The following is a 72,089-nucleotide window of genomic DNA, read 5'->3' on the forward strand; positions in this document are numbered from 1 at the left end:
GAGGAGGAGGACCAGCACAGGAGGGAGGCAGAAAGTACAAGGGCCGCCCGTCGCCGGCTTATTGAACGTCGGTTCTAGGCCCCCTCTCAGGGAATGGCTTGTGCCAATGTCAGCAGATGAATGTAGCCGCTCCACAAGCCCTCAGCCGAGCAGGGCAACCAGGACTTAACAAAAAAAACCATGCACACTGCAATTTAACAACAATAATTTATTGCAAACCTCTGCCCTTCCCACATTACATCCTCATGTGGAGAAGCCCCCTCCAAAAACACAAAACTACCAGTCTCGGCCTTACAAAAAGAAAGAAAGACACCAGTCTCGGCCTTACACAAACACAACTGCACCAGTCTCGGCCTGACAAAAAGCACCAGGCATTTGTGCATACCTTCTACTTTTTGCCCTGCGAGGGCGATGCCTTTCGCATCCTTGCCTGGCCCCTGCCCGCCCTGCAGCTCCTCCTCAATGGGAGCCCAGTGGCTGCAGCAAGGCTGGGGGAAGGCTGCTGAGGGGCAGATGGCGAGACGGCAGATGCCCTTGGGGGTCGGCCTGCACCAGCTCTGGCCTTGGAGTGGCCGGCTGCTGACTGCTCCAACTCTGGCTGGGCGGCAGCAGTCTGTCCAGCGGCTCGTGGCAGCTGCAATGGCGGAGTGGCAGTGTCGGCTGCAGGAATGGTGCCAACCTGGCAGATCGTAGGTACTCGCTGGTCGCCTGAGACATTGGCACTCGCACGGGCCAGCACTGCAGCATGCACAGCAAACAGCTGAAGAACAGACTGCTGGGCTGCTGCTGCACGGCGAGTGCCCTGGCGATGCCTGGCTGATCCAGCGAGGGTGGCTGCAGTTAGTGCCCATGTGGCCCTGGTCTGTGTCCGCATGACAACAGCCAGTGAATGGACGGCACGACTGAGCACTTGGCTCGACGCCGCCTGTGCTGCCACGAAGTCCTGTAGACTCCTGGCCTGTGCTGCTCCAAATTGCTGCACACTCCTTGACAAAGACTCAATGGAGTCAGGCATCCTTGCCACTGCAGCCATGAGCTCATTGTGCCTGCGCTCAGCCTGGACGGCCACTTCCTCCAGGAGCCGCACCTCCTCTGCGCTGACCGTCGCAGGACTGGAGGCCGCACTCACCCTCTGGGGAGAAGTCCGCCGAGCGTCCCCACCCCTCCCGCGTTGCTGCAGGCCGCTGGGCCCCGGAGCTTCACTCTCCTCTGACCCTTCCCCCCGGCTCCCCTCCAGGGAAGACGTGTCCCAAACATTGCCATGGGCTGGCACGGCTGAGGGTGGCATTGATGGGCCGGCTTCCTCTTCCTCCTCCTCGTGTTCCGAAGCGCTGACAGTGGCAGCTTGAGGGCCCGCCTCCTCACCTGGCGAGTCACCATCTGAAAGCAGGAAGGCACAAGAGTAGCTTTAGAGTGAGGACAGGGCGGCAGCGAGGGAGGCATGAGTGGTACCATTCACTGCATTGGTCGGACAGTGGCAAAGGATGCTGATCTAAGGCGCAAGTGGAACGAGCGAAGTCAAAAAGGTGAGGCCCTTACCATTGGTGCCCAGAACAGGGTCGGCATCTCCACTGGCGACGGGTCCAATCAGCCGGCCTGCCATAATGTGCTCCACACGCTGGTCGAGGTCGGAGAGCTCTTTTACGTCAGGACGGCCTCCCCCGGTGTCAATTCGTTTCCGCCGGTTGTGCGCCACCTTGGCCTGCAAGAGAAAGGACGGCCTCTAAGTACAGTGTGAAGCCCTGATCTTGTCTGCACTGCCTCCCATGGTCGAATAGCTTGTACAGTGTGAAGCCCTGATCTTGTCTGCACTGCCTCCCATGGTCGAATAGCTTGTACAGTGTGAAGCCCTGATCTTGTCTGCACTGCCTCCCATGGTCGAATAGCTTGTAGGGTGTGAAGCCCTGATCTTGTCTGCAATGCCTCCCATGGTCGAATAGCTTGTACAGTGTGTAAAGTGCTGAATGTGCAAGTGATTTTCATGCCAGTCCCATAGCTGCTGGATGAGGGCTGGCCATTAGGGCTTTGAGGTCCCTTTGCCCATAAAGTGAGGTGCACATGCAGGGATGAGGAGGACACTGGAAAGGGTACTCACCCTGACAACCCGAGTGAGGTCGTTGAACTTCTTCCGGCATTGCACAGGAGTCCTGGCAACCACGTTGTTGGAAGACACCCTGTTTGAGACCTCCCTCCAGGCTTTCCGGTAGGCGCTGGGCAGCGGCCTCTTGCCACCTTCTGGGAACAGAACATGGCGCCTGCGCTCCACTCCGCCAACTAGCAGCCTCAGGTCACCGTCGCTGAAGCGCTGCGCTCTCTCTCTGGCCTTCTCCATAGCCCTGGGCGTTGTGCAGGTGAAGCTGAAGTGGTCAGGCCTAGGTTGAGGGCTGCAGTGTGCAGGGCGTGGCAGGCAAACAAATCCACCCTCCCCCTTTAAGAGCTGACCGGCGCCAGAGTGTCTGCCGTCAATCAACAACTCGCCGCACCTGCACTGCGCCTGGCCTCGGGGGTATCGCTCAGCACCGCCGGCTTAGCGCCTAAAGATAGTCGTGCATCGCCTGTTTTAGCGCAGCAGCAACCTCTTGGGGCGATGCGACTGAATATCGCCGAAGGGGGCGCGACTTTGCGCTGGGCGCAAACTTTAGCGGCCGCCCGACTTTACCGCCCCAAAAGTGGCTATACTGAATTTCTAGGCCTATGTCTCTAGATACAAAACCAAAGATGCGGTTCCTTTTCATGGCCTTGTCTATGTGAGTTGCCACCTTTAATGAGCTGGGCATCACTCTGTCGAAGTCCCTGTGCTCCATTTTTAATCTAACTCTTTAAGGTGCACTTTCTTCCAAAATGTACTTTACATTTCTCTACACCTGCCACTTGTCTGCCCATCCTGCCTATGTCCTCCTGAAGTCTTTCATAGTCCTTATTACAAATTTCCAGACCGTACCATCACCCCTCTTCCCTACCGTTTTGAAGTCGTCACCAAATTTTGATATTGCCTCGATTCCTAAGCCCAGCGCAGTTCTGTATGTGGTAAATGAGATCAGCCCTTACACCAGTGGCTCTGGACCATCATTTCCTGCCCCAGAGACTTTCCTTTAGCTCTACACTTTGCTTTCTGCCCTCGGACCACACCTCTATCTATGTGGTGACAATCCTTTGAATTCCATGTGCCATTTTATTTGCCATATAAATCTCTTATGCGGTATCTCTTCAAATACTTTCTGGAAAATCCATATAAACTGCATTCACTGCACTCCTTTTATTATCCTCTCCAAGAACTCTATACAGTTGGCCAAGCACAACCTGCCTTTTACTATTCCTGTTGTCTGGTGCTGATTAAGTCATGTATCACCGAGTACATAGCGATTCCATCCTCTATTTTACACTCCAATAGTTTATCAAACAGCTGAAATAAGACTAAATGGCCTATAATTTCCCGGCTTCTCCCCTATAACACGTTGCTCCTTGGCTGCAGAGCTGCATCTAAAACGACACGGGGGTCTAAAATTGCATCGATGTTGAGACACAGTCCACTATGGAATCACAGAATTTTAGAGCATAGAAAGAGGCCATTCTACCCATCGGACCTGTGCTGGCCCGCTGAAAGAGCTTTCCACATAGTTCCAGTCCCCTCCCCTTTTCCCATTTTAACAGCTTTATCAACTTGCCCTCCCACTGTTAATGATTTGTGTATCTGATCTCCTAAATCTCTCTGCTCCTCTACGCCTTTCAAAGTTTTACCATTTAGTGTATATGTCCTCTCCTTATTCTTTCTCCCAAAATGTATAACCTCAACGTTCTCCACATTAAATTTGATTTGACATCTGCCTGCCCAATCTACTAATCTGCCTGTATCCTCTGAAGTCACATCAGTTAACCATGCGCCATATTTTTGTGCCATCTGCAGATTTTGATACTGTGCCCCGTAACCCACATCATTTATGTATACTGAGAAGAACAAAGGAGCCAACACTGACCCTCAAGGGGGGGTGTAGCTCTGTTTAAATCCCTCTAATATCAAAAACATCCATTGACCACTATTCCCTCTTTTCAGTCCTTTATCCAACTTTCTATCTATGCAGCTGTGCTCCCTATAACACTGCATGCTTAGTTCCCCAGACCTTATCAAACGCCTTTTGAAAATCGATATACACACACTCCGACTTGCCTCTTACAAATCCGTGTTGGCTGTCCTTAATTAATCCTTGTCTTTCTAGGTGAATATTAATCCTGTCCTGTATGATGGGCTCTAGTTGCTTACCTACAATCAGTATTAGGCTGACTGATGTATAGTTCCCCGTTTTATCCCTTTCCCCCCTTTGGGACAGAGGTGTTACATTGGCATCACTCCAGGCCTTGGCACAACTTTCATATCTAAGGATTCTTGAAAGATTGTGGTCTGAGCTTCTGCGATTTCCTCTCTGATTTCTCTTTGCATTCGGGGATGCATGCCACCGGAACCTTCTCCACTTTGAGTTCCACTATTTTTTCAGTACTATTTCCTTATCTACAGTTATCCTATCCAAGTGCTTCAACTCTTCCTCTTGCAGCTTTACATTCCCCCTTCAACATTCTTCTGTGGAAACCAAAGCTTAATGCTCAGTTAGCATCTCATCTATTCCTTCAGCCTCCAGATTTAACTCCTCATCTCTAATCAGCCTTACTCTTTCATTAACATTTATAAAATCCTATACTATTTCCACTTATGCTAGCCATGTCTTTCTTCATAACCTTTCCAATCTTTATTGCTTCTGCTCTATATTTTTACATTTAACTTCATTTTCTTTAGTATTATAGCCCTCGGTTTGTCATATGCTCTTTTTTAAGTCTCATTTTAATTTTAATTTCTCTACTCATCCAAGGACTTCCAGATTTTGCTGCATTGCGGTTACTTTTTGTAGGGCTATATCTAGGTCTGTCCCCAAATCATCTCCAGTTTGAGTGTTAGCCACTTTTTGTGTGCTGTCTTACTTACCACTTTTCTTTCCATTTAAGCCAGTTATCTTTTTTATCCAATTTAAATTGACTTTTTCCAGTGTAAGGCTCGCAAAATTATACAAATTCCCTCAAAGTAAGAAAAGAAGAGATATTGGACTGTGTGAAATAATATTGGGCCAAAGGGGACCTAAAAACAAAACCCAGGAAGATTTGGCTGGTTTAAAAGGCATGTTCAGGCCTGTGGAAAACTGTGACAAAAGGAGGTGGGAGTGGTCCCCGAAACACAGACAGTTTGAGTATTAGAAAAGGCCAGATCATCTGGGAATGTTCTGGACCACCCCAACCATTCTACATAAAGACAATAAGCCCACACCGAAAGACTGTTCCCACCGAAACTCACAGAGCCACCAAGAACATGAATAATACAATACATGCCAACAGTCAACAAAAGAGAACCTGGTCCCAGCAGGAAAAGACAATCAAACAGCAGTTTAAAACCAATCAGAAAGATTTCCAAAAACGCTTTACACATTTTAAAACTGATTTCAAGGCAATCCCGAAACCAGTTAAAAGCCAATTAAAAATAGATGGGACCATCCCTGAAAAATCGATAAGGATTAAAACATATTAAAAATAACGAGCCTGCCAAAATTAACAAAAGAACCAGAGATTTGGCAGTCAGATAAACCAGGCCTCAAAACAATATAATTGAAGCCTGCTTATTCAGTGAAACAGACAAGATAGCACGGTAACATCCAGAAGAGATCAAGATCATCGTTGCATTCGAAAGACAGTACAGGTCAATCGGAGACTTGAAGAAAGAAGAACAAAACAGAAGTAAAAGAAAATCACGGCAACCAAAGGCCTCAAGAAACCAACAACTACCAATATTACCACCAACCAGGTAATATTGGGCCACCGCGACCAACAAGAAACCAACCACCGAGAAGTCGAAAATCGCACACTTGTTTCCACTCTACAGGCTAGTCTGACTTACTCCTGGGTAAGATTTGACACAAAAGACCCTAAAAACTTTACCTAACCAAAGAAAATTGGGTACTTACCCGATAAATCCAACTATGCAACTAACTGCATCAGCGGACAGGCGAAGACTGAAGACCCAACGCAGGTGCAGTCTTCCACCACGTCCGGGGTACGGCAGGCCCCAACCGCCACAACTAAAGAGAACCCCGAAATCGCGAACCTCTACAATCTGTCAAGAAAGTCGTCCGGTCCTCTGGATTTCAACCTAGTTAGGATAGTGGGGTTGGGAGGGTAAGGCATTTTTGTCTTTTGTCATTCTCCCTCGTATATTCTGAAGTGTTCCCCCTTTTAGAATGATAAGATTTATTGTGTTGTGTATATTTTCTTGTCTCAAAATAAAAATCTCAATTCTTTTGACCAACTCAGGTGTCTGTTGCAATTTCATTACAACCCCCAAATAAGTCCAAAGTCTAGAACCAAAGGAGTGGGAGCGATTCGAACCACTCAGGGAGTCAGAGGTAAAGCTAACCACACACATCACCCCTTACACCAGTCATGCAGCTTTATCTTTGAGTGTTCCCTCTCCGCTTCAGTTTTAATATTGGACCTAATTAAGTTATGATCTCTGTTTCCTAGATGCTCCCCTACCTTTACATTACCTACTTGGGTTACTTAATTTCCTCAAACTCAATCTAGGACTGTTGTTTTCCTTGTACTGATCTAAAGATCAGTCCTGGACACATTGTAGAACCTCTTCCTTTCTTTGTCACTTACATTACTCTTACCCAGCTTATTTCTGGATAATCAAAACCATCCATTATTATGCCCCATTGTTCCTGCATTTTCCTCCAATATGTCAACATACCTGTTCCTCTGTCTCCTTTCCACCATTCAGCTGTTTAAAATATACTCCCAATAGAGTAACAATTTCCTTCTCATTCCTTAACTTTATTCAAATAGTTTCAATTTTTGTACCATTCACTGTATCATTCCTATGTTCTGGTGCTGTAATTGAACCAGTGATTAATATTGTCACCGTTCCTTCCTTCTTTCCTGTTCTATCCCTTATGAAGATTTTATATCCAAGCATTCTAATTCTTATTCTCCTTATGCCATTGGGTCCAACATGAACCATGACTTTCGAATGGCCCCCTTTCCCTTTCCAAAGTCTTGTTGTGTGATATCCCTCATGTGCAGATAAATATGATATATAAACACAGACGTAAAGAGATTTAATTACTCTTGTGTAATATCTACAAGAATTTGCAGTCGTTTATAATCTGTACAACTATTGTAATGTGACCTTTGATTAAAACTAAAAAAAAACCATCAAACATTTTGATTGTTCCTGTAATGTTTTTTTCCTGGTCGGTTTGTATTTATGAATATACAAGAACACGGAGCAAAAGTAAGGAGGGAATTGTGAGCTGAAGGAAGATGCAATCAGGATCTAGGAGCTCAGTAAAACCTTGACATGTAATCTAGCAGAGTGATGATAAATTAGACTAGAAGTCCAGCTAGCATCACTCATAATGCCATGAGATTCTTTATTCATTGAAAACCCAATAGCGAGTCCCTGACTTGACTATAAGATATCAGGCACATGATCTCATCTCTATGTACGACTGTTGCTTTTACCCAGTGTCCCAATACCTCTATGACAAAAATGTCGCAGGTTTCAGTTCTAATGCTGCTGCCAAGTTCTGAGGCACGCCCAATGAAAATGAAGGATTGTACTTGAGCTTTGACGCAAACAAGATTATCTTAATGAGGCAGGTGCTCACTGGCTTCCTAAAGAGTTTCACAACTGGCTGCTTTGCCTGGCTGTTGGTGTGAGGCTGCCTAATCAGTTCTGCCACAATGAGAAGTGGACCAAGAAATGTCCCTCACGATGGACGTGGTTGCCCGATGCGGTGGCCATTTGCCATAGCTCCAGTGTCCTTCATGTTCTGAGCACATTAACTGCCCAGCAAAGTTCGTATTACTTTCTTGATTGAAGGCTATTGAATATTAGAAAGGCTAGCATTTATATAGCACCTTTCATGACATCAGGATGTCCCTAAGCGCTTTACAACCAATTAAGTACTTTATGAAGTGTAGTGACTATTATAATCATAGAATATTACAGCACAGAAGGAGGCCATTTGGCCCATCACTCCTCTCCCTAATGTAGAAGATGTGGCAGTCAATTTGCGCATAGCAAGGTCCCACAAACAGAAATGATAAAAATGACTAGATAATCTGTTTTTGATGTTGGTTGAGCGATAAACGTTGGCCAGGACACCGGGAGAACTCCCATGCTCTTCTTTGAATTAGTGGCGTGAGATATTTTACGTCTACCTGAGAGGGCAGATGGAGCCTTGGTTTAACGTCTCATCCGAAAGGCAGCACCTCCGACAGTGCAGCACTCCCTCAGTACTGCACTGAAGTGTCAGCTTGGTTTATGTACTCAAGAGTGGGCCTTGAATCCACAATCTTCTGACTCAGAGGCGAGAGTGCTACAACTGAACAATCTATTGAGAGAACTAGGTTCACAGTCTCAGAATAAGGGGTCGGCCATTTAGGACTCAAAGGGTTGTGAATCATTGGAATTCTCTACCCCAGAGAGTTGTGAATTCTCAGTCATTGAGTATATTCAAGACAGAGATCGATAGATTTTTGGATACTAAGGGAATCAAGGAGTTATGGGGATAGTGCAGGAGGGGGAGTTGAAATAGAAGATCAGCCATGATCTTATTGAATGACAGAGCAGGTTCGAAGGGCCATATGGCCGACTCCTGCTACTATTTCTTATGTTCTTAATGTTCCTCCTTAAACTGCGATAGTGCTGCCATTGAAAGTTATTCAGAAATAAGCTGCAAGTGGGAATCACACTTTGGCTTGGCTTTGTGTATACTTAATTAAATTCACAGGTTTCTTTTTACTTTAACGGTGGTTTATGATTTCCTTGAGTTAACTTTACTGATTAGGGACTTATGTGCTTGCAAGGGATTTAAGTATTGGATTTTGCTGTCCAGAGGGTAAGATGCCATTACTAATGTGTCTAGTTGTCAGCCATGTCTCAGTGGTAGGAATCTATCCAAAAAGAGCAAAAATACAATCATTGATTCTATTAAAAAGTTATTTTCCTGTTGTTATTTTATCTTCGCTTGAGTTAGAAGGTTGTGAGTTCAAGCCCCAGTCCATAGCACGTATTCTAGGCTGACACTCCAGTGCAGTACTGAAGGAGTGCTGCACTAGCAGAGGCGCCGTCTTTCAGATGAGATGTTAAGCTGAGGCTCTGACACCAAGGCACTATTCAAAGAAGAGCAGGGGAGTTCACCCGGTGTCCTGGCCAATATGTAGCTCTCAACCAACACCTAAAACAGATTATCTGGTCATTTATTTCATTGCTCTTTGTGGGATCGTGCTGGGCACAAATTGGCTACCTCGTTTCAGCCATGGCTCAGTGGCTAGCACCCTCGCCTGTAAGTCAGAAGGTTGTGGGTTCAAGTCCCACTCCAGAGACTTAAGCACAAAATCTAGGCTGACAATCGAGTGCAGTGCTGAGGGAGTGCTGCACTGTTGGAGGTGCCGTCTTTCAGATGAGACTTTAGGCCGAGGCCCCGTCTGCTCTCTCAGGTGGACGTAAAAGATCCCACGGCACTATTTCAAAGAGCGGGGGAGTTATCCCCGGTATCCTGGCCAATATTTATCTCTCAATCAACATCACTAAAACAGATTATCTGATCATTATCACGTTGCTGTTTGTGGGAGCTTGCTGTGCGCAAATTGGCTGCCGCGTTTCCCACATTACAACAGTAACTACACTCCAACAAGTATTTAATTGGCTGTAAAGTGCTTTGGGAAGTGCTTGGGGCATCCGGTGATCATGAAAGATGCTATATAAATGCAAGTCTTTCATTTCCAATAATAGTGACTACACTTCAAAAGTAATTAATTGGCTATGAAGCGCTTTGGGACATCCTGAGGTAATGAAAGGCGCTATATAAATGCACGTGTTTCTTTTTTCTTTTTAGAGTGATAGCCAATAAGTTGAGTTGAGTTAGTGGGCTTTCTGCTTTCTTGACAACTATGGGACTTTTAAGGCATCACACAGACAGAGGAAAAATTACAAGAATCCCTGATACCTGTAGCTACCCAGCTTACCAGAAGTTAACTAGGTAACGTTGAATGATTGAACACTTATATCAACTCGTCACACCATTCTGACAAATTCTGAAGGATTTTAACGTTGAGCGTGCAATCAAACAGCTCGTGCATTTGTTTTTTGTAATAGAACTGCACTGAAAATGAAAGGGACGTGTTATCTTACCTTTTCTGCCTCCACAGAGGGAGGAGAAGATTTTCAGGAGAAGATTTAATTGCTCTTCTGTCAGTTGAATCGGAATAGTGGTAAAGTAAGCAAGTCATTCAACAAATAAAGTAACAGCTCTTGGTATCTTACGGCCTGAGAATGATGTGGGAGCTGGCGAAGACCTTACAACAACAAAAGTATTCTTGCTCCTCCCAGCCTCACTAAAGAAAGTTCAACACTGATCTTTTGTGGCCTCTTCAGCCTTCAGAGCACCTTTCACTGAGTAGAGTGGCCATGTGCCCCATTCAGGCCACGGTTTGCATACATATATGGGGCTCCCATCCCTCTATTTAGGTGGGCATCTTATCTGCTACTAAAAACAATGACATTAAAATCCACATGGAGCAGGAATGGAGTGGGATTCAAACTGTCCCTTTTTAACTGCCCACTGCCCAATTTCTCCCGAGTGGGAAAGAGGGGAACGTTATAAGCCCCTCTTCTGCCCCCCCCCGCCCCCACAATGGGTCTAATAGCTCCTTTTTGTGTTATAAAATGTGATGGTTCGGTGCTAAATGTTACGAAACGTGCTGTTATGCATAATTTTTTATTTGTTCCTAGGATGTGGGCGTCGCTGACAAGACCAGCATTTATTGCCCATACCTAGTTGCCCTTGAGAAGGTGGTGGTGAGCCGCCTTCTTGAACCGCTGCAGTCCGTGTGGTGAAGGTGCTCCCACAGTGCTGTTACGGAGGGAGTTCCAGGATTTTGACCCAGTGACGATGAAGGAACGGCGATATATCTCCAAGTCAGGATGGTGTGTGACTTGAAGGGGAACTTGGAGAGGATGGTGTTCCCTGCGCCTGCTGCCCTCGTCCTTCTAGATGATAGAGGTCGTGGGTTTGGGAGGTGCTGTCAAAGAAGCCTTGGTGAGTTGCTGCAATGCATCTTGTAGATGGTACACATTGCAGCCACGGTACGCCGGTGGTGGAGGGAGTGAAAGTTTAAGGTGGTGGATGGGGTGCCGATCAAACGGGCTGCTTTGTCCTGGATGGTGTTGAGCTTCTTGTTGTAGCTGTACTCATCCAGGCAAGTGGAAAGTATTCCATCACACTCCTGACTTGTGCCTTGTAGATGGTGAAAAAGCTTTGGGTAGCCAGGAGGTGAGACACTCGCCACAGAATACCCAGCCTGTTCTTGTAGCCACAGTATTTTTGTGGCTGGTCCAGTTAAGTTTCTGATCAATAGTGACCCCCAGGATGTTGATGGTGAGGGATTTGGCAATGGTTATGCTGTTGAAAGTCAAGGGGCGGTGGTTAGACTCTCTCTTGTTGGAGATAGTTATTGCCTGGCAATTGTGTGATGCGAATGTTAGTTGCCACTTAACAGCCCAAGTCTGAATGTCATCCAGGCCTTGCGGGCATGGACTACTTCATTATCTGAGAAGTTGCGAATGGAACTGAACACTGTGCAATCATCAGCGGACATCCCCACTTCTAACCCTATGATGGAGGGAAGGTCATTGATAAACCAGCTGTAAATGGTTAAGCCTAGGACACGACCCTGAGGAAGTGCATGGGGGAATAGAAACAAAAAATATGTCCTGAGCTTCCATTCAGACACCCCTTCTGGACCCTTGTCCCATTGGTAGCACTCCTCATACAAACCGATTCCCCATAAGAGCTCATGCACTCAATGGAATGCAATTACAGTTGACCAGTACTGTACTCTTCATCTGGAGAAGGTTAACCTATATGGGAGATGAAGTTAAGTGCCTTTTTTATTAAGAAATGAATGAAATGTTCATAGGGGGAAAAATTCAGTAGGTTAGCGCCTCCCGTTAGTGCCTGCAGAGGGCTATAATGGCGCGCTGATGCGGTAGCACCGGGGCGAGGTGAATCCTGTGGCACACGGCAAATCTGGAGGCCCCCCTGTTGCGCTGCTGGTACGAGGTACCACCAAGGACTTCAACGCCATCAGATCGTGACGTCAGTGAGCTTGCAACGCTCACTGGATGCCCGATCTACAAAATTCATTGTCGCCACTTACCTTTGTGCCTTGACCAGACAGCGACAGGGAGAGCAGACGTACAGTTGATGGAAGCCCGCTCCTGCGACGTTATTTAAAGGCATCAGCATTAATCACTCGAAGCTGTCAGGGCAGGTTAGTTCCAGTGGCTTCTTGTCAGTTTCACCCAGTGGAACAGTTTGTATGAGTAATTTCAAGCTTTTTTATCAGCAGTCTTCTGGCAAGTGCAAAGTGGCTACATTTATTGTTCAAAGATTCAAACTGCTACACTTGGCAACATTAATGGGGGCTGTACTGGTGCCACCTCGTCCTCCAGGATCTACAGCAGAGGGAGCATAGGCAGCCAGAAATACGAGAACATGTGCACAGAGGGATGAGGAGGGTCACCAGGGCTCTCATCAGGAGGCCTTACCCTCCGAGGGTATTCCAACAGCACCTCTCCTACCTTCAATTAAGCGACGAGCAGTGTATTAGACGGCTCCGCATCACCAAGTTGGTGGTCACAGAGCTCTGCCATCTCCTCCAAACAGACCTCCAGCCTCACAGCAGGATGACTTAAACCCCAGATCCCTTTTGCTCAGCACATGCCCATCATACCATCCTGTGTCATGCCATAGCACAGTGTTCTCCTGGATGCAAAGGTGAAATGAGAGACCACAAAATATTGCAAACTCCATGAATAAATTTATGCATAAGCATATCACACATATCACAATCATTCTAATAACTAATGACCCTTGTGCCTGCCATAGTTGAATAGCTGTCATTGTGTTCAAGGCATGAGGTGTGGGTGTGAGTGTTGGTAGGTAGAGATTGTTGGTGGGTGAGCGCTGGGGGCCTGGTGCTTTGGGCAGTGTGTGAAGCTTGTGGTACAGATGGTGGTATGTAGCATTTGGTGAAGCATTTGGTGAAGCATTGACTCACCCTGACCACCTGACTGAGGTGGATCTGCCATGAGCACACCTGCTTCAGTCCTCCGGCTCCTTCTCCTTGTTGTGCTTCTCCTTGCTGAGGCAGCTGCACAGCCAGCAAAGCTGAGACTGAGGTGCTGCAGCATCAATGAACCTTCCCTTTAAGTACTGGGAAAAGCCTGTGTCAATGAAGAGTTGAGATTAGACTGCACCCGATATTGGTCCACCCTTTGAGTGTAACGCCACTGAGCTAGCCCTTTCAGACTTGATTTAGCACCCCAATCATTTCTTTGAGCAGTGAGAATGAATTTTGCGTGCAGTCTAAATGCTCAAACTTTTCTAACGATACTGCCCATTCCTGGGCTATAGGCCTAGAAATTGGGTTTTAGCTTAGCCAGGGCTTTAGCGCCGGAAGTTAGTGCCGGCGCTAAGTCCCCCTGCGCGCGCCAAAAATTCAGCAGGGCCGCGCCCAAATGGCTGCCGGCGCTACTGAAGGGTCTTTGCGGCGGTAAATCGGCGCTAACTGCCGTTTCGCGCCGCAATTCCGGCGCTGCGGCACCCGATGCGGTGCGGCAGGCTCGGGAAGTGCAGGCCTCCTCCTTCCGTTAAGGAGGAGCTGCCTGCACCCGGCCGCGGCCCGCGCAAATCTGTCTAAAAATGAGCCCGGCACCTCGGACAAGTGCCGGGCTTGCATCTGTTCCGGGGGGTGGGGGGGAGAAGTCCGGGGAGGGAGCTGCGGGCAGGCGGCCGGCGGGAAAGCGGCCGGCCGCCGCGGGGCCTTTAATGCGCCGGCGCAAACTCATGCAAGACTCTGTTGCCAGAGTCTTAGTTGCGGCTGCCACGGGCGAGGCGGCCGCAACTGAATTTCGGCGCTAGGGCCCGTCGGCATGGCAACCGGGACGCTGCGCACACCGATGACGTCATCGGTGCCGGCGCAGCGCTACCGGTGCAATGCCGATTTAGGGCCCCAGGGAATTTTTAAACTGGCCATAACTCTGGCACTAGTCCCTCTAGCGCCTCAAAAGCGGCGCTAAGGCAACTGAATTTCTAGGCCACAGTGCGGTAATCAGTGTGAGCAGTCTCCTACCTTCCCCCACAATGTACGATAGGGTACTCATTTTATCCACCACACAAGGATGGGAGTATTTTGGTACAGGACCCAGTGGCCTAGAAATCCCATGACCCTGCGCCCATTTTACAGTGGAAGCATCCAATATGGCGGACGGCGATGCGGGCATATTTTGAGCTGGAATTACGCTGTCCACCATATTGGTATCAGCATCAAAGGAGGCATCCAGGGCCCGCCCCTGAATCAGACCAGCAGCGTTCAGGAAATTCAGGTCTACATGCAGCCAAACCAGCAGCCCTGAAATGACCCGCTGCAGGCTGTCACCAAAAAGGAGCGGTTTTAGAGAATGCTGTATGTGGAGCCGGGAGGTGCAGGAGTGCTTCTCCCGATACAACATTAAAAGCATGGGCGCCTCCCGCTACTGCTCACCATCCCTCAATCGGCGATTCAACCCCCTTCCCAATTGCCCCCTCTCCCTATCCTCCCCCTCTCCAGGCTGCCCCTCTCCCAATTGCCCCCTCTCGAGTCCCCCCCCTCCCAAGACCTGCCTTTGCCAGTGACGCAGTGGCCCCAAATTCAACTGTTCTCCGCCTGGAGACGGCCATCAGATGTCCACAGCTCTCCGGTCTGATGTTAATGAGGCCTGAGGCCCAATATAGGGTGGGGCCCTTGGATCGATCGCTGGGAGAGAGGGGGAGGAAACGCAGCGCGATCCCCCACCCTGCCCTCACTATTCCTGCCTCACCGGGAGGGTGGGGTGGGGGGGGGTGCTGTGAGTTAAAATCAGGCCTAGCGCTACTTCAGGTGAGTCATAATTGGCTGTTCCCACTATTGAACTTCATGAATCTGATAGGAGGAAACAGTCCCTTTGAATGGCAGTACAGGAAACTCTCTTTTATCCGGCACCGACGGGACCGGCGTGGTGCCGGTTGATCAAAAAGTCCGGATTACAGAGAGGTATACTTACCAAGGTACGAGAGCCCCGTACACGGCCACAGGTGCAGGAGCCCCGGTTACACGGCACTTGTGCAGGAGTCCCGGTTACACGGCCACCAATCCAGGAGTCCCTGTTGCACGGCCACAGGTGCAGGAACCCCGGTTACACGGCCACTAATATATAATAAAACTTACCTGATCCTACTCCTGAATTTTGCAGGTTAAGAGAGATTTCCGGATATTTAGGTGCCAGTTAAAAGAGAGTTTCCTGTAGTTAGAATATCAAAATAATCACGTAAGAAATGTTTTCCTTATAAAGGCGGAAAATATACCTGTATAATTCTATATTAATCTCTTATCTGTATTCCTATGAACTAAACAGTTTAGCTGCAATTTCATGCTGCGTGAACTCCTTTATGGCAGATAACGCTTACAGGTACTAATGCCTGGATCACAGCCTCACAGCAACATTATATAAGATAATAATATGTTTAAGAAATGTTTCGACAATAATGAATTCAGTAATCGTTCCTCGGAGGTAGTCCTATTAAAAAAAAGGCAGTTTTCTCATTGCTGCTGACATAATTTAGCTTCCACAAAGCATCAATCTTGTAAGCGGCAGCCTCAATTGATTTTGTCTCGGAAATGTAGCTGTCATTATGAGGCCCCTGCTACATGGTAAATGTACAGAGCTCGTGCATTTTCTAATTTTATAGCAGTGACATTATCCATCCATCAGATTGCACAGCGTGCCACTGGTTTGCCCAGATCGCACACTGGGACTACCTCCACTCTCAGCGTGACCTGATAGTGGTAAATATCAAACATTGCTGCTCCACACCCATCACCGCAGCAATAGCAATGAGAGAATCAGCCTCCCACTATACGTCTCTCCCCGTCTCCATTGACTTCAATCGGGAGCGATGTGCAATGGGCGGCTGATCCGATATCGTCTGATTTATACTATCGGCCAAAATCAAAATGACCCCCGACATGTTCGCCATCATTTTACTAATGTTTAGGTGAGCACGGGTGTTAAGACTTGAAGGTGCAGTCAACACTCAGCCAGTAATTCTTTTAAATGAACTCAGCAAAGTTCAATTGCATGCATTCTGGTGCATTACAGGTTGCATTGCGTGTTACTGGTGGATATATACATTGAGAATCTTCCATAGTTCCGTTCGTCTTGGGTACACTGGGTATTGAGCTTTGACAGGTTGAGGGGAGCTTTGGTCAAATATGTAGGGTGAGCCAGGGAGTTCTCGGGGTAATGATTGTGGGCGCGGTTTTAGCAGCATGTAGTCAATAAGTGTGTTGATGTATCCAGAGACCCTTTGGCTGGGGCGAGTGGGGATGGGGGGGCAGGGGGTTGGTGGTGCTGGGCGACTGCTACAGGGGAACTCTGGGAGAGACAGACCTGCAACATGGCAGACAAGCCTTGGTGTGTCCGCAGCTCCATTGGAAGCCTGTGTATCTCTCACTGTGATTTGCAAGTGTCCCAGAGGTTTGCTGTGGAGGTGTTATGTTGCACCATGTCTCAGGGATGCAACTCCATTTGTTTTAATAGCACTTGAGCGCTCTTCCACTGTGCATTCATGCTCCAGAAATTTAGTGTCAGTGCAAAGCTGAAACCACTTTGCACCAATAATGAACTTGAGAGCATGATCAAATATTAAAATCCAAACTGACTCTGAAGCAAAGTGGAGTGAGATTCCTTCCTCCAGGGAGTCCCACCTCACTTTGCTCCAATGTTAGATCAGGCCCTGACTGGGGATTCAGGCTGCATTTCCACAATAACTGCAGCGTTGAGTGAAACCACTTTGCAGCTACAGCTGTAGTGTGAATTCATGCTAACTGCCACTGGATGACTGAGCGCTGTGGACGTATTAAATTTCATACCTTTTACAAACTACACCATCACTAAAAGAAGATCAGAATCTGTGAAAGGAGAAAAGCCCATTCAGGGCAGAAAGCTAACGTAACAGTTCTGGATGTTTCCCAGCACCTTTCTATTTTGCTTAACGGATGAAGGCAGCTTCCATAAGCAGGTCAAGCCTAACCACAACTGACACTTTTGTGCCATGTATGGGTTAGCGTGCCCAGGTTTAATTAGTGCCTCGTCACAGTACATCAATCACTGGACAATACATGGGATGCCCACCAACATGTTCCTTCCAAAGCGCAAAAAGTGCCTGGTCATCAGATCAATGTGTACAGGCTAAGATTATTTAGTTAGATTTATTTACAGGTTACATTATATACTACAGACAAACACTGAATCAGCAGAGTACTTTAAAATAAAATTAGAATCAGTTGATAAGGAATTAATGTATCCTTTTAGGATAGATTCTTTATAGAGTCAAATAAGCAAAAGGACTGTAAAGTCTGTGGGTTATATGGTGAATTAATACACAGACTACAAGAGTAACTTTAACAGGACTTTACTATTCGAAGGTCAGGGCGAATCTGCCCAATAAATCCTTACACAGCACTTATATACCGGTGTGGTCACTCCCGGTATTACAGTATACAGCAGCCAAGATAAAGTAGTGCAACACCTAAAATAGTTCTCTTAAAGGTGGACGGTTACATACAATAGTTCTCTTAAAGGTAGAACGGTTACATACACTACAATCCTCCCTTTTTAGCTTACAACATACTTATTCCCCATTAAACATAACATATATCCAACTTCATGTAAAAACAGTTCACAGATGTAGTCTCTGCGGAAACAGTTCACAGATTCAGTCTCTGCGGGAAACAGTTCACAGATTCAGTCTCTGCGGAAAACAGTTCACAGATTCAGTCTCGGTGTAGTCGGTTCACGTTGCTGGAGTGACTCATCCAATAGTCCTTCACTGGACTTAACAGCTTGAACTTCCGTCACTTCTGAACCAGCATTGTTGACTTTTAAAAGCTTGAGGGCTAGATTTTCAGTATAGACAGTTTTGGGGCGCTAACCTTAGCGCCCGCCCGAAGTTAGCGCCCGCCCCAAAGTAGCGCCCCGTTGCCGGAAATTCAGTGGCTTCGCCCTAAGAGATTGGTGGAGCGCTAAAAGAGGCGTTCCACTCCTATCTTTAGGTGCTAAGCCGGCGGTCCAGAGGGATAGCGCCCAGGCGGGGCGCAGCGCGGGTGCGGTCATTTTTGGACTGACAGCAGACCCCGTGGCGCTGACCAGCTCTTAAAGGGGGAAGGGACGAATTGGTCTGCTGCCACGCCCTGCACACTGCAGCCTTGCAAAGAGGCCTCAACACTGCTGCTCAGCCCCAGGGAGTCATGGCAACGCCAGAGAAGGCCCGTCAGCGTGCCCTGCGCTTCTCAGAGGGTGATCTGGACATAATGGTCACAGCTCTGGAGGTGAGGCGCAAGATCTTGTTCCCAGAGAGTGGGAGGAATCCAACCCACCACGACTACACCAAAGCCTGGAAGCAGATCGCCCAGAGGGTGACGTTCACCGGCGATGCCCCCAGGACCCACAAACAATGTCGTAAAAAATACAACGATCTGACCAGGATTGTGAAGGTGAGTAGCCTTTCCAGTCTCCTCCTCATTCTTGCATGTACACCTGACATGATGGGCAAAGGGAGCTGAAAGTCCTATTGGCCAGCCCTCAGCCAGCAGCATTGGGACAGTCATGAGCATCACATGGCCATTCGGCACTCTACACTTTGTCCAAGCTATTCCACCATGGGAGGCAGTGCACACTACATCAGGGCTTCACTCTGTCCACGCTATTCCACCATGGGAGGCAGTGCACACTACATCAGGGCTTCACTCTGTCCACGCTATTCCACCATGGGAGGCAGTGCACACTACATCAGGGCTTCACTCTGTCCACGCTATTCCACCATGGGAGGCAGTGCACACTACATCAGGGCTTCACTGCGCACTTACAGCCCGTCCTTTCTCTTGCAGGCTAAAGTAGCGTTTAATCGCCAGGCGCGTGCCAGGGGTGGCCGCGCCAAGCTGCAGAAGCTCACTCGGCTGGAGGAGCGCGTGTGTGTGCTCATGGGAGCCCGTGTGATTGTCCCCACAGCGTGCGGAGTATCCGACCCTCCACTGCCCGGCAATGGTAAGGACCTCGCCTTTTGGCCCTCTCGCGTCGCACTGGCCCATCCGAGCTACCTCCTTTGCCACTGTCCCACCAATGCGCTGAATGCCACCAGTCCTAACTCCCTCGCTGACGCCGTCTCCTCACTCTGAAGCTACTCTTGTGCATTCCTGCTTTCAGCTGGTGACGACCAGGACCCTGAAGCTGCCAGTGACAGCACTTCCGACCAGGAGGAGGAGGAGGAGCAAGCCAGACCTTCGGGGGAACAGTCACGTCCCGCAGGAGAGGAGGAAATGCTTGACACCTCCTCACTGGACGAGTGCCTGGAGGAACTGTCGCAGGGCAATGCAGCTTCTGGGACCAGTGGCGTCCAGCCACCCAGGAGCCGTGCGCGTGGCCCGCGGCCTTCCCCCCAAAGGGGGGAAGGATCAGAGGGGAGTGCTGCTGTTCAGCACACTCGCCGCCACCAACGCGGCAAGGGTCCCTTAGTTCGGCCCCCTCCTCCCCAGCGGGAGAGTCGCGACTCCAGTCCGGACACCTTCACCTCGGAGGAGGTGCGGAAGCTGGATAAGATGGCCGAGGATTCGGACCGGCGCCACACGGAGCTCATGAGCGTGGTGGGGCGCATGCCTGAGGCCATCGAGTCGCTGGTGACCAGTGTGCGCGAGTTCGGGGCAGCAACTGCCGCGAGTGGCCGCATGCTGACTGATGCCATCAAGACCCTGGCGGCTGTGATGCGCACGCACAGCAGGACCACAGGGGCACTCACTGCTGCCACACACGCTGTCTCAGGCAGGCATCGCCAGGGCAGCCGCCGCGCTGGACCATCCCAGCAAGCCGCCCCTCGGCTGATTGTTGCGGATCCTGCAGTGCGGGCCCGGCCGAGTGCCACCGCGCCACAACACCAGCCAGCACATCCCAGACGCCAGCTGGCCCACATTGCGCCATCCGTCGCCGCCATTCCCCCACTGGGGCGTCAAGGGCAAGCGGCTGCAGCTGATGGTGGCCAGGCTCAGGTGCGCCACTCAGCAGACGGCCCCTCGAGGCCCAAACGCCGTGTAGGCCGCCCCCCCAGTGGCATCTGGCAGAAGGGCATCTGAGCCTCAGGCGCCTTCACCCAGCCTCGCAGCAGCCACTGGGCAGAGCTTGCGAAGGAGCAGCAGGCCGGGCAGGGGGGGCAAAAGGCTGGGCAAGGTCTCGCCCTCGCGGGCCACTCAGTAGAGGGTGTGGGCAGTTTTCCTTTTAAATGGCGGTGGCCATCTTTATTTTGCCCATGGTTGTGTTGTTGGAGGGCTTATTTTTTGCGTTAGGCCGACGTTGAGGCCCGGTTTGAAGAAAGGTGGAGTGACTCCTCCCCAGTTTGTGGGAGTGAGTCGTTTGTTGGGCTTTTTGTGGGGCCCGTTTATTGTTTTTGGGGATTCATGTGGGAAGGGCTTTTCATTTTTGTGTAATAAAAAATTATCTTTATTCATGCAGTCTCCATGGTTGTTCTTCTTAGTGTTTGTTGGCTTCGCCGGCTGAGGGCTTGCGGAGCGGCTGCATTCATCTTCCCTCATGGCCCCTGGCCATTCCCTGACAGGGGGCTTAGAAGTACCATGTAATAAGGTGGCGCCGTGCGGCCCTTGGCCCTGGTCGCTCCCTCCTGGGAACGTACTCCTGCTCCTCCTCCTCCTCCTCCTCATGCTCCTCCTGCTCCTCCTCCTGAGGTGCTGGTCCAACGTCAGGTGGCAGTGCCTGAGTCCTGCGGATAGCCAGGTTGTGTAGCATGCTGCAAACCACCACAAATTGGGAGACCCGGTCCGGCGAATACTGGAGAGCTCCTCCGGAGCGATCAAGGCAGCGGAACCGCTGCTTGAGGACCCCAATAGTTAGCTCGATGATGTTGCGGGTGGTTTGATGGCTCTCGTTGTAGGCCTCTTCAGCAGCGGTCCTGGGCGCGCGGAGCGGGGTCATGAGCCAGGTGCACAAAGGATAGCCTTTGTCCCCGAGTAGCCATCCTCTTGGGGGAGGCTGTGCCTGGAACATGTCATGCACAGTACTCTGCCGCAGGATAAAGGCATCGTGGCTGCTGCCTGGGAAGCTGGCATTGACTGCCATGATGCGCTGCTTGTGGTCACAGACCAGCTGCACATTCAGAGAATGGTAGCCCTTCCTGTTGCGATACTGCTCGCCATGCTCCAGAGGGGCCCGCAAAGCCACATGCGTGCAGTCAATGGCGCCCTGCACCAAGGGGAATTCCCCGAGTCTGGAAAATCCCAATGCGCGCTGATGCTGGCTCTCCAGGGCCATGGGGAAGGAGATGAATTGGCTTCTCCTTCTGAACAGTGCTTCGGTCACCTGGCGGATGCAGCGATGCGCGCCGTACTGGGAGATGTTTGCTATGTCCCCAGCAGCGTATTGGAAGGAGCCGGTGGCATAGAAGTTCAATGCCACCGTCACCTTCACTTCCACCGACAGAGACGTCCTGCACCTGAGCTTTGGCCGCAGATCTCGGCGAAGCAGGTGGCAGATCTCTGCAATCACCTCCTTTCGGAATCGGAGCCTTTTAACACATCGCGCGGCACTCATGTTTAGGTAGGAGCGCTGCTGGCGGTATAGCCTGACTGGGTAAGGCCTACGTGGCCGACGCCTGTAGCCCCCTCTGCCTCTAGCCAGGGCTGCCCCTCTCACAATGCGTCTGCGAGCCCTATGGACATGGAGCTGCAGCTCCGCGTTGGCACCCCATGCAACCCCCATCAAATCCTGGCAAACACTCTAATTTCCAAAAGGCCACTTGCAGCGCTCTGGCCTGAGTCCAAAAATACCTGGCTCTTGCTGCTTGAAACCAGTTAGCTATCCTCCTTGTTGTGTCTCCAGAAATGCGTTGCACAAGAGTGTTTTCTGAAAAAATGCTGGCCTTTATACTGGAGAGTACATCCCCTTTAATTTGCGCCCCCCGGGGCCCGCGCAGGTTGTGTTGCGTTCCTTTTTCCAAACGCTCCGGCCGCCAGCCGCACAATGGGGCGTTCCGACTGAAGTTTGGAATCGGGGCGCACAAAGGGCGTTGCACGAGGATGTGACGTCATTTTCTGCGCGCGCATCCGGGCGGGCGCTAAACTTTGCGCCGGCGCTAACGGGCAACTTAATTTGGGGCGGGGCGCAAACTGCGCTGCGCCCGGGCGCTACACGCATAGCGCCCGAAAATCACTTCTCTTAAGGCGCTAACTGCTGGCGCAAGCGACTGAAAATCTAGCCCTGAGTACCTTGGGAAGTTTTTTTACTTCCAAACTGATTTGGCTCCGTACGGAGAGACCACGTGCGTGACCTGGTAGAGGTGATAATGGTTCAGATGGTCATCATCTTCTGCTTCGTCTTTTCCTTTTCTGCTTCTTGGAGACTCTCTGGGCTCCACTGTCAGCTGCCAGCTGCATGCACCGTTCCTCCTTCTCGTCCTCCTTTTTCCGTAGTAGCGCCACCATCTCCCGATGTTCCTTAGACTTTAGGTGATTCTTCATGGTTTCTGCACTTTGGGAGTTTTCATCACAAGCTGGGCAGAGCAGGTCATCGTAATATTCGGTGTCGTCCAACAGGTCATGGTAATATTCGGTGTCGTCCTGAGCTAGGCCAGCGAGAGGGTCTTCTATTTCCTCCATACCCAGCTGGACGTTAGCCAGCTTTTGTTCCAAATCCAGACATCTTTCCTGAAAAGACTTCTTCATGCGTTCAGTTTCATCCAGTTTTTTCTGGGCTTCCTGCAAGTCTTTTACTAATGACCTCATTCGTGATTTCAATACTTCAACTTCATTGGGAGATTGATTGATTGTATTATTCAATCCCTCTACTGGAGCAGCTGTTTCAGCATTCTGTTGTTCAACATTGACGTGAATCAGCGTACTTTTGGCATCCAAGGTTTGCTCTGCTGCCATCTTCTCAGTCTGTGTTGCAACCTCAGCTATTCCAATAACTTTTGGGAGCTCCAAACCCCTCTCCTTTGAAGATTTAGACTCATGTCCAAATTGTTCCCATTTCAGAGTCTTGTCCCTCAGCATATGAAGGAGTTGGCTGACCGTTGACTCTTCTGACCTCATCCGTTTCCCAGTAGCTGCAGGGCTGTTTATAACCTTGCCCTGGGGCTCCTTTGCTGTTTCTACTTCGCCATCATCCGCAGCCTCCACCATTCGAATTTCCACAAATGAATCGTCCGGTGATGCTGCACCCAACTTCAGTAGGAGCTCGGAATTCATGGCGACCAACTCAGCCTTTTCTGCCTGCAATCTGCTAACAAGCGCCTTCAGTTGCTGAACATCTTGCTCCACCAGATTAGAGCACGCACCTTCAGAAACCGAATCAGCTTTGATTCGTTTGGCCTCCTTGCGCAGACGGTTTGTTTGCTCTGCTCCCTTTTCTCCCTCAGCTGTTTCTGTTGTCTTTCCAGATTCTCCCACTCTGTGTCAAAGAACGTTTTCATTGCTTTTATCTCTTGCTCAAGACGGTAACTCAATTGTTCTAATTGCTGTTGTAATTTGAAATGGAGTTGAGTTCGAGCCCGGTGTTCCTCAGACTTGTGCATGTCTGTAAACTGGACAGACTCAGAATTCTCTGCCAAACTATGTTGTTGTTGTTCAGTGGAATTCTGTTCTGAAACTTTGTTCTCCTTTGAAGCATCAGTATTTATGCACTCCTTCGTTTTTCCAACCTTAGTTAGCAAGTCCATTTTAGACTTGTCTTTCGCACCTGGGCTGGTCTTGTCGTCGTCCGTTTCAGAGTCTGAGCTGATTGTCTTCAGCGAGTTCTCACTCGTTATTGCTTTTAGGTAGTGCCATTCCATGTTTATTTCCCTGATCCACTCCCGTCCCAGAAGTGGTGGACCTCCCTCAGGTAGTACATATAAGTCCATTCCTTGGTGTTCTTTGCCCCTGTCTCTCACCTTGACTTGTATCTTTCCCATGGGGTATACTTTATGCCCCGTGTATGTCTGCAATACGATCTTGGTATCTCTCAAGGGTATATGTGAGAATAGCCGGTTGTAATCCCTTCGATTTATGACTGATAGGGCTGATCCTGTGTCCAATTCCATTTTCACTTGGACTCCGGCTACTTTTAGTGTGACCCAGATAGTTTGTAGGTCAGCTTCCTTACTCACATTGTGAATTCTCAGACTACCCGGTTCCTGGCCGTTCGGGTCTGAATCCGAATTCTGTTCATCTGAACTCTTCTCAGCCACCTTGTGTACCTTGCTGTACTTTTCCTGCGGTGACTTTTTTCTGTTGTTGGTCTTCTTTCCTGACCGGCATACTTTAGCTATGTGACCAAGCTTGCCACATTTTCTACATTCCTGGTTTTTAAACCAGCATTGGTTCTGGTCGTGTGTTGTCTTCCCACAACGATAACATTTTGTTGTACCCGAAGTCATTTGATCCACGCTGAGTACCGCTGCCTTCAGCTGCATTTCCGCAGTGCCTCTCGCGGCTGCTTTGTGTGATGCTGCAATAAGGACAGCCTTGTCAAGTGTAAGATCATTCTCTTCGAGCAGTCGCTTTTGTGTTCCTTCCTTCGACAACCCGCACACGAACTTGTCTCTCAATGCCTCTGTCAGATTTCCCCCAAACTGGCAGTATTTCGCTAGTCTACGCAGTTCGACCAAGTATTCCGCGTTGCTTTCCTCTTTCCGTTGCGTTCTCGCATAAAATTTGAATCGTTCCGCCAACATCAGCGGTGTGGGGTTCAAATGATCCTTCAGGACAGCAACAATATCAGCGAAAGTCTGATCCGCCGGTTTAGCTGGTGATAGAAGATGCTTCACTAGCCCGTATGTCTTCGCCCCCATTGCGTTTAATAAGGTGAGAGCTTTATCATCATCTGCTATTTTATTGGCCTCACAATATATCTCGATGCGTTCTACGTACGTGGCCCAATCTTCCACCTCGGAATCGAAGTTGTTGATGTTACCATGCTTAGGCATCTTCACTATCTTTTTGAGAAACCACAACGAATTTGTTCGTTACTTTTTTTTTCCAAAAATGGCGGTTTCCCGCGCTTGTCTTCTTCCCCGCCCACTTTCAAAATGGCGGTTTCCCGCTTCTGTCTTCTTCCCCGCCTACTGGCGGCTTCCCGCGTTTCTTCCCCTGGCGGGAGGGGTAAGCTTTCCTTCGGGCGACGACCGCTGGCTTTCGGAGTTCGCAGCCTGCGCGCCGGCTTCAGTGCGTTCCTTGTTCCCTTTTCTCGGCAGGGCAACCGGCGCTGGGGACAACCCGTTGACGGCGAACAGTTCCAGCCGCTGGCTGAATCTCCTCGGTCTCCCTCGCTCGGCTCTGTCTCTCCCGCTCGCTCGGGCTCTGTCTCTCCCTCAGCGGCTTCCAATCGCGCCTCCCAGCCCTCTCGCAGTCCGGTCCTTTCCTCCCCCGGCTGCGGCTGAGTTCTCCGCGGTTTCTTATTTTTATTTCTTCCCACGCCTTACGATCCCGGTCGCAGCGCCTCGCGGCCTCGGTAGCTGCCCGGCCTTTCGCCGGTCGCGGTCGAGCTGTCTCACGACGCTGTTGCGTCTCCCAGCCCACTTGTAGCCCGGTCTCTCACACCGGCTGCATTCCCGCTTGTAGCCCGGTCTCTCACACCGGCTGCGTTCCCGCTTGTACCGCGGCTTCCGTGCCCTACGCTGCCCCAGTCTCAGCGCCTCTGGGCCCGACTTCTGTCCGGCTCCTTTCCCCCGACCGTGGTCGAGTTCACCGCCCTTATCCTCCGTTTCTTTTTATTTTCCCCCTACTCACAGTCAACGTGGCCGACTTGCTTCTCTTGGCTGATCGGCTCACTCACCGCCGTGGCAGAAGGGACAATAACAGCCTGTTGCTGATGGAAGGCTTCATGTCTGAATCCTTCCTTCTTCCTTGCTCTGCAGACTCGAGTCTTCTCTCAGCAGAACGACGAGGGCGGGTGCCTCTTCTCGACGCTCATTAACTGCTTCGGGTGTGTCGCTGCCGCAGGGTAAGATCGAACCCGTCGCCACTGCAAAGTCTGTGGGTTATATGGTGAATTAATACACAGACTACAAGAGTAACTTTAACAGGACTTTACTATTCGAAGGTCAGGGCGAATCTGCCCAATAAATCCTTACACAGCACTTATATACCGGTGTGGTCACTCCCGGTATTACAGTATACAGCAGCCAAGATAAAGTAGTGCAACACCTAAAATAGTTCTCTTAAAGGTGGACGGTTACATACAATAGTTCTCTTAAAGGTAGAACGGTTACATACACTACAAGGACCTTTGAATGAGACATGATTTGTCTCTTGGTGGGCCTTCCAGTTGTGATGTTCTGTGTGGAACAAATCTGCCTGTCAATCCGTTTGAATTAACATTCTGAATTCTTGCTAACAAGCAAATGTTTTTAACTTCATTAGTTTCTGAACAAAGACAATGAAACAAACTCAAACCCAATTTGAACCAGATTTTTGGCGTTGAGAATTCTACCAAGGGAAACATAAAAACATAGAAACATAGAAGACAGGAGCAGGAGTAGGCCATTTGGCCCCTCGAGCCTGCTCCGCCATTTAATGAGATCATGGCTGATCATCCAAATTCAGTACCCTGTCCCTGCTTTCTCCCCATACCCCATGATCCCTTTAGCCTCAAGGAATATATCCAACTCCTTCTTGAATATATTTAATGAATTGGCCTCAACTGCCTTTTGTGGTAGAGAATTCCACAGGTTCACCACTCTCTGGGTGAAGAAATTCCTCCTCATCTCAGTCCTAAATGGCTTACCCCTTATCTTTAGACTGTGACCCCTGGTTCTGGACTCCCCCGCCATCGGGAACATCCTTCCTGCATCTAGTCTGTCTAGTCCTGTTAGAATTTTATAAGTTTCAATGAGATCCCCTCTCATTCTTCTAAACTCTAGCGAATATAAGCCCAATCGACCCAATCTCTCCTCATACATCATTCCTGCCATCCCAGATATCAGTCTGGTGAATCTTCGCTGCACTCTCTCCATGGCAAGAACATCCTTCCTCAGATAAGGCGACCAAAACTGCACACAATACTCAAGGTGTGGTCTCACCAAGGCCCTGTAGAACTGCAGCAAGACATCCTTGTTCCTGTACTCGAATCCTCTCGCTATGAAGGCCATCATACCATTTGCCTTCTTAACCGCCTGCTGCACCTGCATGCTTACCTTCAGCAATCGGTGCACTTCCCCTTTTCCCAATCTATTGCCGTTCAGATAATAACCTGTCTTCCTGTTTTTGCCGCCGAAGTGGATAACCTCGCATTTATCCACAATGGGGCAGTAATCCCCCCCAAACGCGTGAGTACGGAAGGGGTACTCACGCGTCTGGCCGGAGGAAATGCCGGTTTTCAGCATGCACAGCGCATGCGCTGAAAACCGGCATTTCCTCTCCTCCAACCCAAGAGTTGAAGAGGCTAGTGTGTGCGCTGTAGGGGGCAGCACGTGCGTCTTGGATTTCCTCTGTTTTGGGGGATTTGCGCATGTCTAAAGGCCTCCGGTCTTTACGCTTGTAAAAAGCACACGTAAGTATTTATTTTTACAGGTAAGTGGTGTTTTAGTGTAATTTAGAATTTTTTTTCCACGGGTTTATTATTTTAAAGAATGTACAATAAGGTAAGTTTAGTTTTAGACCCTTTTTATTAAAAATTTATTTTTTTCAAAAAAAATAATTATTGTTTAAATTATTTTTTTAAACTTATTTATAATTAATTTAATGATTGGGATGTTTTTTTAATTTTTATTTAAAGTTTAAATAGTGTTTTGGGCCCCCGTAGTTTTCATGAGTTTGACAGTTCTTACTCTCAAACTCATGAATGAACCTTCCCCTCCCCTGATTGGTTGTACAGTGCTCACCTGATCCCAGCCGGCACATCGCACTAACTACGCCGCTGGATCAGGTAAGCACTGCGCGCTGACATCTGAACCGGGCCTGTCACAGGAAATGCAAGCAGGCTCGGGCTTCAGATGTCAGCGCGCAGGGTGAGTGCAGATCGGGGCTTGCACGCGCGGCAAGCCCCCGATACCAAGTTCTGGGCCATTATACTGCATTTGCCATGCATCTGCCCAATCACCCAACCTGTCCAAATCATACTGGAGTTTCTCTGCATCCTCCTCACAGCACACACGCCCACCCAGCTTTGCGTCATCTGCAAACTTGGAGATATTGGCCCAGAAATTCGGGTCTCCACGGGTGAGTACGTGCTGGGTACTCACGCGTAGGCCCAACGAAAGTGCTGGTTTCGTGCATGCACTGCACATGTGCGGGAAACCGGAACTTCTGTTCCCTTAAAGGAAGGGGTTCACAGGTCGAACACGTGCGCCGGAGAGGCAGTGCGTGCGCCTGGAACTTATGGTTTTTTTCCAGGTTTTTCCGGGAGGGTAAGTCTCCAGGAGTTGCACTTTTAAAAAGCATGCGCAAGGCCTGCTTTTGACAAGGTAAGTGGTGAATTAATTAAAATTAAAACATTTTTTCCACACGTTTATTATTTTTAAATACTTTAAAGAAAGGTAAGTTTATTTTTAGCCCCGTTAGAAAATGAAATTAATTTTTTTCAAAAATTTAAGTGATTGTTTAAAATAATTATTTTATGTAATTTATAGTTATTTTAAAAATGTGATTAAAAAAAAATTATTTGAAGTTTTAGTTATGTTTTGGGGCTTATAGTATTTATAGTTTTGACAGCTCTTCCTGTCAAATTTATGAATGGGCATTCCCTGCTACCATTGGCTCTCCATGGCCCACGTGATCCCAGGGGACGCTTCGAACTAACTGCGCCCCTGGGATACGCAAGCACTGCGCGCCGGCAGTTGGAGGAGGCCCAGGATCGGAATCCCACGCGGGCCCACAGCACAACGGCCGGCGCGCTAGGCAAGTGCAGGTCAGGGGCTTGCACCCACGGGAAGTCTCCGACCCGAATTTCTGGGCCATTACATCTAGTTCCCTCATCTAGATCATTTATATATATTGTGAATAGCTGGGGTCCTAGCACCAATCCCTGCGGTATCCCACTAGTTACTGCCTGCCACCCGGAAAAAGACCCGTTTATTCCAACTCTTTGCTTCCTGCCTGCCAACCAGTTCTCTGTCCAAGACAGTACCTTGCCCCCAATCCCATGTGCTTTAACTTTGTACGCTAATCTCTTACGCGGGACCTTATCAAAAGCCTTCTGAAAGTCCAAATACACCACATCCACTAGTTCTCCCTTATCTATTCTACCAGTTACATCCTCAAAAAATTCCAGTAGATTAGTCAAGCATGATTTACCTTTTGTAAATCCATGTTGACTTTGTCCGATCCTGTCACTGTTTTCCAAGTGCTCTGCTATTACATCTTTTATAATGGACTCTAGTATTTTCCCCACTACCGATGTCAGGCTATAATTCCCCGTTTTCTCTCTACCGCCCTTTTTAAATAGTGGGGTTAATTAGCTACCCTCCAATCCATGGGAACTGTTCCAGAGTCTATAGAATTTTGGAAGATGACCAGCAATGCATCTACTATTTCTAGGGCCACTTCCTTAAGTACCCTAGGATGTAGATTATCAGGCCCTGGGGATTTATCGGCCTTCAATCCCGTCAATTTCCCTAACACCATTTCCCTACAAATACTGATTTCATTCAATTCCTCCCTCTCATTAGACCCTATCTTCCCCGACATCTCTGGGAGGTTATTTGCGTCCTCCTTTGTGAAGACAGAACCAAAGTATGTATTGAATTGGTCTGCCATTTCTTTGTTCTCCATTATAAATTCCCCTGATTCTGACTGCAAGGGACCTACGCTTGACTTCACCAATCTTTTTCTCTTCACATATCTATAGATCTTCCAGAGTCACAGCCAGCTGATGCCAATTTCTAAATGGGATTTGCCAAAATATTTGACATTATCTCAAATAAAATACAGAAATCTCCATATCGCACCCCAAATACACCAAATGTGTGGATAACGTAAGGAGGAACAGTGGTACTTGGCACAGTGAGAACTGGGTAGAATTGGGCCTGCACTGTCTATACAGGTCTTGGCATGTGTTTTGTTGAGTGCATGTTAGCTGGAGATTCAGTTCTGCACAGGAGCACATGATGGGGCACGTCAGGGATGACTGAAGCAAACACAGTATTCAACCATTAGGGTTTTCATTGTGAAATTTTGGTTTGGGTATGTCAGTGTATTTTTTTCAGCAGGGGGGAGCACTGTGACGTAGTGCAGGCATGTGTTGCTATGGTTACAGCTCGAGCTCGGTGAATTTTGTTTTTCTACCTGCTGATGGGAAATAATTCCTGTGATACATGAAATAAATTCCATGACATATTGGTGAGATAACAACACAAATATGATGGGATTTGCCATGAAATTGTAGACATCATTTGGTGCATCCTAAATAAGGCAACTATTTCCAATGGCATTTCTGAAAACATGCCTTATAAAGAGAGTTAATCCTTGGAGTTTGCCAATGGTTCTATTTCTTAGCAGGCCTTTTTCTGGTTTTTGACATTGACGGATACATCCAAGATTCATAACGTTGCACCTATGGTGTGACCCTACCGATTTCCAGGTATTTCACATCTGTTTGGTTGAAAAGCTGGCTGACAGATTTTGGAAAATAGCTTCAACCTTTCAATATTGGTTTTTAGAATCATAGGCCGGAATTTTGTGGAAGAAGGCGGGCTGGGGGCAGGGGGGGCTCCGAGGTGATTGGGAATCCCGGGAGGCCGGGTTTCCGGCAGGCCCTGCCAACGTTAACAGCAGGGCCTGATTTGCAGGTGAGGTCTCGGTTTCCCGCCCGCAGCCAGCCAGACTGAGAGGCTGGCTACGGGCAGGTGGGCCTTCGGCTGAACAGAGGAGGGAGGGAGGGTTCGCGTGAGGGCCGGGCCATTAAATGAATCGGGGTGTAGGGGAGGAGAGATAGGATCAGGAGCCAGGCAGATGATTGGGGGGGAGGATGGGGAGAGAGAATCGGGGATCGGGCCGGGGAAAGGATTGGGGGCAGGGGGTTGGCCAATGATCGGTGATTGGGCCGTGCCATTAAAAAGATGGGAGTGGGATTGGGCAGGGATCAGGGCCAGATGCTCGAGGTGGGTGGATAGAAGATTGGGGCCGGCCATCGGAGGATCATGGCCGGCCTCAACATCATCATTAGGGGTGGGGGAGGCCTGCGGGAGTAGGGGGAAGGCCTGGAGTGGTGATCAGAGGCTCGTGAAGGGGTCTCCTATTGCAGAGGGTGGGCTAGGCAGGGACCCTGGATCCAGGAGGTAGGTATAAAGCCACTTATCTCCTGGATCCTGCAGTCCCTGCCTTGCTGTAACTGCCGGGTTTCACGAATTGTATGAAACCCGTCCACATGCAGTTAAAAACAGAATGGAGGTTAAAGAAGAGGCTTCCAGCCTCATTATAATATTTAAATTGACATCTCGCCCCCTGGGAGCGGGTTGGTTGCCTGCCCCGTCCTGTCTCTGTTAAAACCGGAAGTGGGCGTGTTGGAGGCGGGATCAGGTCGGGAATCCCATTTTTAACAATGTAACTGCCCCCACGCTCCAAACCCACCCTTTTTTTAGGTTAAAATTCCCCCCATAGAATCAATAATAGAATCATGTAAGACAGAAGGAGGCCATTTGGCCCATCGTGCCTATTCTGGCTCTTTGAAAGAGCTATCCAATTAGTCCCACTTCCCAGCTCTTAACCCAGAGCTCTGCAAATTGCTCCTTTTGGGAGGATGGGGAGGGGGCAGAAGGGTGTAATAGTAATGGGAAACACAGGGAAGAGAAAGATTATGTTGGAAAAATTGGGGGAAATGGTGGTTACAGTATCTCAGCGAGAAAAAGAGTGGTATTAAAGTTAGAATTTAATAAAGAAGGCTGAAAGAAAATATGCAAGAAGAGAGAACAGAAGGGAAAAAGTTCTTTATGTAAAATTGATGCTGAATTTCCACGCGAGTTCTCTCAATCTTCCGCTGTAACTTTAGCGGGAGGTCAGCGGAACCCCTGGAGAAACCTCGTAGGCATCCATTTTCAGGCGTTCAAGCCGCTTCTCTGGAGGTTCCACAGAATTCCCTACCCAAAGCTTTCCGCTTCTCCACCGCTCTCCTCGTCACTTAAGACTTACCTGCTTGGCCAAGTGTTTAGTCACCTGTCCTGAAATCTCATTCTTTGCCTCAGTGTCAATTTTTTGTCCGATAACGCCCCTGTGAAGGAACGCCTTGGAATGATTTACTATATTAAAGGCACTATATAAATACAAGTTGGTGTTGTTGAATTCCTGCCAATGTTATGGTAGACCAGTAAAATATAAATACTTGAAATACTTGCAATAATATAGCACCGTTCATGGCCTCAGGTACCTTTGATGTGTCGTCACTCTTGTTATGTAGGAAACACAGCTACTAATTTGCACACAGCAAGCTCCCAAAAACAGCAATGCGATAATGACCAGATAATCTATTTCAGTGATGTTGGTTGTGGGATAAATATTAACCAGGACACTGGGGATAACTCCCCCTGCTCTTCTTCGAAATAGTGTCGTGGGATTTTTACATCCACCTGAGAGAGCAGATGGGCCTTGGTTTAATGTCTCATCCGAAAGACGGCACCCCCGACAGTGCAGCACTCGTTCAGCACTGCACTGGGGTGTCAGCCGAGATTTTTGTGCTCAAGTTCTTTGATGAAGTAACGGAAAGGGTTGATGAGGGTAGTGCGGTTGATGTTGTGTATATGGACTCTCAAAAGGCATTTGATAAAGTACCACGTAATAGACCTGTGGGGGAAAACTTCGGTTGCTTTGTGCCTCTTGTTAGTGTCCGGGTGCGGCGCCGCTAACACCTCCCACGAAACTCAGCCGGAGGTTAGCGGCAGTGGTAATCGGTAGTGCCGCGCGGCGCTGTGCCTCCGGCGATGATGTCATCGCCTTACACAGCACCCTGCTCGCATCCCAGTTGCAATTTTGGCTCGCACCCCCTGACCTACCGCCAGACGATATATCCGACAGGGCCAGGGTGGCGGTTTTGCGGCCGGGGCGGCGATAATTAAAGGGCTGGTGCCGGGCGGCCATTTATTTTGGGACGCCTGCCAGCACCTGCCCCCTCTCGCCTACTCCTGCGGGGTGCCAGCCGCGATCGGGCAGCCCGGCTCTCCTCTTGAGTGCTAGGCTCTTTTTCCAGCACCCCACACCCTGGTGGTCCACCAGGGCCCCGGTGGGCACTGCGCTAGGCCCCGCCCCTTTAATCAGGGGGGGAGGCCTGTAGTACCGCGGCGCTACGTGCCGGCGTGTGTGGCGCTGTTACACGTAGCGCCGTGATTTTCAATGGGAGCGCCTCAAAAGGGAGGGGGAGCGCTTCCAGTAATGCCCCGCCTCCTGCTTGGAGCGCTACCATTGAATTTCGGGCGCGGGGGCGCTAACTTTTTCGGGGCACTAAATAGTAAAGGAGGCGTGACTCAGTTTTTCTCCCTTGTTAGCAAAACTGAAACCCATGGGATTAAAGGGACAGTGGCAGCATGGGTACAAAATTGGTTAAGGGACAGAAAGCAGAGTGTAGTGGTGACCGGCTGTTATCCAGACTGGAGGAAAGTGTGCAGTGGTGTCCCCCAGGGGTCCGTATTAGGACTACTGCTCTTTTTAATCTAGACTTGAGTATAGAGGGATAGTGAGGAGGATCGTAACCGACTTCAGGACGACATAGACAGATTGGTGAAATGGGCAGACACATGGCAGATGAAAGTTAACACAGAGAAGTGTCAAGTGATACATTTTGATAGGAAGAATGAGGCGAGGCAATAAAAACTATATGGAACAATTTAAAGGGGGTGCAGGAACAGCGAGATCTGTGCGTATACGTACACAAGTCTCTGAAGGAGGCAGGACAAGTTGAGAAGTTTGTTAAAAAGGCATATGGGATCTTTGGCCAGAATTTTTACCTTCGCAACGCGCTGACAGTGGGGGAGCCCTGGATTGCATGGGGAACCCAGACATTGAAGCGATGCGTCTTACACTGGCTTTTTAACAAAGCTACTGAAATTGAATCTGACTTCCGGGTTTCCTGACCAATTAACGGGAGCGGACGTGATGACATCATGCATGGGTCCCAATCAGCTCAGGTGTTTAAAGGAGCAATGCAAAGATGACAGTTGAAGGTTGGTGGAGGTTCAAAAGCAGTTGGTGTGGAAGAGAGTGGTTTGTTTGGATAGTGATCTGCTTGTTCCTAAAGAGATTTATTTTGCTGCAGAATAAAAAAATGCAGGCTCAGCACCAAAAAACTGCTCCTAGGTTTAGTGATGCCTCCTTGAACTCCTGCTCCAAGGAGTCAGGGCCCGCAGGGAGGTCCTATTCCCTACTGGCGGGAGGAAGACGCCAGCTGCAGAAACCAAGGTGGCATGGCTGGAAATAGCGGCAGAAGTGAGCAGCAGGAGTGTGGTAGCCAGGTCGTGGATCCAGTGCAGGAAGCACTTTAATGACCTCATGAGGACAGGAAAGGTGAGTACAATGCCACATTCAACTACATCCTGACGTGCCTGTCACCCCAACCCCCTCACTCTGCCTTCCCAAACCTACTCCTGCACATCACTCCTCACACCCACCTACCTTGTGGATGCACCCATCCCTCTCTGTCTATGCACTTACTCACATCCCCATCTGACCATCCATCACTGACACTCACCCTCATCTTAATGCAATGGAATGCCTCTCCCTCATTGTCACCCTCTACAGATGTTGCCCATCTATCCCTTCCACTCATTCTACGTGCTCACTTACAGGGAGAATGTAGGAGCCCATCTCCAGCATGACTGGCATAATGTTGCAGGCCATGGCGATGATGTGTTCATCCACGGAAAGGGTGGCAACCTGCATGAAGCATCAAACATGGCATTCAAACGAGCACATGCTTGCTCTCATCAACACCTTGCACACTCTGAATGCCACTTTAACTAGGATGAATAGAAACCTAGACTTGGCCGTTAATCGCCCCACTGCTGTGCAGCAAAGTGCTCTCCAGCTCCTTGCTAGCAGGGAAATGCAGGTGGGCCATGAGAGGGATGGTGGTGAAAGGGGACATGGAAGTGGGGGCTCTGCTCAAGGTGCTTCCACTTCTCCCCCATTGCCCCCTCCCCTCAGTCAGAGCCCCACATGCTGCCTCATCTCTCGATGGCAGAGTCTGCCCTTGCACAAGTTCAGGTGGAGCCGTCTTTGGCGGGGCCCTCATGGGCTCCAAAACCCAAAATCGGCCAAAAGCATCTCAGCAGTCAGAGCAGGGAAGTGAGCAGCCTGCCTCTACCTCTGCTAAAGCCACAGGGATTGCACAACGTAGAAATGGTAGGAAGAGGAAGATGAAAGAATTCTAGATACACATGGATATGCACATGGGTGTTTTAGGCAATGTTTCACTGTTAAGTTTACGTTATTTGGACACACATAAAATTATTTCTTTGCACCACATTCCCATCTTGCCCATTTTTGCCTGTTGCCTGGCAAATGGCCTTGTCACTTGTAATGAATAGCAAGACATGACAACTGCGAGAAATGGGTATGTGTAACAGGAATGGTTTGGTCATTTTAGGACTGCTTGGTATTTGGAGAGGGGGTAAGTTGGTTCAGCATCTTGGTGACATATGGGTGCAATGGTGCAACCTAACTAAAGCATGCCATTATAAGGCCATCCTGGGTAACAATGTGCACCACTGCTGGTGCCATGTCCACATCAAGTTCTTCATCTTCCTCCTCCTCCTCCTCCTGTTCCTCCTCCTCCTTGCTGCTGCACTATGTTGTGCAGAGAGCAGCAGACCACAATCATTCTGGAGACCCCGGCTGGTGTGTATTGAAGGGCTCTTCCAGATCTGTCCAGGCATCTGAAGCGCATCTTCAGCATCCCGATTGTTTGCTCTATTACACATCTCGTCATAATTTGGCTTTGATTGCAGCGCTCTTTGGCCTTAGTACTTAGCCTCCTCAAGGGTGTCATCAGCCATGTCTTCAGTTGATACCCCTTGTCTCCAAGCAGCCAGCCAGTAAGACTGGTCGGAGGTGCAAAGAGCTGAGGGATGGTAGACTGGCGCAGGATGAATGAATCATGACAGTTCCCTGGGAATCTGGCACACACATGCATGATGATCTTTTTGTGGTTGCAGACGAGCTGCACATTGATGGAGTGGCAGACTTTATGGTTCACAAACACTCCTGGGTGATGAGGGGGTCCCTTGATGGCCACATATGTGCAGTCGATGATGCCCTGCACCTGTGGGACGCCAGCCAGAGCCACTAAGCCGAGCGCCCGCTCATTCTGACTGGCTTCATCAGTGGCAAGGTGCACATAAGTGCCTGCCCTGGCAAACATGGCATCGGTCACCTGGGTGATGCATATGTTGGCGGCCAACTGCGAGATCCTGCAAATATCTCCTGCAGATTCCTGGAAGATGCCTGAGGTAAAGAAGTTGCGGGCACTGGTGACTTTGACAGCCACTGGTAACGTGTGTCCACCAGGTCCACTTGGCAGCAAGTCTTCTTCCAGAAGGCTACAAATGTCTGCCAGGACCTGACGCGATAGCCTGAGCCTCCTGAGGCACTGTTGTTGAATCATATGTTCAAAGCTCATCCTCTGCCTATATACCCTGTGTTGGGGGGTATCGCCTCCTGCGAGGTGCAACCCTGTGCTCACCCCCTCTCTCCTATGGAGTGGCAGGTGAGTGAGGAGAAGGCTGCCACTGCTCCTGCTGGTACTGCTGGTGTTGTTGCTGCTGGTGCTTATCTTGGTCCTCATCTGAAGTCCAAGGTGAAACTGCATAAGCGGCACCCATGCTGATCTGATAGATGCCAGATATAAAGTGGAGATCAGAGGCACACCTGCCAATGTGGTGAGAGTGGCCTCCAAAATTGTAGAAATCACCTGCAAACTCCCGAAAGCAAACTCTCAGAACAAGTGGTGTGAGCAAAAAGCCTGTATCTTAGGCAAGGAAGCAGGTGTGAGGTCTGAGTGTTGATGGGTTTTTTGAGTGTCATTTGTTCAGCTCCCTCAATTGCTGCTCTGCTCCTGCCTTACTTTCACTGACGAGGTTCAGCAAGCCCGGGAATCCTGTGGACACCCAGTAAAAGATCAAACCACAGGTAAGAAAGGCTCTTAATAGCCGCTTAATTAGCTCTTAATTAGTTTAAATAGGTAACCCGCCTCTCCCGAGGGGTTCTCTCACTCGCAGCCTAACGCACACAAGTTAAATGCAGAAGCCGGCGGGTTGAAGCTCCCAAACCCACTCGCTCCTCAATGTTAAAATTCAGGTCCTTGTCTTTATCAATAGAGGCATTGGGCTCGATTTTGCCAGGCCCGGGGAGGCGGGATTGGAGGCGTGTGAGGTGTTAAAATCGCAAAAGCTGGCGGGCGGGCCCGATCCCGTCTCCATCCCGCCTCCAAGCAATTTTCCCACATGCGAGTTTTCTGACCCCATCTCTATCCCGCCTCCAAGAGGCGGGTGTAGTGTATGTACCTTTAAGAGCCCCTGTGTACTGTAATACCGGTAGTGACCACTCGGGTATATAAGCCTGTATAGCGTCTTGTATTTTTTAGTTCACCTCCAGACTTTGTTCAGTAAACACCTGTTAAACCAACTCCTGCATTCCGTGTCTCCATTAACACACGGATACAACAGTGGCGACGAATTGGAAACGGACTTACCTGCAATTCGGCAGCACCTCAAGGAGATCGATTCCTCAGACGAAGGTCGAAGAAAAAAAAAAACTGTGAGTTCACCAGCTGGCCGCGCTGTTGGCAGGTACTGCACTAATCCTTCCTGGGCGGCGGGCTGGGGCTCGATCGGGTGGCTCTGCAGCGGGGCCGAGCAGCGATTCGGATAGCGGAGGCAAACAGAGACGGAGGGTGGCGCACTCGGGAGACGGCCGGCGCTGCAAAGCAGGTTGGCGTTCAGACCAAGCAGAGGGAGGGAAGAGTCCCAGAGAGTCCGGCGGGAACGAGTCTCCAACTATTAAAAATATCTGTGTAAATAAAAACCACAGAGAACAGCGTTGTCAGCAGCGGCAGCGGCGGGAAAGCGCGGGAGGCGCCATTTTTTTCTCAGAAGGGAAGAAAGGAAAGCGCGGGAGGCGCCATTTTAGATTTTCAGGATGCCTAAGACTGGCAATATTACTGCTTTCGATAGTGATATAGAGGATTGGACCACATATGTGGAAAGAGTGGAGGTATATTGCACAGCGAATGAAGTAGAGGATGATAAAAAGGCATCGGTACTTCTAAATCTGATGGGCGCAAGGACATGCGGGCTGTTACGAAACTTAATCACTCCAGCCAAACCGATGGACAAGAATTTTAAGGAGATTGTTGATACCCTACAGGAGCACTTAAACCCAACACGGCTGCTGACAGCGGAACGATTCAAATTCTTCAGGAGGAATCAGCACAAGAATGAAAGTAACGCTGATTACCTCACCGAATTAAGAAAGCTGTCAAAGCACTGCCAATTTGGGGCAGGACTGGCAGATTCTCTACGAGACAAATTCATCTGCGGTCTCCTAAGTGAAGGAACACAGAAAAGGCTACTTTCTGAGAAATATTTGACACTGGACAAGGCTTTCAGTGTGGCTGTATCATACGAAGCAGCAGCAAGAGGAGCTGCAGAGATACAGCAAAAGCCACAGGACTTCGGCACCCATGAAATGACACGGGGTTTCGAGAGATGTTATCGCTGTGGCAGATCCACCCATGACCAGAGGGACTGCTGGTTCAAGGACAAAGCATGCAGGCAATGCGGAAAGATGGGACACATTGCACGTGTATGCCGATCTGGAAACAAAAAATCCACTGACAGAAAAAAAATCAATAAGGAAAAGTACAGAAAGGTACAAATGATGACGGACAGTAGCTCCGAAGACCAGAAGAGCGATAGCGACTCCGGAAACAAGAGACTAAGCTGTCTCAAATTACATAATGTAATTGCCAAAGAAGATTACCAGACCATTTGGGTTACCCTCACGATAGCGGGGTCCCCAGTTAAAATGGAGCTAGATACAGGATCAGCTCTGACCGTCATAAGTCGATGGGATTACGAGCGGCTATTTCCGCATATACCTTTGAAAGACACATCCATTATCTTGAAGACATATACGGGGCAGAAAGTATACCCCAGAGGGAAAATAAGGGTGCCTGTTGTATACAACGGCAAGGAAATACAGAAGTTGTATTTATACGTTCTGCAAGATGGTGGTCCACCGCTGTTGGGACGTGAATGGATCAGGAAGATACGTTTAGACTGGCACTCCATTCAGGCACTGACGGTGACCAGTAAGAAAAAAAATGATGATGACGTCATACCTGAACGATTAAAAGGCATCTTGGCCAACGCCAAAGAAGTGTTTCAACAGGAACTAGGAACCTTGAAAGGCGTCACCGCCTTAATAAAAGTAGAAGATGTGGCAATTCCCAAGTTTTTTAAGGCAAGGCCGGTGCCATACGCAATTCGTCCAGCAGTCGAGGCAGAGCTGGAGAATTTGGAAAAGGCAGGCGTGTTATCCAAGGTAGATTGGAGAGAGTGGGCAACACCCATTGTCCCGGTCATGAAGAAAACGTTGAATAATGATAAATCTGAAGAACAGAGAAAAATTCGCATCTGTGGGGACTTCAAGGTGACTGTAAACCCGGTCCTTCACACGGTACAGTATCCTCTTCCGAGGATAGAAGATATTTTCGCCTCACTATCCGGAGGGAAACGTTTCACCAAAATTGACTTGGCACAGGCATATCTACAGATGGAGGTTGAGGAGGCCTCTAAAAAGTATCTCACGATAAACACACGCAAAGGCCTGTACCAGTGCAATCGACTGGTTTTCGGAGTAGCATCAGCTCCAGCTATCTGGCAAAGAGCTATGGAGCAAGTCCTGCAAGGGATTCCGGGGACTCAATGCTACCTAGACGACATCCTTGTAACAGGAGAAAATGACAACGAGCACCTTGCCAATTTGGAGCAGGTGCTCACTAGGCTGAGAGAACGGGGCCTACGAGCAAATTGCCCAAGTGCGAATTTTTCCACAAACAAATATCATATTGTGGCCATGTCATTAACGAAGAAGGGCTGCATAAATCACCTGAAAAAATTGAAGTGGTCGTGAAAGCCCCAGCACCTGAAAATGTCTCACAATTAAGGTCATTCCTGGGATTAATAAATTACTATCATAAATTTTTACCAAACTTGTCAACGGTTCTGCACCCTCTTAACGCACTGCTACTAACGGGAGTAATTTGGAAATGGAGTGAAGACTGTAAACGCGCCTTCCATAAATGCAAAGGCTTGATCATGTCCAAGGAAGTGTTGGCTCATTACAACCCATCACTGCCAATCAGACTGGCGTGCGATGCATCCCCTTATGGCGTGGGAGTGGTATTATCGCATAAATTCCCTGATGGCTCGGAGCGGCCGATAGCTTTTGCGTCACGCTCATTAAATTCAGCTGAGCGTAACTATGCCCAGATCGGCAGGGAGGCACTCAGCCTGGTGTGGGGGGTGAAGAAATTCAACCATTACCTACACGGACAAAAATTTACCTTGTTGACTGACCATCAACTCCTCGTCTCCATATTCAACCCTAAAAAGGGCGTTCCCATTATGACAGTGCAAAGGCTACAGAGGTGGTCCCTTTTCCTAGGGGCACACCAATATGACATAGAATACAAAGGAACAAAACAGCATGGGAATGCTGATGGTTTATCGCGCCTACCGTTGCCAACGGTAGAAGAGGCACCTACAGTGGACCCAGTGGAGATGTTCCACTCAACCGTAGTGGAATGTCTACCAGTAACAAATTCTACCATTGAAAAGGAAACGAGAAATGACCCGACTCTCTCACGAGTCTACGATTTAACGGTGAAGGGATGGCCAGCACATGGCGAACCACTGTTGCCAGCATTCTCGCAAAGAAGCGAACAGCTATCAGTGTGCCGAGGAACCTTGATGTGTGGATCCAGAGTGGTGATTCCACCCAAACTCCAGGATAAAGTGCTAAAGGAGCTTCACGAGGGGCATCTGGGTGGAGTGAAAATGAAGAACCTAGCCAGAGCGTTTGTGTGGTGGCCAGGCATCGATGGAGACATCGAAGAAATGACCAAGAGCTGTCTAGGATGCCAGAAGGTCCAAAACGCCCCACCACAAGCCCCTCTTCATCCATGGGAGTGGCCCTCATCTCCATGGCAAAGGGTACATATCGACTTTGCTGGTCCATTTATGGACTCAATGTTCTTAATCGCGGTTGATGCACACTCCAAGTGGTCGGAGGTAATAAAGATGTCCTCCACCACCACGGAAAAAACCATCACAGTATTAAGGACCATATTTGCCAGGAATGGGCTGCCTGAACAGATCTGTTCTGATAATGGACCGCAATATGTGTCCGAAGAATTCAGGAAGTTCTTAAAAAACAATGGGGTTAAGCACTACACGTCCGCCCCATACCATCCCACCACCAATGGATTAGCTGAAAGGTTTGTCCAGACCTTCAAGAAGGCCATAAAGGCCATGGGTAATGAAGACATAAATCTACAACATAAGGTAGATAACTTCTTGTTTGCGTACAGGAATGCAACATATGTGGTTACAAACCAAACTCCCGCCATGATGTTTTTCAATAGAAGCCTAAGATGCCGGCTGGATTTGATCAAGCCAAACATCAGAAGGGACGTAGAGAACCGGCAATTTCAAGGCATGAATGAAAGGCCAACTAGAACCTTCCAGATAGGTCAACAAGTTTTGGCCCGGGACTACCGTACCGAGAAATGGCAGCCTGGAACTATTTGCACACGACTAGGACCGTTGATGTATACCGTGGATATTGGAGAAAGCATAATAAGGCGCCATGCTGACCAGATCATAGAGTCATCCAAAAAGGGACAACCTACACCACAACTCTATACACCTAATGATGAAGCAGAGATACCCATAGTATCTACCTCCGATCCGGTGATGCTGGAACCAGATGAACCCGACACTGGCATTCAAGCCGAATCGACCTTGCCAAAAGAACCTACTACACCACCGAAAACTACTACACCACCGAGGTGTTATCCGGACCGAGTCAGGAAGCCTCCAGAGAGACTGACTTATAATTGATTAACTGCAGCAAATGTGTATATTATTGTTCTTGTAAACATGTTAATTAATGATTACTTAAAATGTTATGTACTAATTATCTAAAAGGGGAGGAATTGTAGTGTATGTACCTTTAAGAGCCCCTGTGTACTGTAATACCAGTGGTGACCACTCGGGTATATAAGCCTGTATAGCGTCTTGTATTTTTTAGTTCACCTCCAGACTTTGTTCAGTAAATACCTGTTCAACCAACTCCTGCATTCCGTGTCTCCATTAACACACGGATACAACAGCGGGATAGGCCCTAAAGGCCCTTAACAACCAGTTAAGTGCCTCTATAATCCCATTTTGAGCGGCCTTTCTGATTTTAACCCTTTTCCCACGTTCTGCACGCCTCCGCTGGAACATGTCAGTGAATCCTGCCGACCTCACAAGTGGAATGCTTGCTAATAGCTGCAGCTCCACCATTAAAAAGGAGTTTTCACCAATCATCATTTGCAGGTGGCAGAACTTTGTTGTCTCAGGTCTGGGGGTACTTTTAACAGGCCTACTCATTGTTGTGGAAGTTTGGAGCCTGACACCCATCTCCAGTGTGACCTCCTGGGAAACCCCTCTCCCCATCTTGACTAAGCGCTTCCTCAACTGAGGTATATACCAGAAGAATGGGAACCATTTATTTCCTTTCATCCTGGACATCAGTTTCGGACGAAGACCAGCCGCAGCAGCAGCAGAACCCTGACCAACAGCAGCACGAACTGCAGGAGCAACAGCAGGAGCTCCAAGCTGCTGCTCACCCACCTGAAGCTGCACAGGCCAGAAGGCGCCTGCGCATAGAAGCCCGTCGGCGCAGGAGATACCTCCAAAACAGGGTCTACAGACAGAGGATCAGCTACCTCAACATGACTGAGCAGCAGTGCCAAAGGAGGCTCAGACTTTCGCGAGAGGTAGTGGGTGACATCTGCGCAATGCTGCAGCAAGACATGGAGCCTAGAGGAGCAGGTGGACACCCCTTATCAGTGGCTGTCAAAGTCACCACCGCACTCAGCTTTTTAGCTTCAGGCTCATTCCAGGGATCAGCAGCAGACATCAGCAGCGTCTCCCAGGTGGCCGCACACACTTGCATCACGCAGGTAACCGATGCCCTCGTTGCCATCGCGCACAATCACATCCATTTCTCCAAGGATCAAGCCAGTGTAACTGCGCGTTCGGTTGGGTTTGACAATCTGGCAGTCTTTCCAAGGGTGCAGGGCATCGTTGACTGCACACATGTTGCCCTTAAGGCACCCCATCACAATCCAGGTATTTTTGTCAACCGCAAGGGCTTCCACTCCCTTAACGTTCAGCTGGTGTGTGACCACAAGAAGAAATTTTACATGTTTGTGCCAAGTACCCTGGCAGTTGCCATGGCTCCTTCAGACTGTACCAGTCTAGTGTGCCTCTGCTATTCAGTCCACCAGACCAACACAACGGATGGCTACTTGGAGACAAGGGCTATCCCCTGAAGACATGGCTAATGACGCCATTGAGGAGCCCATCCACCGAAGCTGTGGAGCGTTACAACTCGAGCCACATTTCCACCAGATCCTTGATCAAGCAAACCATCGGCTTGCTGAAGATGCGCTTCAGATGCCTGGATAGATCAGGTGGAGCCCTGCAGTACTCAGCAGCCAGTGTCTCCAGAATCATCGTGGTTTGCTGTGCACTTCACAACATAGCACAGTATCATGGCTTGCAGATGCCTGAGGAACAAGTGGCTCATCACATAGCCTCCTCAGATGAGGAGGAGGAGGAGGAGGAGGAGAGCAACAATGAACAGCTTACATAGGCGCATCAACCAGCGCCAGCAGCATGCGAGCACATTGCTGGCCGGGATGCAAGGGACGCACTCACCTTGGCCAGATTTGCTTAGCCTAGCCAATCAAGCACTTTTGCCTCACAGCTTCTTACCAGATGTTCGACAATGGCCAAGGACCTGCGGTTCCTACCACTCCGACCACCATACTAACAATTGCAAGTCATCCTAAGCCCTCAATGTGGAAGTCCCATTAGCGATATGACACACGCCACAACTGCAACAGTTGACATCAGAATTTTTAATGACAATAACCAACTGATGGCTTTTCAACATTAAACATAACATTTCACCCAAGTGACTACCGTTGTGACTACTTGTGCATTATCTTCCTCTTACGCGTGCTCCTACGTGGTGCTTCCCCTGTGGCTTCAGCAGATGTGGAGGCCCCTTGCTCACTTCCTTGCTGCTCCTGTCTCGACACCTTTGGCGGGCGTCCTCTGGGGTTGTGAACCTGTGAGGGCTCGGCAACAGTCTGCTGCTCCTGCCAATCTCAGTTGGGTGGGGACATGGTCGTGTGAGCGCTTGGAGAGGAGCCCCCACTTCCTTGTTGTATGCCACCAACATCCCTCTCATGGGTCAGCCCCACTTCAGAGCTAGCAAGTGGCTGGACAGCACCTTGCTGCAATTCGGGGGGGCCATGAGGACCCGTTTCTGTACTGGAAGTCCTACTCCCGAGGACTTGCCTGAAGGTCTGGTTTGTTTGTTCAACAGCTGACCATCACTCCTCAAGAGATGTCAGTCAATTCTGAACAATGACCGTGTTTGCCATACACTGGCGACTAAGCCCCTCTATGGACATAGCCATCCTTTCCACGGAGGCTGCTATCCTTTCTGTGTGTGATGAAATATGCCAATCATCAGGCACTGTATTCCCTGTGTTTAGTTTAGTTTCAGTTTCATTTCCTTACCTGTATTGTATTGTGTGTAGGGCTCCGCCCATACCTGGCCCCTACTTAAGCAAGCCCCAGCGTGTCTCACAGCAGTACAGCAGATCTCTGGATGAGAGACACTTCTCCAATGTGTATTACTTTCTGAGTTAATAAAAGCCTTGCTTTGCTCCGTTAACGTCGAGTCTCGGATGCATTGAGGCACATCACTGTGGTGATGCGTTCATGTGCCAACGCCTCCACAAAGGCTCTGCTCATGTTAGTGATGGACTCCTCCATTCGCTCCACACTCGCAGCGACCCTGGAGACAAAACCTGCCAGAGCCTCCTGCACCTCTTCCTGGAGTTCCAACACCGCTCTTCTTCTGGATGGACCCGGAGGCAGAGGGTCGACATGCAGCTGAGCCGAGCTGGCAGAGTCCTGTGCCCTCCGACTAGGACTCTCCACTGCTGTCCCTAACTCCACCATCTGCTGATGCTCACTTGTGAGCTGTGATACACCAGATGACAACACTGCTCTATCTCGCGAAGGTTCCACCAAGGTGTGAGTGTCTGCGCTGGTGCTGGGTGCGCTGGATTCTGCTGAAGCTGCGCCCTCAGAGATTGTAGCTTCCTCTGAGGAGTCTGGAGGCTCAGGCTCTTCCTCTTGGATAGTGGGGACGGGGGCTTGCGATGGTCCTGTGGGGGAGTAAAGGAAACAGAGATGTGAGGTCAAGGTTACATGCACATTGAATTGTGCAGATGATCAAAAGTCAATCTGTTAGAGCATCAGAATCATTATCAGTCACTCATGCAATGTCAATGAGAGAGATGATAAACTATTCTGTCACCAGCTTGCTCTGATGCACCCGTCTGTCCGTCCCCCACTTGCGCATCCTCCTCCACTCCCACAATCTCCAGGGCCGCCTCCTCCCAGGGGGTGAGCTGGGCTACTGAGGGTGGCCCTCCTCCTGTCCTCGCTCTTTCCCTCTTATTGTGGGCTCTCTTTTCCTGCAATGAGGGAGACAAGTGGAGTTTGAGTGAGAATGAAGGATTGAGTGTAGAGAATCCATATCATTAATGGTTAGAAGGAGTCAGAGATGGAGTGAGGTGGCAAGACCAAGGGCCCTCCCTGTGTGTTGTAAGTTGTTTTCATAGCATCACAGCGATAGGGAGTGTGAGGGTTGCATAGTCGAATAGTTAGGTGAATGTGACCATAGGGAGAGAGGGAATGGGTAAAGGTGCAGGGATGTCAGTGTCAAGTGGGATGTAGAGGAAGAGGTTGTCAAAGCTGAGTTCTGGTGAGGAGAGGCAATGGGGATCAGATTGAGGGTGATGGGAAAGTCATACTCACTTATCCAGTGAGCAGAAGGTCATGAAACCTCTTCCTGCACTGCAGCCAGGTTCTGCGGCACATAGACAGCGAGTTGACCTCCTGGGCCACTTGCATCCACACAGCTTTCGTCTGCTGGGGAGGCTTCTTCCTTCCTGAGGAAGGGAAGAGCACCTCCTTATTTCCTCTTGCTCCCTCCACCAGAGCTTGCAGGGCGGCATCATTGAACCTTGGTGCAGACTTTGGCCGACTGCTGGACATATTGGCTGGAGGAGTCTATCACAGCAAAGGGCATAAGGTTTGCAGTCTGCAGAACAAGCAAGGCTGCTTGCAGGCCTTAAATCCAGCAGCACTGATGACGTCATCGGAGGCGACTTTCAGGATGGAAAGACTAAGTGGGCCAGGGGTTCCCACACGCTGGAAATCAATTGCCTAATTAGGGGAACATCGCATATTTTTCCCACATCAAATTGGAGTCGGGTGGCGAACACGAAAAGCTGACACGCCCCCAGCCCACACCAATGGCAAAATCGAGCCCATAGAGTACAAAAGCCAGGAAGTTATGCTAAACCTATATAAAACACTGATTAGGCCCCAGATGGAGTATTGTGGCCAATTCTGGTTACCACACATTAGGAAGGATGTTAGGGCCTTAGGGAGGGTGCAGTGGAGATTTACTGGAATGGTACCAGGGATGAGACTCCAGTTTTGTGGGGAGACTGGAGAAACTGGGATTGTTCTCCTTAGAGCTGAGAAGGTTAAGGGGGAATTTGATAGAGATGTTCAAACTAAGGAGAAACTGTGTCCAGTTATAGAAGGTTTGGTAACCAGAGGACACAGCTTTAAGGTAATTGGCAAAAGAACCAGAGGCGACATGAGGGATAACTTTTTATGCAGCGAGTTGTCATGATTTCGAATGCACTGCCTGAAATGTTGGTGGAGGCAATTACATTCAATTGTACTTTCATTATAACTTTCAAAAGAGAATTGGATAAATACTTGAAGGGGAAAAAATTGCAGGGCTGTAAGGAAAGAGCGGGGGAGTGGGATTATTCGTATAGCTCTTTCAAAGAGCCAGCACTGTCATGATGGGCCCAATGGCCTCCTTCTGTGCTGTATCATTCTATAATTCCAAATCTCTGGTGTGGGACTCCAACCCACAACCTTCTAACTCAGTAGCAAGTGTGCGATCAACTGAGCCACGGCTGACACATAAGGTGTGCCCTCCCACAAAATCCAGGGCTACCTCGGGAGCTAATTTAGCAATTGCGGGCCACACTACTTCAGTGAGGCAGGTCCTAACAGTGCTGCACCTCTATTAATGTAATATTACTGTTATTTTCAGTAACATGCTGCGATGCTAAAACCAAACAAAACTGCTCAGCCCCGGAAGACGGAAATTTCCCTGAACCTGCCGGGACTCAAAGCAATTTAGCCGAGATAGTCAACAGATTGCACTGATAGTATTTCCGTCCTTCTTTAATCAGGGGGTGGGGAGAGAGGCACATAAATACAAGAAGGGTCTCCTGTAATCAAAAGGGGAAACTCATAATTAAGTCTTAACAAAATTAAGAGCAAACTTTGAAGTCCCATATCAGCAGTTAGCATCAAGATGGCTGTTCTTTGTGGTACATGGAACAGCCGGTAGTTAATGAAGCAGCTAATTGTATATAATGAGGACCTCCATCGGGGCTCCTGGGAATGTAGAGGCTAATTGTGAGGGAACTTGGCACAATATTGTATTTCAAAAATGTGTTTTAATGTTTAAAGATAAACTGTAATAAAACTAGGGGCAAAGCTGGCGTCCCAAGCAGCGTATTCCCAAAGCGAATCATGGAAAATTGTACGTGTGCTAATACGCATCCTATTATACTATAAGAACGTTTTTAAATTAAGCTCTTGCCTATTTTTGGCAAAAATTCCATGGACCCACCTTAAAAATCGACTGCAAATTTGTTCACAGTGCACAGTGGGCAAAGAGCAGGCGGGATTGACTCGAAAGTATATTACATTTTGGTAATGAGGATGGGATCCCAAAGTCATTTTTAGGGATCATGGAAGGACACAGTGTTCAACCTTCGAGTGGACAAGTTTAAGGTGAACTTGTGACACCTAAACTGAATTTTTGTGATGTTTTACCATTAATGCTCATGTAGAATCATCTGAGCTTCACCTTCGCGTATGTATACACAGCAACAGCGACGTTGATTCTCACAGGTACACAGGTAGTGTGCTGAGTCACTGTTCAACGGGACCGGGACATTCATGGCCGCGCCTACAGGATTCATCGGAAGCCTCGGCATGTATGACCAAGCTCGCGAACCATTCAGTTCTTACAATCAGCGGATGGAGATTTTTTTTAGGGCCACTAACATTATTGAGACCGAAGGTGCAGATGAGAAATAAAGTAATTCGTGAATGGAAAAAAGCAATTTTTCTAACGGAGATCAGGCCAGATGTCTATTGGACATTGACAAACCTTGAGCCAGGGAAAGTGAAGGATGTGTCATTTGAAGACATTGTCGAGAAACTCGAGAGCCATTTCGACTCAAAGCCATTAGAAATTGCAGAGAGCTATAAGTTTGCTACCAGAAACCAAAAATAAAGTGAAACTATCAGTGAGTATACTGTAGCTCTTAAGAACCTGTCTTTGTATTGTAACTTTGGCACATTTTTGGATCGTGCGTTGCGAGATAAGTTTGTGTGTGGACTGGTGGATGAGCCCACACAGTCCAGGTTACTGAACACTGCGAACCTAACATTTGACATAATATGCAAAATTGCCCTACCTATGGAGATACCATCTAAGAATGCTCCGTCCATCTCAAGTGACTAGTGCAGCTGAGGTCTACAGTCACAAAGCCACCGCCGAACCTAAAGATGTGAGACTGGGTCAAAAGCAGGTCAGTGAGAGCAGTTCAGTGAATTGTTATCACTGCAATGGAAATCACTCACCACAGTCCTGCCGTTACAGAAATACGAAGTGTTTTCACTACCAGAAGCAAGTCCTCAATTTAAATAAAGGAAACTACGATGGTCTGAGGAGCGAGTTGGGTAGGATTGAGTGGGGAATGGCGCTCAAAGGGTTGACGGTGGATAGGCAATGGCAAACATTCAAAGACCGAATGGATGAGCTACAGAATTTGTTCATCCCAATTTGGCAGAAAAATAAAACAAAAAGGTGACTCAACCGTGGCTAACAAGGGAAATTAGGGATAGCATAAGATCTAAGGAGAGGACATATAAATTGGCTAGAAAAAGCAATAATCCTGAGGATTGGGAGCAGTTTAGGAGCCAACAAAGGAGGACAAAGGGATTAATTAAGAAAGGGAAAATAGAATATGAGAGTAAGCTAGTAGGGAACATAAAAACTGACTGTAAAAGCTTTTATAGATATGTGAAGAGAAAAAGATTAGTGAAGTCAAGCGTAGGTCTCTTACAGTCAGAATTGGGGGAATTTATACTGGGAAACAAGGAAATGGCAGACCAACTAAATACATACTTTGGTTCTGTCTTCACAAAGAAGGACACAAATAACCTCCCAGAGATGCCGGGGAACATAGGGTCTGATGAAAGAGAGGAACTGAAAGAAATCAGTATTTGTAGGAAAATGGGCCTAGAAATTCAGTCTGGCCACTTTTGGGACGGTAAAGTCGGGCTGTCGCTAAAGTTAGCGCCCACCGGAAAGTGTAGGCCACTTCGCCGAAATTCAGTAGATTTGGCCAAGAGTTTGGGCGAGCGCTGAAACTGGCGTTGCACTGCTATCTTCAGGCGCTAAGCCAGCGATGCGGACTGATAACGCCGAGGCCGGGCGCAGCGCAGGAGCGGTCATGTTTTGATTGACAGCAGACACCCTGACGCCGGCCAGCTCTTAAAGGGGGAAGGGTCGACTTTGACTGCTGCCACGCCCTGCATAGTGGAGCCCTGCAGCTAGGCCTCAACACTGCTGGTGGACCCAAATAGCACCTGAAGCCATGGAGAAGGCCCGTGAACGAGCGCAGCGCTTCTCAGAGCATGCTTTGAGGGTGCTGGTTAATGGTGTGGAAAAGAAAAGAGAGATCTTGTGCCCGGACAGTGGCAAGAAGGCTCCCAGGAGGCAGTACAGGAGAGCCTGGAAGAAAATCGCCCACAGGGTGTCATCCACCAGCGATGTCCCCAGGAGTGCGGACCAATGCCGCAAGAAGTACAACGACCTCACTCGGATGGTGAAGGTGAGTACCCTTTCCAGTGTCCTCCTCATCCTTGCATGTGCACCTCACATTATGGGCAAAGGGACCTCAAAGGCCTAATGGGCAGCCCTCCTCCCGCAGCTATGGCACTGGCATGATCATCAATAGCACTTTCTGCACTTAACACACTGGCCAAGCTATTCCACCATGGGAGGCAGTGCACACAGCAACAGGGCACCACACTGGCCAAGCTATTCGACCATGGGAGGCAGTGCACACAGCAGCAGGGCACCACACTGTACTTAGAGGCCGTCCTTTCTCTTGCAGGCCAAGCTGGCGTAGAATTTGAGGAGCCAGTCTGCCACCGGGGGAGGCCGTCCCCAGTACCAGGCGCTCAGTGAGCTGGAGGAGAGCGTGGCTCGACTCATGCGTGGCCGGGTGACTGGCCCTGTTGCCATTGGAGATGCGGACCCTGCACTGGGACCCACTGGTAAGGACATGACCGGTTGGACCTCTCTCGTTGCCCTTGCGCTTCAGATCTACATCCTTTCCCACTGTCCGACCAATGCGCATAATGCCACCACTCATGCCTCCCTAGCTGACGCCCTGTCCTCACTCTAAAGCTACTCTTGTGCCTTCCTGCTTTCAGCTGGTGAGGAGGAGGTGGTCCCTGAAGCTCAGAGTGCCAGGCCCTTGGAGGAGGAGGACGACGAGGACCAGGAGGAAGGCGGCACATCGGGGGAACCCTCATCCGCGCCAGGGGATGGCAATGGAGGGGAGACGTCTGGCCTGGAGGAGAGGCAGGGGGAAGTGTTGCAGGGGAGGGCAGTTCCTGGGCCCAGTGGGGTCGAGGCACGTGGGAAGGGTCGGGCAGCTCGGCGGCCTTCTCCCCAGAGGGAGAGTCCGCCCTCCAGTCCGGAGACGGTCCTCGCCCAGGAGGTGCGCCTCCTTGATGAGATGTCCGCGGCGTCGGAGCGGCGCCACAAGGAGTTCATGGGGGTTGTGGGACAGTTGCCTCAGGCCATTGAGTCCCTGGCTCATAGTGTGGTCGCTTTCGGGGAATCACAGGCCAGGGGGGTCGAGCAACTCGCGGCAGCACACGACGGGGGTGTCCAGCAACTCGCGGCAGCACACGACAGGGGTGTCCAGCAACTCGCGGCAGCGCGGGACAGGGGTGTCCAGCAACTCGCGGCAGCGCAGGACAGGGGTGTCCAGCAACTCGCGGCAGCGCAGGACGCGAGTCACGAGTCCATGAGTGGTGCCGTCCAGACACTGGCGGATCTGATGCGGGCACATACCAGGGCAGTTCGGGCACTCACTTCTGCCACACTCGCTGTGGCGCGGAAGCATCGCCAGGGCACCCGCCGCCCTGCTGCAGCACAGCGGTCTGGCCTCCACCAGATTGCTGCGCTTGCTGCACTGCCAGCCCGGCCGAGTGCCAGTGTCTCTGGTGAACAGCGCGCGCCTGGCATCAGCCAGCTTGCCCCCATTGGTGCAGCCGACACTGCCACTCCCCCAGCCAAGGTGCGACGAGCTGCTGCTGAGACTGATGCTGGGCAGTCACAGCTGCAGCAGTCAGCAGCCGGCCCCTCCCGGGCCGGGCCTCGTCTAGGCCGACCCCCAAGGGCATCTGCCGTCACGCATTGTGGCCCTCATGAGCCTTCCCCCAGCCTTGCCACACCCACAGGGCCCAGGTTGAGGCGGAGCAGCAGGTCGGGCAGGGGCCGGTGAAGCCTGCATAAGGACTCGCCCTCTCGGCACACCCAGTAGAGTGTGGTGATAGCGGTTTTTTTTATATGGGGGTGTTTGTGTTCTGGGGGGGGCTTATTTTGGTAAGGCCGAAGATGAAGGCATTTTTTGTTTTTATGGGGGTGTTTGTGTTGTGGAGGGGGGGGCTTATTTTTGTAAGGCCGATGATGAAGGCCAATTGGATGGGCAAGTTTTGTTATTCCTCCCCAGGTTGTGGGAGTGACAGATGTTTTTGACTGTTTTTTGGGGGGTCTCGTCTGTTTTTGTGTTTCATGTGGGAAGGGCCCTGAGTTTGTAAAATAAAGCTTTTTATTTATTCAGCATGTCCAGGTGTCATGTTTCAAGTGGTTGTTGCGTTAACCGGCTGAGGGCTTGCGGAGCGGCTGCATTCAGGTGCGTTCATTGCCACAGGCCATTCCCTGACAGGGGGCCTAGAAGTGTCGTTCAATAAGCCGCCGGCGGACGGCCCTTGGACCTTGTGGCTCCCTCCTGGGCTGGTACTCCTCCTCCTCCTCCTCCCCCTCCTCATGGTCCTCCTGCTCGTCCTCCTGAGGTGGTGGTGCAACGTCAGGTGGCAGTGCCTGAGTCCTGCGGATAGCCAGGTTGTGCAGCATGCAGCACACGACGACGAACTGGGAGACTCTATCCGGCGAATACTGTAGAGATCCGCCGGAACGATCCAGGCAGCGGAACCGTTGCTTGAGGACGCCAATCGTTTGCTCTATGATGTTCCTTGTGGCTTGATGGCTTTCACAGAAATCACAGAAATCACAGAAACCCCACAGTGCAGATAGAGGCCATTTCGGCCCATCGAGCCTGCACCGACACATATCCCACCCGATCCCCGTAACCCCTACACCAACACATATCCCACCCTATCCCCGTAACCCCACGTATTTAATCCCCCTAACACTAAGGGTCAATTTATCATAGCCAATCAACCTAACCCGCACATCTTTGGACTGTGGGAGGAAACCGGAGCACCCGGAGGAAACCCACGCAAACACGGGGAGAATGTGCAAACTCCACACAGACAGTCACCCGAGGCCGGATTCGAACCCGGGTCCCTGGCGCTGTGAGGCAACAGTGCTAACCACTATGCCACCGTTGTATGCCTCCTCCGCTGGGGTCCTGGGCGCGCGGAGCGGGGTCATGAGCCATGTACACAAAGGGTAGCCCTTGTACCCAATAAGCCATCCCCTTGGTGGAGGTTGTGCCTCAAACATGTCAGCCACAGTAGTCTGGCGCAGGATAAATGCATCGTGGCTGCTTCCTGGAAAGCGGGCATTGACAGCTAGGATGCGCTGCCTGTGGTCACACATCAGCTGTACATTGAGGGAATGGTAGCCCTTCCGGTTGCGGTAATCCTCGGCATTGTCGATAGGTGCCCGCATAGCCACATGCGTGCAGTCAATGGCGCCCTGCACCATGGGGAAGTCCGCGATCCTGCCAAATCCGACTGCACGCTGCTCCTGCCTCTCTAGGGTCATGGGGAAGGAGATGAATTGATGTCTCCTCGCGAAAAGTGCATCGGTGACCTGCCGGATGCAGTGATGCGCGGCGAACTGGGAGATGTTCGCTATGTCCCCAGCAGCGGCTTGGAAGGAGCCGCTTGCATAAAAGTTCAGAGCCACCGTGACCTTCACTTCCACCGAGAGAGACGTCCTGCACATCAGCTGTGGACGCAGATCTCTGTGAAGCAGCTGGCAGATCTCTGCAACCACCTCCCTTCTGAAGCGCAGCCTCTTAACACAATGCGCCGCAGTCATGGTGAGATAGGACACCTGCTGCCGGTATTGCCTGAGTGGGTAAGGCCTACGTTGCCGACGCCTGATGGCCCCTCTGCGTCTAGGCATGGCTGGCCCTCTCACACAGCGTCTGCGAGCCCTTCGCACATAATGCTGCAACTGAGGGTTGGAACCCCATACAGCCCCCATAATAAACTTGCAAACAGTGAAATCACAATGATTCAAATGTCAAAGCTCTGGCCAGAAGCCAAAAATACCTCTCCTATGTTGTCCCAAATCAGTAAGCTCTGTTCCTTGGTCTCTGTCCAGAAATCCAAAGCAGTAAAGTCATTGCAGCAAAATGGCTGGGCTTTATAGGTCAGTGTAAGTGCCCTTTAATTAGCGCTCCCCGAGGCCCACAGGGCCTCTGTTGCGTTCCACTTCACAGTTCTTAACAGCGCCACGCCCACATTGGGCGGGCGCCACTGAATTTCCGGTTTGGGGCGCACAAACAGCGTTGCACGACGAAGTGACGTCATAAGCTGCGCGCGCAGCTGAGCGGGCGCAAACACTTTGCGCCGGCGCTAAATGTCTACTGAATTTGGGCGTAGGCGCAGATCGGCCTGTGCCCGGGCGCTAAGTGCCTAGCGCTGGAAATATACCCCTCTTATGGCGTTAATGGCTGGCGAACGCAACTGAATTTCTAGGCCATGGTGTTAGGAAAATTGATGGGACTGAAGGCCGATAAATCCCCAGGGCCTGATGGTCTACATCCCAGGGTATTAAGGAAGTGGCCCTGGAGATAGTACATGCATTACTGGTCATCTTCCAGAACTCGATAGACTCTGGAACGGTACCCATGGATTGGAGGGTAGCTAATGTTACCCCACTATTCAAAAAAGGTGGAAGAGAAAAAGCGGGGAATTATAGACCGGTAAGCCTGACATCGGTAGTGGGGAAAATGCTCGAGTCTATTATAAAAGATGTAATAGCAGAGCACTTGGAAAGCAGTGACAGGATCGGACAAAGTCAACATGGATTTACAAAAGGTAAATCATGCTTGACTAATCTACTGGAATTTTTTGAGGATGTAACTGGTAAAATAGATAAGGGAGAACCAGTGGATGTGGTGTATTTGGACTTTCAGAAGGCTTTCGATAAGGTCCCACACAAGAGATTAGCGTGCAAAATTAAGGCACATGGGATTGGGGGCAAGGTATTGACTTGCATAGAGAACTGGTTGGCGGACAGAAAGCAAAGAGTTGGAATAAACGGGTCGTTTTCCGAGTGGCAGGCAGTGACTAGTGGGGTACCGCAAGGATCGGTCCTAGGACCCCAGCTGTTCACAATATATATTAATGATCTGGACGAGGGAATTGGATGTAATATCTCCAAATTTGCAGACGACACAAAGCTGGGCGGGAGGGTAAGCTGCGAGGAGGATGTCGGGAAACTCCAGTACGAATTGGACAGGTTGGGTGATTGGGCAGAAACATGGCAAATGCACTATAATGTGGATAAATGTGAGGTTATCCACTTTGGTGGCAAAAACAGGAAGGCAGATTATTATTTGAATGGCAATAGATTGGGAGAAGGTGGAGTGCAAAGAGACTTGGGTGTCCTTGTGCACCAGTCGCTGAAGGTAAGCATGCAGGTGCAGCAGGCGGTTAAGAAGGCAAATGGTATGTTGGCCTTCGTAGCAAGAGGGTTCAAGTACAGGAACAAGGATGTCTTGCTACAGTTGTACAGGGCCTTGGTGAGACCGCACCTTGAGTATTGTGTGCAGTTTTGGTCACCTTACCTGAGGAAGGACGTTTTTGCCATGGAGGGAGTGCAGCGAAGATTCACCAGGCTGAGACCTGGGATGGCAGGAATGACGTATGAGGAGATATTGTGTCGATTGGGCTTATACTCACTGGAGTTTAGAAGATTGAGAGGGGATCTCATCGAAACCTATAAAATTCTGTCAGGTCTGGACAGACTAGATGCAGGAAGGATGTTTCTGATGGCCGGGGAGTCCAGAACCAGGGGTCATAGTCTAAGGATAAGGGGTAAGCCATTTAGGACTGAAATGAGGAGGAACTTCTTCACCCAGAGAGTGGTGAACCTGTGGAATTCTCTGCCACAGAGGGCGGTGGAGGCCAGTTCATTAAATATATTCAAGAAACAGTTGGATATATTTCTTAAGGCTAAAGGGATCAAGGGATATGGGGAGAAGGCAGGGACAGGGTACTGAATTTGGATGATCAGCCATGATCTCATTGAATGGCGGAGCAGGCTCGAAGGGCCGACTGGCCTACTCCTGCTCCTATCTTCTATGTTTCTATGTTTCTATTTCAACACTTGCAGAGTTAGAGTTAAAGTAGGAAGTAAGAACCATTCTAGTGACAATGCAAAGCAGCGGCAACAAAAGGGAGAGTTCACAATCTTGAAGTGAACACACCTGATGTTGAAGAACTAGGCATCTACAGTACCTATTCCACTAGCGGCAACACTAGCAGTTGTGAGAAAGATTTCCATAGAAAACTTTTGATCAATGAGCAATATATTGATATGTGTATCGACACAGCAGTGGTCTGCTCTATCATGAGTAAGGACACATATGAGAGTAAGTTTAATCAAATACCACTTACAAAGAGTACCGTAGAGTTAAAAACCTACTCCGGTGAAATCCTAGAGACATGTGGACAAATGGAATGTACAGTTCAACACAATGGCCAGTCAGTAAAGCTACCTATTATTGTAGCGAGCTACAACAACAGGCCAACCCTTAAGGTGCAAAGTCTGGTTGAGAAAGTTAAAACTAGACTGGAAAAACATCTTCAGTGTAGATGCTTCAAAGAAGCGACTCGACACAATGCTGAACAAGTATGAAAGCATGTTCACAGACGACTATGAGGGCATCACTGGGTATGACACGCATATCCGCATCAAATCCAACGCGAAGCCTGGCTATTGTAAGGCAAGGCCGGTCCCCTATGCGTTGAAAAGTCAGGTGGAGGAAGAGCTAGCGAAGCTCAGAGAGAACGGAGTGTTAGTAAAAACTGACAAAAGTGAATGGGTTACCCCGATTGTGGTAGAGCCCAAACCAGACAAAACTGTACGCTCGTGCGGTGACCACAAAGTTACTATCAACCAAGCGGTTGATGATGAGCAGTACCCGTTACCTACATCGCAGGATTTGTAGCAGCACTCTCTGGGTCAAAGGTTTTCTCCAAGCTTGACATGTCACATACTTATGCTCAGTTGAATGTTGACAAACAGAGTTAACAGTATCTCACCATCAACACACACAAGTGATTGTACTCATACACCAAGCTGCCCTATGGTGTAAAGTCCTCCCCCAAAATCTTCCAGGCTACGATGGATAAGATTTTGCAAGGAGTTCCAAACTGCTTATGCAATCAAGACGATGTGCTGATTGCAACAAGCAGCAAGGAAGAAAATCTAGAAGTGTTGGATTTAGTGCTTCAAAGGTTGAATGCCCACAATGTCAAATTGAAAAGGAGCAAATGTGCTTTTGTGCAGCCCGAGATTGTGTCCATTGGTCTGAAAGTTGATGCAAATAACTTGCAACCAGTGAAGGAAATGGTTGATGCTGTCATCAATGCTCCAAAGCCACAGAACGTGTCTGAGTTACGATCTTTCCTTGGAATGGTCCAGCACTACGCACGTTTCTTACCTGAGTTAGCGACCATGTTAGCTCCATTGCACGAGCTCCTCAAGAAGGATGTCCAGTGGAAGTGGACAAAAGCGCAACAGAAGCTTACAACACTTGTAAGAGAAGTCTATGAAACAGAGCATGAGCTCAAGTTAGCGTGTGATGCTTCCAGTTACGGTGTGGGAGCTGTCATAAGCCACGTAATGGATGATGGCCAAGAGAAACCAATCGCGTTTGCATCGCGAATCCTCACAAAGAGCGAATGAAACTACGTGCAAATTGAAAAGGAAGCACTCGCCTTAGTGTTTAGAACCAAGAAATTCCAACAGTTCCTGATCGGCAAAGAGTTTACCCTGATAACCGATCACAAACCGCTCTTAGCAATATTGGGGCCCAAATCTGCCATCCCTCAAATGGCCGCATCAAGAATGCAACGTTGGGCAGTATTGTTGTCACAATATGACTGCACGATTGAATATCGCACTTCAAAGCAAAACGCAATCGCAGATGCCTTGTCCAGGTTGTCACATGAGGACTCATGTGTTGGGAGTGAAGGTGAGATATTCACGCTTGGTGCAGTTGACAAAGACTTTCCCGTGAATGCAACTGAGATTGTAGATGAGACTCAAAAGGACTCAGTACTAAAAAGAGTGTATGAATACACCTTGAATGAATGGACTGATCAGTGTCTGGACACAGAGTTGGAACCATTCCTTAACCATCGTACTGAATTGTCTTGTGAGCAAGGTTGTATCAAGTGGGGAAACAGAGTGGTGGTACCTACTTCTTTGAGAAATAGAATTCTGGCTGAACTTCATACTGAACATCCAGGGATCGTCAGTATGAAATCAGTTGCAAGAAGCAAATTTACTGGCCTGGATTGGACAGTGATCTTGAACCATTTGATCATGAACACATACATGAGTTTGACTCAATTCAGACTTCAGTAACTGAAGTATCAGGTTCAAACAAGTCTGAGACAGAAACAGGATCATCTTTGAGTTCGGGACCAAAACAAAACAGCCTGAAAATTGGTTCAACACCAAAACCTTCTGTAAGGAGATCAGGAAGGCTCCGCAAACCTGTGATTAAACTGGATTTGTAGTTCATAGAAAAGAAAAAAAGCCAGGAGTTTTTGTTATGTGGTACATGTAATGCTGGGAAAGGTGGGACCATAGTTTTGTTGTATTTGAGAGGGGAATATGTACATTTTTTTTAAGGGGAAAGCAGTTTAAAGTATTCAGCTCTTGCCCTGAACTAGACAATTTCATTCACTTTGCCTCCAATTTCCACCCTTCCCTCACCTTCACATGGTCTATCTCCGAATCTTCCCTTCCCTTCCTCGACTTCTCCGTCTCTCTCTCTGGGGATAGGTTATTGACCAATATTCACTACAAGCCCACTGACTCCCACAGCTACCTGGACTACACTTCCTCCCACCCCGCCTCCTGTAAGGAGTCTATTCCAATCTCCCAGTTTCTCCGTCTCCAACGAATCTGCTCCGACGATGCCACCTTCCACACCAGTACTTCCGACATGTCTTCCTTTTTCCTCAACCGAGGATTCCCCTCTACCGTGGTTGACATGGCCCTCGACCGTGTCCGTTCTATCTCCTGCACTTCAGCCCTCACCCCTGCCCCTCCCTCCCAGAACCACGATAGGGTTCCCCTTGTCCTCACCTTTCACCCCACCAGCCTCCACATTCAATGGATCATCCTCCACCATTTCCACCACCTCCAACGTGATCCCACCACCAAACGCATCTTCTCCTCCCCTTCCAGCATTCCGTAGGGACCGCTCCCTCCGAGACACCCTAGTCCACTCCTCTATCACCCCCAGCACCCCTTCCCCTTCGCTTGGCACCTTCCCGTGCAAGCGCAGGAGATGCAACACCTGCCCTTATACCTCCCCCCTTCCCACTGTCCAGGGCCCCAAACACCCCTTCCAGGTGAAACAGTGATTTACTTGTACTTTTTGCAATCTAGTATACTGTATTCGCTGCTCACGATGTGGTCTCCTTTACATTGGGGAGACCAAACGCAGATTGGGTGACCGCTTTGCGGAAAACCTCCGTTCAGTCTGTAAGGGTGACCCTGAGCTTCCGGTCGCCTGTCATTCTAATTCACCGCCCCATTCCCACTCAGACCTCACTGTCCTCGGGCTCTTGCATTGTTCCACGGAAGCTCAGCGTAAGCTCGAGGAACAGCACCTCATCTTCCGATTAGGCGCTTTACAGCCTTCCGGACTCAATATCGAGTTCAACAACTTCAGATCATAACCTCGGCCCCGATTACATTTTTATATATATTTTTTATCCACACCTCTGGTTTGTGCCCTTCCCCCTTTTTTCTCTCCCACATGGCAGCTGTCTCCCATTCTGCCAGCGCATTTCACACCTAATCTAGAGCCGTCTTTTGTCTCTTTACTAGTCCTATCACCATCTCGTCTCATTTTGAATACCTCTTAGAAACATAGAAACATAGAAGATAGGAGCAGGAGTAGGCCATTCGGCCCCTCCAGACTGCACCGCCATTCAATGCGATCATGGCTGATCATCCAAATTCAGTACCCTGTCCCTGCTTTCTCCCCATACCCCTTGATCCCTTTAGCCTTAAGAAATATATCCAACTCCTTCTTGAATATAATTAATGTATTGGCCTCTACTGCCTTCTGTGGTAGAGAATTCCACAGGTTCACCACTCTCTGGGTGAAGAAATTCCTCCTCATTTCTGTCCTAAATGGCCTACCCCTTATCCTTAGACTGTGACCCCTGGTTCTGGACTCCCCGACCATCGGGAACATCCTTCCAACATCTAGTCTGTCCAGTCCTGTCAGAATTTTATAAGTTTCAATGAGATGCCCTCTCATTCTTCTAAACTCCAGCGAGTACAAGCCCAATCGACCCAATCTCTCCTCATACGTCATTCCTGCCATCCCAGGTATCAGTCTGGTGAATCTTCGCTGAACTCCATCCATGGCAAGAACATCCTTCCTCAGATAAGGCGACCAAAACTGCACACAATACTCAAGATGTGGTCTCACCAAGGCCCTGTATAATTGCAGCAAGATATCCTTGTTCCTGTACTCAAACCCTCTCGCTACAAAGGCCAACATGCCATTTGCCTTCTTAACTGCCTGCTGCACCTGCATGCTTACCTTCAGCGACTGGTGCACAAGGACACCCAGGTCTTGTTGCACTTCCCCTTCTCCCAATCTATTGCCATTCAGTTAATCATGGTGTGGAGATGCCGGAGTTGGACTGGGGTGGACAAATGTAAGAAATCACACAACACCAGGTTATAGTCCAACAGCTTTATTTGAAATCACAAGCTTTCGGAGCGCTGCTCCTTCGTCAGGTGAAGTGGAGAAATGCATAAAGACATTTGCACAAAGCTGTGTCTTTATGCATTTCTCCACTTCACCTGACGAAGGAGCAGCGCTCCGAAAGCTTGTGATTTCAAATAAAGCTGTTGGACTATAACCTGGTGTTGTGTGATTTCTTACATTCATTCAGTTAATAATCTGCCTTCCTGTTTTTGCCACCAAAGTGGACAACCTCGCATTTATCCACATTATACAGCATCTGCCATGCTTTTGCCCAATCACCCAACCTGTCCAAATCATCCTGGAGTTTCTCTGCATCCTCCTCACAGCACACACGCCCACCCAGCTTTGTGTCGTCTGCAAATTTGGAGATATTACATCTAGTTCCCTTGTCTAGATCATTAATATATATTGTGAATAGCTGAGGCCCAAGGACAGATCCCTGCGGTACCCCACTAGTCACTGCCTGCCACTCGGAAAAAGACCCATTTATTCCAACTCTTTGCTTTCTGTCTGCCAACCAGTTCTCTATCCAAGTCAATACCTTGCCCCCAATCCCATGTGCCTTAACTTTACACGCTAATCTCTTATGTGGGACCTTATCGAAAGCCTTCTGAAAGTCCAAATACACCACATCCACTGGTTCTCCCTTATCTATTTTACCAGTTACATCCTCAAAAAATTCCAGTAGATTAGTCAAGCACGATTTACCTTTTGTAAATCCATGTTGACTTTGTCCGATCCTGTCACTGTTTTCCAAGTGCTCTGCTATTACATCTTTTATAATGGACTCTAGCATTTTCCCCACTACCGCTGTCAGGCTTACCGGTCTGTAATTCCCCATTTTCTCTCTACCACCTTTTTTGAATAGTGGGGTAACATTAGCTACCCTCCAATCCATGGGTACTGTTCCAGATTCCATCGAATACTGGAAGATGATCAGCAAAGCATCAACTATTTCTAGGGCCACTTCCTTAAGTAACCTAGTATTATGTCCGTGTATAATTGAGACACGGACTGCAGGAGTTGATTATAACAAGTCTTTACTGAATGGAGACAACCTGGAAACTGAAACTACAGAAGCCTGCTAGGGCCTTTTATACAGGGGTGGTCACTGCCGGTACTGCAGTCTGAGACCAGTTATTCCCCTAAAGGTACATACACAACAATTCTCCCCTTTTAGATAAACAGTACATAACATTCATTTAACAGCTAAATAATAACTAATTACAATTACAATTACAGTTGCTAGATACATTGGTTGAAGTTAAGCAATTACAAGTTCAGTCTTTGAGGAGGCTTCCTGATTCTGTCTGGATAACGCCTCTTTGGGATATCAGGTTCTTCTGGCAAGGTTGCGTCGGGATCAATGTCGTTGTTTGGTTCGTCTGCTTCCAATATCACCGATTCTGCGGTAGATGCAATTGGTACTTCGGTTTCATCGCCAGGTGTATCAGATCGTGGTGTGGAGTTGACGTTTTCCAGTGACTCTAGAATCTGGTCAGCATGGCTTCTTACAATGCTCTCTCCAACGTCCACGGTATACATTAGAGGTCCTTGCCGTGTACAGATCGTTCCTGGCTGCCACTTCCCTGTGCGGTAGTCCCGGGCCAAAACTGGTTGACCTATCTTAAAACTCCTGGTCGGCCTTTCATTCATATTCTGAAACTGCCTGTTCTCCACATCTCTTCTGATGTTCGGCTTAACCAAATCCAAGTGGCATCGTAGTCTTCAATTGAAGAACATCATGGCAGGAGTTTGGTTGGTAACCGCATGTGTCGCATTCCGGTAGGCAAACAAGAAGTTGTCCACCTTGTGTTGTAGGGGTATATCTTCATTACACATTGCCTTGATAGCCTTCTTGAATGTTTGAACAAACCTCTCGGCCAATCCATTAGTGGCTGGATGATATGGGGCGGATGTGTAATGCTTAACACCATTATTCTTTAAGAACCTCCGGAACTCTTCAGACACAAACTGTGGTCCATTGTCAGAGCAAATCTGTTCAGGCAGCCCATTCCTGGTGAATATGGTTCGTAAGACTGTGATAGTTTTATCTGTGGTGGTTGAGGACATTTTTATTACCTCTGGCCACTTTGAATGTGCATCCACCGCAATTAAAAACATCGAGTCCATAAAGGGACCAGCAAAATCAATGTGCACCCTTTGCCATGGAGATGAGGGCCACTCCCATGGATGTAGAGGGGCTTGTGGTGGGGCGTTTTGGACCTTCTGGCATCCTGTACAGCTCTTGGTCATCTCTTCGATTTCTCTATCGATTCCCGGCCACCACACAAACGCTCTGGCTAAGTTCTTCATTTTTACCCCTCCCAGATGACCCTCATGAAGCTCATTGAGCACTCTATCCTTCAATTTGGGTGGAATTACTACTCTGGATCCACACATCAAGGTTCCGCTGCACACTGACAGCTGTTCTCTTCTCGGCGAGAATGCTGGCAGCAGTGGTTCGCCATGTGCTGGCCATCCCTTCACCGTTAAATCATAGACCCAAGAGAGTGTCGGATCATTTCGTGTTTCCTTTTCTATGTTTGCATTCGTCACAGGGAGACATTCGACTATAGTCGAGTGGAATAACTCCACTGGATCCACTGCCAGTTCTTCTTCCACCATTGGCAATGGTAGGCGCGACAATCCATCAGCATTCCCATGCTGTTTAGTTCCTTTGTACTCGATGTCATATTGGTGTGCCCCTAGGAAAAGGGACCACCTCTGTAGCAGTTATGCCGTCATTATCGGTACACCCTTCTGAGGGTTGAAAATGGAGACGAGAGGTTGATGATCAGTTAGTAGAGTACATTTCTGACCATGCAGGTAATGATTGAACTTCTTCACCCCCCACACCAGGCTGAGGGCCTCTCTGTCAATCTGGGCGTAGTTACGCTCGGCTGAAGTTAACGAGCGTGATGCAAAAGCTATCGGCCTCTCTGAACCATCAAGGAATTTATGTGACAGTACCGCCCCAACACCGTAGGGAGACGCATCACATGCCAGTCTTATCGGTAGTGATGGGTTGTAGTGAGCCAATATTTCTCTTGAAGTGATTAGGTCCTTACTCTTCTGAAAGGCCCGCTTACATTCATCGCTCCATTTCCATGCTACTCCCGTTCGTAGTAGGGCGTTCAGTGGATGCAGAATTGTGGACAAATTCGGCAAAAGTTTATGGTAGTAATTCACCAATCCGAGGAATGACCTTAGTTGCGACACATTTTCAGGCGCTGGAGCCTTAACTACCTCTTCAATTTTGTCAGGGGACTTATGCAACCTCTCTTCATCAATCACGTGGCCACAATACGATATCTGTTTCTTAAAAAACTCGCACTTAGGGCGATTAGCTCATAGCCCATGTTCACGTAGTCTAGTGAGCACCTGCTCTAGGTTGGCAAGGTGTTCACTGTCATCTTCACCTGTCACTAGGATGTCGTCCAAGTAACACTGAGTCCCCGGAATCCCTTGCAGGACTTGTTCCATTGCTCTTTGCCATATCGCCGGAGCTGATGCTACTCCGAATACCAGTCGATTATACTGGTAAAGACCTTTGTGAGTGTTTATCGTGAGATACTTCCTAGAGGATTCGTCAACCTCCATCTGCAAATATGCTTGTGCTAGGTCAATTTTTGTAAAACGCTTCCCTCCAGATAGTGAGGCGAAGATAGCTTCTATCCTTGGAAGAGGATATTGTACTGTGTGAAGGACTGGGTTCACCGTCACCTTGAAGTCCCCACAGATGCGAACTTTCCTTGGCTCCTCAGACGTATTGTTTAACATTTTCTTCATGACAGGAACGATGGGTGTCACCCACTCGCTCCAGTCTACCTTAGATAATACGCCTGTCTTCTCCAGATTCTCCAGCTCTGCCTCGATGGCTGGGCGAATTGCATATGGTACTGGTCTTGCTTTGAAAAACTTGGGAATTGCATTCTCCTCTATTTTTATTGAGGCGGTTACGCCTTTAAGAGTGCCCAGTTCTTGTTGAAATACCTCTTTGGCGTCAGCTAAGATTGTTGACAATCGTCCAGGAGTGACGTCGTCATCCTTTTTACCAGCCACAGTCAGTGCCTGAATGGAGTGCCAGTCTAAACTTATCTTTCTGACCCATTCACGTCCCAATAACGGTGGTCCACCATCTTGCAGTATGTAGAGATACAATTTCCGTATTTTCTTGCTGTTGTATTCGACAGGCACCCTTATTTTTCCTCTGGGGTATACTTTTTGCCCCGTATACGTCCTCAAGACAATGGATGTCTCTCTCAAGGGTATGTGTGAGAATAGCCGCTCGTAGTCTCATCGATTCATGACGGTTAGAGCTGATCCTGTATCCAATTCCATTTTGACTTGGGACCCTGCTATCGTGAGGGTGACCCAAATGGTTCGGTGATCCTCTTTTGCGATTACGTTGTGAAGTTTGAGACAGCTTAGTCTCTTGTTCCCGGATTCACTATCACTCATCTGGTCTTCGGAACTACTGTCTGTCATCTTTTGTACTTTCCTGTACGGTTCCTTAGTAGCCTTTTTGTTGTCATTGGTCTTCTTCCCAGACCTGCAAACTCGTGCAATGTGTCCCATCTTTCCGCATTGCCTGCATATTTTGTCCTTGGACCAGCAGTCCTCCTGGTCATGGTTTGTTCTGCCGCAGCGATAACATTTTGCAAATCCCCGTGTCATTTCGTGGGTGCCGTATTCCTGTGGCTTTTGTTGTATTTCCGCAGCTCCCCTTGCTGCTGCTTCGTACGATACTGCCACGCTGAAAGCCTTATCTAGCGTCAGCTCTTTCTCTGAGAGTAACCTCTTCTGGGTTCCTTCACTCAGGAGTCCACAGACAAATTTGTCCCATAAGGTATCTGCCAGTCCTGCTCCGAACTGGCAGTGCTTTGATAGCTTGCGTAGTTTCGTAAGGTAATCAGCATTGCTCTCATTTTTATGCTGATTTCTCCTGTGGAATTTAAATCTTTCTGCTATCAGCAGCGGTGTAGGATTTAGGTGTTCCTGTAGGATAGCAACAATTTCATTAAAACTCTTCGCCTTCGGTTTGGCTGGAGTAATCAGGTCCCGCAATAGGCCGTACGTTCTTGCGCCCATTAAATTTAGCAATACTGATGCCTTTTTCTCATCGGCTATTTCGTTTGCCTCGCAATATACCTCGACTCTTTCCACATACGTGGTCCAGTCTTCTATTGCATTATCGAAGGCAGTGATATCGCCAGTCTTTGGCTTCTTGAAAATCTAAGATGGCGCCTCCCGCGCTTTGCCTTCGTCCCCGATGGATCAAAATGGCGCCTCCCGCGCTTTTCCTTCTTCCCCGCCGAGTTAAGATGGCGCCTCCCGCGCTTTCCCACCGCTGCCGCTGCTGCCAACGCTGTTGCTGGCGATTATATTTATTTTACTATCCTGTAATGGCGACGCCCTATGGTCTTCACGCCTCCCCGATCGCTGCTGCCAACGCCGCTCTCCGCGGTATTTTTATTTTTCTATTGCGCTTCAATATTTGCTCCGTTAATTGAAGAACCGTTCCCGTCGTGGAGCGGACCCTCTGGGACACTTCCCTCCTTCTTCTTAGGTCCGAACGCTGCCCGGCTGCGAAGCACCGGCCGCGCCCTGTGTGCTCCACCCTCTCTCTCTCTTTGCTTCCCGACTCGTTGCCCGGCCCCATTGCAGAGCCACCCGATTGAGCTCTAGCCCGCCGCAGCCCAGGAAGGATCAGTGCACTACCTGCCACCAGCCCGATTAGCTGGGAAACCACAGGCTGGAGACCAAGCCTGGCTCTCGACAGTCTCTCCTGCACTTTTCAGTTCGATGATTTGGAGGGCGGTTGCCCACGGTCGACGCCCGTTTCTCGAGTTTCTTTGGATTATTTTTTTTTCTTTCTTCTGGCTTCGACCTTCAATAACGTCGTCTGAGGTGCTGCCAAGTTGCAGGTAAATTCGTTTCTTACTCGTCGCCAGTATTATGTCCGTGTATAATTGAGACACGGACTGCAGGAGTTGATTATAACAAGTCTTTACTGAATGGAGACAACCTGGAAACTGAAACTACAGAAGCCTGCTAGGGCCTTTTATACAGGGGTGGTCACTGCCGGTACTGCAGTCTGAGACCAGTTATTCCCTTAAAGGTACATACACAACACCTAGGATGTAGATTATCAGGCCCTGGGGATTTAGCGGCCTTCAATCCCATCAATTTCCCTAACACCATTTCCCTACAAATACTGATTTCTTTCAGTTCCTCCCTTTCATCAGACCCTATGTTCCCCAACATCTCTGGGAGGTTATTTGTGTCCTCCTTTGTGAAGACAGAACCAAAATATGTATTTAAGTGGTGCCATTTCTTTGTTCCCCATTATAAATTCCCCTGATTCTGACTGCAAGGGACCTATGCTTGACTTCACCAATCTTTTTCTCTTCACATATCTATAAAAGCTTTTACAGTCAGTTTTTATGTTCCCTGAAAGCTTACTCTCATATTCTATTTTCCCTTTCTTAATTAATCCCTTTGTCCTCCTTTGTTGAATCCTAAACTGCTCCCAATCTTCAGGTTTACTGCTTTTTCTGGTCAATTTATATGTCCTCTCCTTGGATCTTATGCTATCCCTAATTTCCGTTGTTTGCCACGGTTGAGTCACCTTTTTTGTTTTATTTTTATGCCAAACTGGGATGAACAAATTCTGTAGTTCATCCATGCGGTCTTTGAATGTTTGCCATTGCCCATCCACCGTCAACCCTTTGAGTGACATTCCCCAATCTATCCTACCCAACTCACGCCTCAGACCATCGTAGTTTCCTTTATTTAAATTTAGGACCCTAGTCTCTGAGTCGACGACTTCATTCTCCATCTTAATGAAGAATTCGATCATATTATGATCTTAATGTCTCTTCACTTCTCTTTTGTTCTTTCATCCCCATTTCCCAGCCCCCAAACTGACCTTTTAATCTGTTTCATTTCCTGTGTTTTCTCAGTCCTGATGAAGGGTTTCGACCTGAAATGTTGACTCTGTTTCTCTCCACGGATGTTGCCTGGCCTGCTGAGTTTATCCAGCATTTTCTGTTGTTATTTTGGATTTCCAGCATCCGCAGTATTTTGCTATCATTAAAACATTATCACATGGTTTGTCACATGGTTTAGTATGAGCATGCTCAGTTCGCTCTGGCCTAATAAACAAGCACATGCACTGGCAACTCATCCTGCCTCTGTCCTTCATTTGTTCTACCCAAGTACATTACAATGCCCATTCCACTCTTGTGTCATCGCAATGGCATGAGGAAAATATACCTTGTGAATAACTGCTTAAAAAAATTAGCCCAATAAATTCCAGTACAGTCAAAGGGAAGGAGATGATGGTTTTCTCTTGCTTACCATGCCTGAGGGTCAAAAAATGAACGGAGTTTAGGAATTAATATATTAAAATGAAGTGTTAGGTCACGGAAGGGGGCACTCTTCCAAGATAAACTCTGGCATGTACTGTCAAGAGAAGGTGTTAAGTCTTGCGGACTCATGCTCTACTTGGCAATAGTGCTTTTCTCAAGGACAGATGCAGCAAAGTTCAAACCCTTCAGGCGCTGGTTCAGTCCACATTTACCAGAAAGCCTAAAATACAAGCAGTGCTGTAGAAGCTTTAATTCACCAAGTATCAGGCCACTAGGAGAGCGGAGAGCGGTTCATGTCCCACTCCAGAGAATTGAGCCCATAATCTAAGCTGAAACTCCAGGGCAGAACTGAGGGAGTGCGACACTGTCAGAGGTGCCGTCTTTTGGATGAGACGTTAAACCACAGCCCCATCTGCCCTCACGGGTGATCGGAAAAGATCTCATGGAACTATTTCGAAGAAGAACAGGGGAGTTGTCCCCGATCTCCTGGCCAATGGTTATCCCTCAACCAACCCCTAAAACAGATGGGCCCAGAGTTTTCTGGAAAAATAATGGTGAGTTAAATACACACATTGTAAAAAAAAACAGCAATTTGTGGTGAGGAAGAGATACGCTGTGAGTTGCGAATCGCCACAAATTGCTGGATGATTTGTGTCGTTCCTCCATTGCCTCGCAAAAACCGGAGCTCGTTGTCAATCTCCCCGTGAGTGTCAAGAATTTGGTGCATTTGCACTGTTAGAACAAATTAAACTCGCCGCAGAAAGTTAGGGCTGGTATTTAATGATGTAAGGACCCTTTTAATGATGATATATATTCTTGAAATGCCACTCAAACTCTATGGCCCAGAAAGGGAACAATTGAAACTGTGCAGTCTCATTCCTACAGGTAGTAAATTGTTCCTAGCAGTTTTTAACATTTTTAATTTTAATTCTTTTAATTTTTTCTTACATTTCCTTCCTGTCTCATTTTTCTCTCTTTCTTAATCTAATTGTTCTTTTTCTCTTATTATTTCTCTTTCTGTGTCTAATTTGACCCTAATTTACCCTTTTTTCTTTTCCGTCGTTCGTTGTGTTTCTTTCTCTATCCTTAAAATCCCATTGGTTAAGGAGATAGAGTGTTGGGCCTGTTGTTCGCCAAGGTCCCAGATGCCCCATTGCCCTCTCCGCGCAGTTCTCAGCTCATGCGGGGCAAAAATATGTTCGTGCTGAGGAAAAGAATCTAACAAATGGGGCATGGTGCGAGATGCCCACTCCAGCAAAATATGGTAAATGATCTGACCATCATCACTGCTGTTCATGGGAGCTTGCTGTGCGCAAATTGGCTGCCATGTTTCCTACATTACAACAGTGACTGCACCTCAACATTTACTTCATTGGATGTAAAGCATCTTGGGATGTCCTGAGGTTGTGAATTTTGCTATATAATAACAAGTTCTTTCTTCCTTCTTTCTTTCGCCTTATGTAGAGAGGACAGACATGAATAGAGGAAATGTCATTACAATCCGGAAAGCATTGAGAGAAAACAGGTGCTGAGACTTAATGGGATTGACTTGGGAATTCTGGGGGAAGTTTTCTGTGGCTCCATGGCCACAGACTGGGCCTTGCACACAGGCTGATTGAAAAAGTCCCCAGGTTTCAGTCTAACAAATCAATGAGCAGTAAATGGCTGGCAGTGCACCTGCACTTTTCCAATAAGTCGCGCGCCCATGCAAGTCTCCAATAAGGTCTCAGAGGATTTACTCTTAAAACTATAGCAGCAGTTCACGTTACACTGATGCTACGTTTGTAGAGTAAATGGACCCGTAGGGGTGATTTCCCTCCATGACCCCGTCCAATTTTGGGAGGCATAGTGATTGAAAAGGGGGCAAAATCAGGCAGTGAGGCCTACCGCTACTTCACCGCCCTGACCTCAATTTCTCCCCACCTGCTTCTCTGGGACTGCCGTCAGCTGCTCCTTCTCTGCCTACCAGCGAAGGGAGAAGTGGTTTTATGGCTCAGCTCATTTTGCTCTTGTCTTCCCCTATTCCTGCCGCTTCCTGGTGTAATGATATCAGCAAATAGTGATGTTATTTGCCTGTTTGATTATCATGCCTTACCAGCATATTTGCATGGATTGATTACTTATGCCTGACCAGCAGAGGTCATGTGACAGAGACAAGCAGTTTAGTTTAGTTTCAGTTTCGTTCTAGATGCATCACTAGCATGATGTCTCCTGTAAATGCTGTTAAAAGAGTTGAACAAGCTTTAGATTAAAAGACATTCTCTTTCATAAATGTCTCGTCATTGAACCCACAAAGAAATCAATACATGGTGTCAGAAGTGATTGAAAGAGATGAAGAGGAAAAATCTGAAGTTAAATCAGCTCTCCACATATTAGCAAGCCAAAAGAGAACATCGTTACTTACCATTAGAGAATAGCTAACGAAGTGAAAAATGGAAGGTTTACTCCCACCGGCGATGCTTCAGTTGACAGGTAATGTGGCTGAAAATTGGAGGAGATTCAAACAACATGTGGGGTTGTATTTAGCGGCAATCGGAGCTGACGAGAAAAGTAATAAAAAGAAATCGTCACTGTTCTTACATGTCGTGGGTGATGAAGTGCTGGAGGTGTATAATAACTTCACATTCACTGCTGATGGAGACAAAATGAAGTTAGGTAAAATAATGGAACAGTTTGAGGCCTACTGCATACCTAAATGTAACGTGATGTTTGAGAGGCACAGATTTTTCACATGTGTACAGAAAACGGGAGAGACTATTGATCAGTATGTGACTGAACTGAGAAACAGAAGCAAATCGTGTGAATTTGAGGGACTGACAGACTCGCTGATAAAAGACAGACTGGTGTGTGGTATTCCGGATAATGGTCTAAGGGAAAGACTGCTAAGAGAACAAGATCTAGACCTGGGAAAAGTCATAGCACTGTATAAGGCTACAGAGACTGTGAAGTCGCAGGCAAAGGAGTTGTTCAGTGACAGTAGCTGCAACGTGGATGCAGTGAGTAAGAACGGACACAAACCGTTTAACAAAACGAGCGCCAATGTGAAAAAAGAGGCGCGGCCAGCGAACGAAAATGAAAGGGACAATCGAAAGACATGTAGTCGATGCGGTACACAGCATACACCAAGAAAGTGTCCAGCATATGGTAAAACATGCAATAGTTGCAACAAGAACAACCATTATGCCCGTTGCTGTAAGAACCAAATGCAACAAAGCAAGGTCCATGCAGTAGATGAAAGCGACATAGAGGAGTTCTATGAAGATGTTGTGTCTGAAAACAAAAAAGAAGAAAGAGACTGGATGTTGACACTAAAAGTGAATGACATACACATTCCATTTAAATTGGATACTGGAGCACAAGTTAATGTGATATCAGAGACTGATTTTAAGAAAATTAGACCCAGACCAAAGATACATGGAATAAAAGTGAAAGTGACAGGATACTCAGGTACTGATATACCAGTGAAAGGAAGATGCATTGTCAAAGTAACACACAAGGACAGAGAGCACACGTTAGCATTAATCGTGGTGCCAAAGGATGTGCAAGCCATACTAGGTTTAAAAGCCTGTGAGAGACTGAACCTGGTAAAGAGAGTCCTCGTTGTGGAAAGCGAAGGAGAGACAGTCTATGATGAACTCATGAAAGAGTACAATGACCTATTTAAGGGTCTAGGCTGCATTCCAGGAGAACACACGATCAGAGTAGATAAAAGTATGACACCGGTCATACATCCATGCAGAAAAGTCCCGTTTGTTCTTCAAAAGCAACTGAAGGCAGAGTTG

The sequence above is a fragment of the Somniosus microcephalus genome, chromosome 22, assembly GCF_052327205.1.
Source record: "Somniosus microcephalus isolate GS21.2 chromosome 22, FLI_Smic_1.0, whole genome shotgun sequence".
Classification (NCBI taxonomy): domain Eukaryota; kingdom Metazoa; phylum Chordata; class Chondrichthyes; order Squaliformes; family Somniosidae; genus Somniosus; species Somniosus microcephalus.